General features: G+C 39.5%; 2 protein-coding genes and 2 pseudogenes across 2 annotated transcripts; 3 read left to right on the top strand and 1 right to left on the bottom strand.

Moving 5' to 3' along the window:
* LOC143638506 (F-box only protein 3 pseudogene) overlaps window positions 1-825 on the top strand; it is a 1,271-nt pseudogene extending 446 nt beyond the window's left edge.
* Window positions 826-17,696: 16,871 nt separating this feature from the next.
* Window positions 17,697-18,566, top strand: LOC143638505 (centromere protein V-like protein 3). Its single transcript, XM_077106432.1, has one exon. The coding sequence runs from the start codon at window positions 17,697-17,699 to the stop codon at window positions 18,564-18,566; it is 870 nt and encodes a 289-aa protein (XP_076962547.1).
* Window positions 18,567-45,634: 27,068 nt separating this feature from the next.
* LOC143638504 (nucleotide triphosphate diphosphatase NUDT15 pseudogene) lies at window positions 45,635-67,528 on the bottom strand (annotated as a pseudogene).
* A 445-nt stretch (window positions 67,529-67,973) lies between these two features.
* Window positions 67,974-68,840, top strand: LOC143638503 (centromere protein V-like protein 3). Its single transcript, XM_077106431.1, has one exon. It carries the CDS (start codon window positions 67,974-67,976, stop codon window positions 68,838-68,840), a length of 867 nt encoding a protein of 288 aa, XP_076962546.1.
* Window positions 68,841-72,089: the final 3,249 nt, after the last annotated feature.

Raw genomic sequence — 72,089 nt, 5'->3', positions numbered from 1 at the left:
GGACAGAAGTTAGTGGTTCCTGGGTTGTTGGGAAGTATGGCTCTGTTAAATCACTATCGTTCTGAAGATTTGTTAGATGTCGATACAGCTGCCAGAGTATTCCAGCAGAGACAGGGGCTTAAATACTGTCTCATTTTTTTGGCATATATACTGGTTTGAGTCAGTACATAACAGTGGAAGCAGTGCAGGGTGAAACAAAAATGAAGTTTTCTACCAATGCCCAGACAAAAAGAGTCAGAAGCCAGCTGCTATTGACATGTTTATCATAGGTGCTACTTTTACTGACTGATTTATCTTTTATGTCAACAATGTTGTATCAGGTGGCTTCCCCATCATCAGAAACCAAATTTTCAGATACGTTCATGATCCAGAGTGCATGGCAACACCTGGGGATATTATAGTGTCCGTTTCCACATCATTTCTGCCAGAAAGCAGCTCTGTACATCCACCCGACTATTTCTTCAAATACCGCATCAGGATTGAAATGTCAAAGGATGCACTTCCTGAGAAAGCATGTCAGTTGGACAGTTGCTAATGGAGAATAACAAATGCTAAGGGTGATGTAGAAGAAGTTCAAGGACCGGGAGTAGTTGGTGAATTTCCTATCATCAGCCCAGGTCGGGCATATGAGTACACCAGCTGTACCACATTCTCTACATCATCAAGATATACAGAAGGATATTATACCTTCCATTTTCTTTAAAGACAAGATCTTTAAAATATTACCATTCCCTGACTCCATAAGATATTTAAAATGTTACCATTCCCTGACTCCATATGGCATGTCCGACATTCAGGGTGTCTATAGCCCAACTGTTTTGGTAATTTGTGCCTTTCAAGGAATCTGTCCATTTCATCTAAATGATGAATTTATTGGTGTAAAGTTATTCACAATATTCCCTTGATATCCTTGTAATGGCTACAATTATCATAGTCATATGTCCTCTTTTGTTTTTCATATTGGTATTTATATCTTCTCTTTTGTTCATCACATGATTATTATCATTTTTACTGATTAAAGGAACAACTTTTGGTTTCACTGATTTTTCTCTATTCATTTTTTTATTTCATTGATGTCTGTAGTTATCTTTCTTTTCTACTTTGGGTCTTATTTGTTCTTCTAGCTTTTTAAAGTAGAAGTTTTTTGATTTTAAATGTTAAGCACTGTTTTAGCTGTGTTTCACAAATTTTGATGTGTTTTTGTTAACAGTAGTTCAAAATAGTCCCAAATTTCCCTTGTAACTTAATTTTGACCTGTGACTTTTCTACTGGTGAGTTGATTTCTAAACATATGGGAACTTTTCAGTTATCTTTTGGCTATTGTTTTCTAATTTCATTGTGGTTAGAAAACTTCCTCAGTATTTTCAGTACTTGTAAATGTATTATGGCCCAATCTTATGTGAAGAATTTATATATGTTGGTAAATGATCCTTGTACATTTGGAAAGAATGTGTATTCTGACATTTGGGGGAATATTATTCTATAAATACAGGTTAAACCTGTTGACGCTGTTTTTCAAATATCTATATATTTATTGTTTTGGGGGGACCTTTGTTCTGTCAACTACTGAAGATATGATTGTTGAAATTTCCAACTAAGATTACAGCTTTGTCTATTTCTCTTTTCCATTCTGTCAGATTTGCCTCATGGATTTGGAAGTTTTATAATTGTGTACAAATGTGCTTAGGATTGTTGTGTCTTTTTAATGAAGTGATTCTTTTATTATTATGAAATCTCCCTCTTTATCTCCATAACATATCTTGTCCTGAAGGTTAAAGAGCACTGAAGCTTGTTTGGCAGCTGAGCTACTATTGGGTCAGCTTGATCCTTTTGAGGACTGTTTTCTTCAATATTCATTGGGGTGAGTATAAAGCGCTATCTACTTAAGGACAGTCATTCTCCAACATTTCAGTTTCATGACTCTCTTAGATGCTTAAACTCAGGGCTCCAAAGAACTCTTGCTTACATGGGTTACATTGATAATTATCATATTAGAAGCTAAAACTGAGAAGTTTTATATTTACTTAGCAGTTCCTTTTAAATTACAATAAGTAAATCCTCTCAACTATATTTATTTACTTAGAGTTTTAGTTTCTTCTTAAGCACAAATAAACATATTCAATCTTAAAAAAAGAGAGTGTGTGTTTCATGGGAGGGGTTTGGGGTGTGGAGTCTGTCTATATTAACCATTTTAGGTACCTAAAATCAGCTTGTTAGCAACACTCCCGTGGCTCAACCTCAAATGATCAATTGCTTGAAAGATATACCATGCTGGCCAATAGGCTATATCTCCATGCCTGGGTATAAACCCATAGTGGATTATCCTGGAACTTCTCCAGACATCTGAATGACTTGGGGGAGGGAGGTGTCTGGTGGGTTTTAAGGTTTGTGAGAGGACTAAAGGCAGGAAAAGGGATGAGGTCACACTATCTTGACTTAGGATGTTCAGCACTGGATGTGCTACCTCCCTCAGGCTCCAAACAGCATACTATGATTCAGAATTTTCCAGTAAGATGAAACACAGCCTGGGGTTTCCTAGGATTCAAGATGATACTGTCCTTACATTCATCAACATTTGTACAGGCTGCATATGAATCTACTGGTGAATGTACATTAATTTATTTTGAGTAGACTCTAGTTTCTGTTAAATATGCTGGGATGCACAGATTGAAGTTTCATATTTGGGCACATATTTTTAGTCTTTACAAAAGGGCTTCCTCTTTCAGTGCCCAAAACAGAAAAGCAAATATGAGAAAACAATCACCAAAATTCTCACACGCATGAATCTATATTTAGAGGATTCAAAAAATTCCACCAGAAAACATCTAGAACTAATAAATTAATTCAGCAAAGAGGATATAAAATCAACATCCATAAATAAAATGCATTTCTAGACATCAGTGATGAATCTTCTGAAAGAGAAATTAGGAAAACTACACCTTTACAATAGCTTCAAAAAAATAATATACTTAGGTATCAACCTAATAGAAGAGGTTGAAAACCTTTACAGTGAAAACTACAAAACACTAGAGAAAGAAATTTAAAAAGACTTTGGAAGATGAAAAATCTCCCTTGTTCTTGGGTTTGGCAGAATTAATATTGTCAAATGGCCATACTACCAAAAGCGTTATACAGATTTAATGCAATTCCAATCAAAATCCCAATGACATTCCTCATAGAAATAGAAAAAAAGCAATCATGAAATTCATTTGGAAAAATTAAAGACCCAGCATAGCCAAGGCAATTCTTTGCAAGAAGAGTGAAGCAGGAGGCATCACAATACCAGAACTTAAACTATAGTTCAGAGCTATAGTAACAAAAATGGCATTGTATTGGCACCAAAACAGACATGTAGACCAATGGTACAGAATACAGGACACAGAGACAAACCCATACAAACACAGTAATTTCATACTAGACAAAGACACCAAACACATACATTGGAGAAAAGATAGCCTCTTCAATAAATGGTGCTGGGAAAACTGGAAATCCATATGCTGCAAAATGAAATTAATCCTCTATCTCTCACCCTGCACAAAAATCAACTCAAAGTGTATCAAAAACTTAGCCAGTAGAACAGTGTCCCTGCACTGAATAGAAGAGAAAATAGGCCCAAATCTTCACCATGTCAGCCTAGGATCTGACTTCCTTAACAAGACTCCTAAAGCACAAGAAATAAAATCAAGAATCCATAAAGTAGATGGATTCAAACTTAAAAGCTTCTTCTCAGCAAAAGAAACAAATAATGAAATGTAGAGAAAGCCTACAGAATGGGAGCAAATTTTACCACATGCACATCAGATAGAGCACTAATCTCCAGGATATAGGAAGAACTCAAGAAACTTAACACAGAAGAAACAAATAACCCAATCAATAAATGGGCTAAGGAACTGAACAGACAATTCACCGAAGAAGATATAGAATTGATCAACAAATATATGAAAAAGGTTCAACATCTCTAGCAATTAGAGAAATGCAAATCAAAACCACTCTAAGATTTCAACTCACTCCAGTCAGAATGGCAATTATCAACAATTCAAGCAACAATAAGTGCTGGCAAGGATGTGGGGGAAAAGTACACTAATTCATTGCTGGTGGGATTGCAAAATGGCGCAACCACTTTTGAAAGCAGTATGGAGATTCCTTAGAAAACTTGGACTGGAACCACCATTTGACCCAGCTATCCCACTTCTTGGTCTATTCCCAAAGGACTTAAATCAGCATGCTATAGTGATGCAGCCCACTCAATGTTTATACTAGCTCAATTCACAATTGCTAAACTGTGGAACCAACCTAGATGCCCTTCAATAGATGAGTGGATAAAGAAACTGTGGAATATATATACACAATGGAATGTTACTCAGCCTTAAAGAAGAATGTAATCATGTTATTTACAGGTAAATGGACAGAGTTGGAGAATACCATGCTAAGCAAAGTAAGCCAATTGCGAAAAACCAAAGGATAAATGTTTTCTCTGAAAAGTGTATGCTGATCCACAATGGAGGGGGGCAAGGGAAGAATGGAGGAACTTTGGATTGAGCAAGGGGAGGTAAGGGAGAGGGTGTATTGGGGGAGGAAGATGGTGGAATGAGATGAACATTATTATCCCTATGTAAGGGTATGAATTTATGAATGCTGTGTCTCTACATCATGTACAACCAGAGAAATGAAAAGTTGTGCTCCATTTGTGTGAAAAATTAAATTAATTAATAAAAAAAGAAAATGAAATAATTATTAAATAGAATATTCACTTAAATGAAGAATAAATGAATAAATTTATGTTCCCTTCAACTACTCCACAATTTATTGTCATGGAAAAATGGCTTTTCATTAAGCTCAAGCATTTTGTACAGCTAGAATTCACACAGTGCAGAGTAAGGATGGCTTGTCTCTGCTCTAAATGTTAACAAATGGTGGACTCAACTCAGACAATTCCAATGGATATGAATTCAGGAGTAAAGGGCAGCAATCTTTGATGACTCTTAGATTTCTGACATTAGAGAAATGCAAATCACTCTAAGATTTCATCTCACTCCAGTCAGAATGGCAATTATCAAGAATTCAAGCTACAATAAGATATTCCTCATAGAATGAGGATCAGTGATGGTGCTGCTCCCTGAAATGGGGAAGACTTGCTTAGTTGAGGAGCACTATAGGAAGACAGTGGAATTGATGATTCTGCTGCATGAGTTAGAATTATGAAGCACATTAGAAATCATATGGGAAACACCAGCCAGAATTCTTTGATAAAGTCTCCAAGACTGAAATAATCCCCAGTGACTGTTCTATATACTTTGGGGTCATTAGTTCTTAAACTCAAATCATCCTTCAATGTTTATGAAAGAAAACAAGATGTTTGTCCCTGAATACACTATCAAAATACTCCCTGTGAGTACATCTTTAGGGTCCTACACTTGTATGCATGTTGTACTCTGGCTTTCCCATAAAGTTGAACCTGGCAGTATTTCTGCTGCTTGAAGTTTCTCAAGAAACATGTGGGAGTTTGTGTGGATTTTGCTGGCATTCACATGAAAGTCCCCATCACAGATTTGGCAAAAAGAATCCCTTCTATATTTAGGGTCCTGCTGAGATGGCTGAGGAACAACAACTTTAAGCTTCCCAGAGGTGTTCAGTATAGATAAGAACATCTGTGAGACACACATTTAGTCTCTCGAGAGGTTTTGTGGGACTGGATACTCTGAATGTTTGGTCTTTCTGAGATCTCAGCAAAAGTTTGTACAGCCAAACCGTCTGCTTTCTCCCCATGGCACACTTTCAGAAGCAAACCCTTCATGGTAGTGTTCCCCCACCTCTAGATAGGCTGAGAATTGTGAACATCACAAAGTCCTGGTTCCTTGTGTTTCACAGTTGATCTTTCCCCTCTCACATCCCTCTGTCTCCGCAAGAAGAAGCCAGGTGCTCCTTCAACACCTTGCTTGGAAGTCTCCTCAGCCCTATAGCCAGGCTCACCATGTTCAGATTCAGCTACCACCCATCTAGGGGATGTGGTCCTGCTAAGAATTCTGCCAGTGAATGATGAAGATCTTCCTTTTATGGTTTCCAATAATATCTCTCTAGCTTCTGCTGCCACCCCCAGCTCAGAAACCTCCCAAGAGTGCAGATGCAAAACAACAATCCATTAAGAGTTGTGTTCTGGCTTTCTCTGAGGGAGTTTGGGGTTTCCCTAAAACATTCCCTCTTTCTCAAGGCAACTCAGGCTTTCTCTATCATGCACCTAGAAATTCTCCCAGGCTTCACTCAACACCTGGTTCCAGAGTCCTGTCCTACTTCAGTTCCAGGTCCACCATGGCAGCACCCTACATCCAGGGACCAGACTCTCCACAGGTTTCCCATTCACTACAGCACTCAGCAGCTGAATCTGCCACTCACCAGCTCACAGTTGCATAGGTCAGACATTAGCACACAGCCTGCCTGTTTTCATGTCTCAGAATGCAGGATGTGGGGTGGTGTTGGACTGGCTGGGTTCCTTTCTGGAGGTTCTGGGGAAGAAGCCCTTCTAGACTCACCCACATTAACAGCTGAATTCAGGTCCCTGTAGCTGTAGGACAAAGGCCTCCGTTCTCTTGCAGGCTGTACTCTCCTTGCCATGTGGACCCTGCTAATATTCTCTTATGATCTAAATAGCTGTCTCTATGTGCCCCGCCATCATCTCTCCCTCTCTCTCTCTGTCTCACTTCCTCAGCTAGGACCTAGGCCCTTCTATATACTCATCTGATTAGGTCTGGCATACACTTATAATATCCCTCTCTTTAGAGCAACTGACTTGTGAGTTTACTTACATCTGCAGCATCCTGGTTTCTATAAAGTAATGTCATCATAGGTGTGATATCTGGCCACATGTGCAGGTTCAGGGTCAGCTCCACGGGAGGGCATTATATAAAGACAACAGTCACTTGGAATCATCACAGAATTCTGGCTACCATACAATCCAGTCCACGTGCAATTGAACTGCATCAACACATTGCCAAAAGACATTAACAAACATTCACAGCATGATAGTGGATGAGGGTAACTACCTGGAAATCATGTGAATGTTTACCAACAGTTGAAATAAATTTGTGGTCTATCCATGGTATACAATACTAGAGAGTAATGAAACAAGCAAATGCCCCTACGTGCAGTGATATGGGTAGATCTCAAAATCAGAGTATTGAGAAGAAGAAGCCAGGCATAAAAATGTCCACGATGTAGAATTATTGTTTAAATTGATTTTTTAAAAATAAATGACAGTGGAATGTATTACAATTCTTATTACACTTATATAGCACGGTTTTTCATATTTCTGGTTGTATATAGTATATTCACACCAATCCCTGTCTTTCCACATGTACTTTGGATAAGGATGTCCATCACATTCCACCATCCTTGCCAACACCCTGCCCCCTCCCTTCCCCTCGCTCCCCTATGCCCTATCTAGAGTCCGTCTATTCCTTCCATACTCCCCCTCACAATATAGAATTCTGTTTCTATAAATCTTTTAAAAAGACAAAACGTCTGTAGTGACCAACGTCAGAAAAGCAGTTCAATTTCAAGGACAATGGCCAGTTAAAGGCATATCATAGGTATCAGGGGTACCAGGAGTTTTCTCTATCTTGGTTGTGGTGGTGGTTGCATGCCTGTGTTTGCTTTGTATACCTACAGGCATGTGTTTCCTTGGTGAAACACCACCAATTTTGTGTCCCTTCATATTACCGACTGAGCTATATCCCCAGTCCCACACTCCCATCTTTGAATGTATTTTATGTCAGTGAACTACGTTTTAACAAAGACAGAAAAATGGGATAAAATACAGAAACAATAGACAGAAATACCCTTCACATTCAAAATCATGTATGCTGTGAAAAGCAATTATTTCTCCAGAGTCGTTTTCTATAACACCTGACGTGAGGTGACATGATTCTGTTTGCGATTTGAACTTATCCTTCTGGCATGAATAGTTATGTTTTACTGCAGAAACCGTGCTTTATTAGATTTAGCATTTCTACTCCATACCCTGCTGTTGTTCTCCTGTAAAGTATGCTATATGAATCCCACAACATATGGGGATAGGAGCTTCAGATAAGGGGTGCCCATGGGTAGCTGATACTCAAGGATTTTTTTTAAAAAAATATTTACTTTTTAGTTGTAGTTAGACACAATACCTATATTTTATTTATTTATTTTCATGTGGTGCTGAGGATGGAACCCAGGGCCTCACATGTGCTGGGTAAGCTCTCTACCGCTGAGCCACAAACCCAGCTCAAGGGTTTTTAACATCATTCTACCAACCTAGGGCAAATTAAGTTGAAAAGAACAAGTACTGAAGAGAGTCTATCGAAGATGGATTGAGTTGCTTCAGTATTTTTATTCTCCCACCATTTCAGATGAGAGGGCTTTTCACCTTTGACCTACTGCAATGATGGATTAAGCAATATTAAGCAATTCCATAATATGACACCATGGTCTCATAACTGAAAAAATAAAACAAACAAACAAAACACAGCTGTAGATTTTCTATATATGGTTGGTATTGACACACTCAAACTATATGGATGGGAAATTAAATCTATGTTCCTAAGTGAGATAGAATCTAATTTTGATGTGTGCGTGCACACGTGTGAACTTGTGTGAACATGCTCACACATACAGAACCATGTGAGTTTCTGGGCTTTTCTCTGCGTGCTCCTTCCCAGGTGTTAGTGTGAGTGATCAGACAGCCTTCCCTGCATGGATTGGGGATTTCTATCCCCTTTCAAGCTTCAAATCAGTTGAATAAGGCTCAAGAATTTGTGACTTCTGAAAACAATTGGTTGCTTGTGTTCATTCACCTCTGCTTGCCCTTTCCTCTGGAAATCTGCTGACTGAGCCTGGCAGAAAAACGCAACACCGTTTTCTGAGAAAGCTCTGACTACTCAAAAGTGCATTCTAGGAAAGACAGAGAAATATATGGGCAAGAACATGTATGCCTATACCAAAGGGCCTTGGGAGACTCTCCCAGATCAACTCCCTGCTTCCTGCTTTTTTTAAAGATTTTAAAAAATATGGACACAATATCTTTATTTATTTTCTTTATTTTTATGTGGTGCTGAGGATCGAACACAGTGCCTCACATGTGCGAGGCAAGCGCTCCGTTGCTGAGCTATAACCCCAGCCCCATCCTGTTTCATTTTTGGCAGTTTCCTTCCTTCCTTCTTCCTGTTTTTGGGTGGTGGGTGTTCCAGGGATTGAACTCAGGGGCACTGGACCACTGGGGAGCCACATCCCTAGCCCTATTTTGTATTTTCTTTGGAGACAGGGTCTCACTGAGTTGCCCAGTGAGTCTGGCTTTGAACTTGTGATCCTCTTGCCTCAGCCTCCAGAGCTTCTGGGATTACAGGTGTGTGCCACCACGTCTGTCCCTTGCTGCCTTTTATCTTTAGTTTCTTCATCTGTGAAATGGAAATGTGGTGCCCTCTCTTTCTTTCATTACCTAGGATCGGAAGTGGCCAGTGTTCATACTAGCACACCGAACAGGAAGTGTTGAAACCTATTTAGATCATGGGCAACACATGAATATTGATAAACTCATTGTGACAACTGACATCCTCAAGCAAGAGGTAATAACTCTTTTAGCAATTATGTATTGGAGAGCATTATTTCATCTTCAAATTGTGCTCAGCACTTCCGTGTTTTTGCCACATAAAATTCCTAGATGATTACTACATATAATGCATCACCTATTTTTAAATTTCTAAAAGCATAAATATATTTTTTATAGTTTAATATTAATATTAGAATAGATTGAGAATTGCACTTGATCTCTAACCCGCAACTCCCAAATTGCCATGTCTTTGATCCCCAATACAATGATTTTCAGCTTTTATATGCTTAATCTTTGTTGGTACTAGACATCAAAGTTGTGATTCATGGGAGCATGCCGATTGAGGGACACTGCAGAGTGAGAACAGATGGGAATTCTAGTTCACCTCCAACATTCAGAGAGGCAACAAAACAGCAATTCTATCCTTACCAGCAGAAACTGAACCTGTGCCATTTCTGGACTCATCAGGGAACTGAGGTGACAGGGCAAACCAGTACCTTGGATCCTGAGATATTTTCATGACCAGAGTGCCAGAGTTGAGATCTCCACACCTGGATCAGATCAGAGGCGTGTGCTCTCAGGAACTGACAGCAATTCATAGCATATGATGTGTGCGTGCACACGGTAAATGGTAAACTGGAAGAATTGCTTTAGGCTGAATATCCACATATTCAGGGGTGTTAGCTCTAGAGCTGGAATGACTTGGCAAAGGGGTGCTAGTCACTATCCCCTTAGCGCTCCCCCCACTCCCCACAGGGAGATGGGTGGAGCCATCACTGCCAGATACTCCTGGAGACTCCTCTTCAAGACAAAGGTTAACTCTCTAAGGAAATAACTTTGGCAGAGCCTTATCCTAGGTACTCTGCCCACCTGAGTCACCTCTATACTTCTGGTCCAACTAAGGGAAAAATAGTGAGTCTGCAGTAAATGATTGGGAATACTGCAGTCAGGGGAGGGACAGAGGAGAGAAGGTGAAGGAAATGCCACTAGAGAAACACCTGTGAAGGTCATATCCCAGAGCCACAGCCCCAACAATGCCAGAGATTCAGTCACACAGCTGTAAAATTCCCTCCCTCCCCCACAGCCTACCTCCACATCAACATGGTGACAAGGAAATTGCATTGAACATTGCCTGAAGTGCTACAAAACAAACATTCGGAGCAGGAGTACTTTAGGCTGATCAAACTTAAGAGGGGCAGAAAAAGGCAGGAAATTGGAAGCCTCTGGTACTTACAGCTTTAGCAACCATCAAGGGCAGCCCATCTCCCTGCAAGATTAACAGAACTGTTCCCAGGGGATCACCATTTCATTCAGGTCCTACTACCCAGTAGAAGAGGTCTCCTCCTGCCCACACACAAACAAAACAAAACAAGAACAACAAACAAGGTGGAAAGCAGAAACCAGGTAAAAATAGAGAATGAGGAGAGAAAACATGCCTTAAATCCAGTCTAACCTGGCTCACAGGTACCAAAATGGTCAAAGGGGGAGTTGAAAATAAGGATGACTATCATGCTCAGCGTCCTCAGAGAAAAAAGACAACTTGCACGAGCAGGAGGGTGATGTAAGGAGAAAGGTGGAAATTCCGAGAAAGAATTCACAGTAAGTACTGAAAAACAAACAGTGGTGTACAGTTCATGAATGGTGTCTGTCAGGGGTTCATTAGGAGAAGCAGCCCAATCAAGGAAAAGATCGTTGAGATTAAGGGTAGGTCACAGGCCCACAGAAACTTCCAAAAGTGAAGTGCAAAGAGAAAAAGATGAAGGGAACTGAAACGGTGCATCCCACCATGTGAAAACTGCACTTCATGGGGCTGGAGGTGTAGTTCAGAGGAGAGCATTTACCTAACATGATTGAGGCCCGGTGTGTGTCCCCAGCACAGGAAATGAAAACAAATCCTACAAAACGTTTGACATATTCATCTTAAATGTAGGAAGACAAAGAAGACAGACAACAGAGAAGAAGAATTATTAGAAGCAAAAAGCTTGGAACTGTCAAAATGTAAGACAGACTCCAAGCCTTAGACTCAGAAATGTCTGCAAAGATCCAGCAGCATACATACGGAATAATCATGAAGGCATATGTGCACACACTCACACACACACACACAAACACAAAACCCAGCCTAGGCGTATGATGTTCAAACTGCAGACAACTGAAGACCAAAGGAAGATCTTGAAAGAACATTCCAGGGCTTAAAATCCCCTAACTTATTGAGGTACTTGGAATAGAATTATAGAAGCCATGTAAAGAAACAGAGTAGGCTCAAATATTTAGTGTTCATTCAGGGAAAAAAAATCCCCTACCTAAAATTCTGCATCTGGAAAATTATCATGGAAAAGTGAATAAGAAATAAGATACATTCTCTGAGAAGTAAAAACTGAGCTACTTAATTTACAGGAATGCCTCCCTGGAAGAATCCTACAAACACAGAGAAGGAAGAAAACAAATCAGAAACTTGCATTAACATGAAGAAAGGATGGCAGTCAGTAAAGGAACAAATAGATGCCAATGGCTTTTGTTCATATTGCTCATCCTAGCAGGGTCTAACCGAGAAACGCTCGATGCAATATTGACACGGTATGGAGTGATTCCAGCACTCCATACACTGTCAATATTGTGACGTGAACATCAGGAGCAATGGAGGGCTGTGGAGTGTTCCTGGAATGTGGAGTTGGGGCCATAGGTGTATTGGAAAGTCTATGGAAACCTTAAGAATCAAGTTTGAAAGCTGCAACAGCAGTGTGCTAAGGGAGAAGATGTTGGAATCCAATGTGAGGCTCAGGTAAAACAAGAAGGGTGAGACAAAGAGGGGCAACAAGAAGCAAAGAAGCAATGCAGGGAACACACAAGATAATTGCCAATAAGTACAATTGATATGAACCCACTTGAATCAACAATCACTTTATGTTTGTTTTGAGGACTTTAAAAGTTTTTTATTTGAATTGTTCTTTGTACTTACGCAGGAGAGTAGAATCTATTCTGATGTATTTATACAAACAAGGAACATATCTTATTCCTATTAGGATTTCAGGCTGGAGGATGTACACGATACAATCACTTTAAACAGAGATGGTCTAATAACCGCCATTAAAGACAGAGATATTCAGAGTGGATTGAAAAGCCACCTATAATTGGTGCTTGAGGCAGTCACATTCGACAGAATGATTCAGATGGCTTAGAAGTTAAGGGGTGAAGAAAGGTTTACACCACTTAGGCTAATTCAAAGACAGAAACAGTGTCAATTTCAGACAAAGCAGACAGTGGAGCAAGGAAAATGGCCAGGGGCATTACCTAGTGATTTAAGAGATCAATCCTCCAAGAGGATATGACCATCCTAAAATGTGTATGCCCCCAGCAGCACGGTGTCAAGTATGGGAGGCAAAATCTGAAAGTCGTCCAAGGAGAAATCCACCAGGGAAGTGAGAGATTTCAACACGCCTCTATCAATAATCAGCAAATCAAGCAGACAGCTGACTAGAAAAGATACACAAATCCGAACAGCAGTGTCAGCCAACTGGATCTCGTTGTACAGAATACTCCACCCAACCAACACCTGTGGGATGGAAATCCTCTCAAGCTCACGTGGAGCATTCACAAAGGAAGAGCATATTCCTGGGCCAAAACCTCACTTTAACCAATATAAAGGAAGGAACCATAAAGAATATGTTTTTAATCTGAAAGCTTAAGACAGCATTAAGAAGATTTGGTGGATGAGGCTGGACTGCAGAATGTTCCAAATAAACCTAGCCATATTACAAACACATGGCAAAAGAGAAGAAAAACAAGTCACTGAGGGCTCTGAGTAAAACAGGGCTCACCTAAGTAACTTCAGAGGAGAAATTAGTTTGCAAGACGGCGAATGGCAACCAAATCTGTTGTGCAGGCATGGTGGTCCACGTGGACCCATAATCCCAGTGACTTAGGAGGCTGTGACAGTAGGATCCCAAGTTTGAGGGCAGCCTCAGTAACTTGGTGAGGTCCAAAGCAACACAGTGAGAACCTGGCTCCAAAGGAAGAGGACTGGGGATCTGACTCAGTGATAAAACACCCCAGTGTCAAAATAGTCATCATTACCATAATAAACCTGTTGCACTCCAATGAACTAACCTACTGCCCATGGAAATACAGGTTAACCAATCCGGGTACTTGCACATGTACACTGGAATGAAATGACTACGGAAATGGACGGTGGATGGGGGGAGGCAGAATTCTTACTGCTGGAAGGAGGTACCCATAACAAAGTGGCAGAAGCAAGATTTCTGCAAGTCGTCATGGAATAGAACTGGGGAGATGGGCTTGGATTTCCATTAAGCTTACTATAGATGCTGAAGATAATATCTAATATGATATTCATAGCAATGTGTGTACACATGGGTTAGTAGGCACACGGAGATTTGCTTCTTTCAGCTGCAATAGCCTAGAAAAACACTACACCCAAGTTAGAACAAGCCTGGCTGATGCTCACTTTCGAGTTTCTAACACCACTTTCTAATGACTAGTGATGAAGAAATGGAGAAATGTCTGAGTCAAGAAACTTGGACAAGTGTAGGACCACAGCACACGGGAGGCACAGGGTTCAATCCTCAGCACTGGGTAAACATAAACAATTAAATAATAGTATTCTGTCCATCTACAACTACAAAAATATTTTAAAATAAAAAAGAAGAAGAGGAGAAGGGGGAGGAGGAGGAGGAGGAGCCTGAAACACATGTAAATGTGTGATGCACAAGATAAGTCAAAGAGCAAAGAATGACCCAAAAAGTTACCACAACTGCAGGAAGACATCCACATAATCACGGAGGCACCGAAGGGGCTCCTGTTGCTCATGACTTGAAAATGTTAGCAAAAGGAGAAATAGTCATCGGTTGGTTCATAACCTTTGAAAGTACAAAATAAACAGTCATCAGAAGAGAAACCATGATATAAAAGAATGATTTGATAAACAAGAAGCATAAATGGAGGAGCAGGGTTAGATTTTCCACACAGCACAATTCCAAAGGATGTGTGTACCAGGTCCACACGGGTTACCTGTGACCTGTTCTCAAAGATTTCCTCTCCAAGAGCACAGTGTGGAAACCTTCAAGGATAACCTCACTTTGGACGCATCTGGCAAACTCTACTTCAGCCAGGTGACCAAAGTCGAGTTCAACACTGAAAACTTATGTGGATAGTATGCACCCTTGTAGGATCAGACAGCAATGGCTTTTTGCTGTTGCCGTGTTTCTCCCACAACTCACATCAGTTCACTCATGAGCCAAACTTCAAGATATCCTCATGGAGGATACGCTTCAAAGGGCCTTCGGAGTCACCCTCAGTACTCTCAAGCATATAAAGTGAGCAACAACTGGGCAATGGTCACAGACAAGAGGAGCTGAAAGCAACAGGAAAGTTAAATATATTGTGGTGGCCTGGCTGGGTTCTTGGAACTGAAAAAGACTCAAATTGTTAGAATCGAGAGACCAGGAATAATGCTTGCACTCTGGTTCCTTCTGCCTCTGGGTAACCACCACCAGGGAAGAGTTGGAGCCCCCAGAGCCACCACAAGAAGAAATCACACAAGAATGCCACTGCAAAATCTCTGATCACTATGTTTCTAAGGAGCCTGAACCTAAACATGGAGGCCTGGACCTGCAAGCTAGTAGTAAAGAAGGCTTCTGGCTTCAAAATTAAAAGATTCAATGAGGCTCCATATACAATGACTCCTGATGCAATAGCTGAAATATCTTGAAGAGAAGACGAAATGACCCCTTATATCAAGAATAAGGGACATTGCCAGTCTAATGAGAAAACACTATTCACTGGTACCAGCATAGAGCAGAATCAGATGTGGCACTGGCCTGACAAACATTTTAAAGAACCCGTCATAAAAGTACTTCCTAAACCAATTACAAAGAGTCTAGAGGGATGTGGCGGGAATATAAGGAACTCAGTAATAAACAGAATTTTTTGACAGAAATTAAGGAACAGAGGAAATGCAGTCATGGAAATTTGGAAACATCGCTGGATTGGCCCAACAGTGGGATAGAGATAAGGAAGATCCTATTTGTACACTTGTGGTCTGATCAGTAGAGTTCCTCTATCTTAACCATAAAGATATAGACTGAATGAACAAGTGAGCAGACCCTCAAAGAATTTAGGATGGCAACTGAATTTTAACATCCCACCGTCAAACTTCCAGAGAAGGAGATGTAGCTGAAAGAGCATTGTAAGAAACACAGGCTGCTTAGGACACTGCCTTCTGGCAGCCTGCTGCTTGTCTCTCAGTACACCATCTCTGCCCAACCTCGGCCCAGGGCAGATGCTGGTAGGCGGGCGTGTTTCTCACCTCAGACTGAAAAGGAGGTTTCAGAGCCTGACGTCCCTGGGGTCAGTGGCATCAGAGCCCTGAGAGGTGCTTTTACCTTTGGGCAGCCATTTGTCACAGGAGGCTACTGAGCACCTGCAATGTGGCTGGTTAGAACTGAGATCTTAAAATACAGAGAGACTTTTGTAGGGTTCCTACCAAAAAATGTATACTTAAGTAGTTATTTCATGTTGGCCACATATGAAATTGACAATATTGGGCTATATTTCCTCATAAATTTCTACCACTGATTTTGAAAAAGAGAGACACACAAGAAATTTGCGGCTGGAAATGTCCAAAATTTGGGGAAGAACATACAAAACAAATAAATGAACTACACACTGACATGTGTAGATGAACCCATGGTGAGATATATCAAAGTTCATCTATTGAAATTCCTACTAACACTGAAAGGGACAAGAACAAAAATGACACATTGATGAGGGGCGGTGACACTGAGTTGAAGCACTGCAGATTTCTCATGGAGCTCTGGGGTCTATTAGGACGTGACAAAACCATTTTCACCTGTTGGAAAAACAGTACTGTCGAAGGAGAATTTCACATGCAAGCATACTCTTTTGGGCCTGAATGGGAAGCCAAGACAGGAAGCGGAAAGCAAAGGATGTGCAGAAAGAGTGACTGAGTTGTGTGCTGAAACAGGAAAGGAAATCATGAAAGGAGGCAGCTAAGAGTAAGAGGAATGAATCAAGAGCAGTAGAAGAAGCATCCCCAAGGGACAGACCTTAGGTGAGCCTTTTCCTTGTGAATTGTGAATGACCAAAACCCACATGACACACCCAACCTACGACTGAGACTATTTTGTTCACCAGTGAGGGAGGCCCACATCCCCAATGGACCTCTGATTTCCATAGGTCAACTGACTGTGGATTGAGGACTCAGTCAAGTCAAGGCCAGGGCAAACCCTGACAAAATATTCAACAGCCACACACTCAAACGTGATTAAAAAACAAAGACAAACCCCATAAAGTGTTCCAGTAAACCAGAGAAAAGAAGGAGAGGGATTGAAAGAGGGATGAGATACAGAGGAAAGCAAAGAAACCAATGGAGGGACTTAGACACTGGCATTGGAGCAAATATCATCAGGTGACTGAGCTAAACCCATCATTTAGAATTAAGGCTGATATGGGCCAAGTCTGTCAAAACCGACCTAATTTCACATCATGTTTGCAAGAGGTTCATTTGCACTTCAACAGTATAGGTCAATGCATTGAAAGAGAGTTCAGACAGCCACATCATGCACACATGAATCTACAAAGCTGAAATGGTACAGTCATATGAAAACAGACCCCATCGCAAGGAAAACTAGTAGAGGCAGACAGATCCCACCCTGCAGGCAGACAGCAAAAAAAAAGTCTTCCCCTATCTGGCCCCTCTCCTTCACACCCAGCTGGTGGGGTTGAGACCACCTGTGTCTCCCTGGGGGGCTCTCTTTGGTCCCTGTGGGAGAAATCATGACCATATTTTGGTTCCGAGTTTGGTGTAACTGACTCTAAATGAGTGCTAGAGTTTGGAGAGCTGAATACTCCTCCCTGTGCCCAGAAGCCCTGGGGGACCCCACACGTGTCTGCTGAACCACCTCCTTCCCATTGAGTCTCTCAGGGAGCAGAGGCTGTTTTGATAGGGTCAAGGGAAGGGTCTCTTGACATCACACTCAACAAGTGGCCAATCCTGCAGGTGCAGCCAATGAGGCTGCTCAGAGACTGCCTGGGAAATGAGGGGCGGTGGGCGCCCACTCAGAAGACTGCAGGCGCCATGGGCAGAGCAAGGCAAAGAGCCAGCGCTCAGCGGCGGAAGCAAAAGCGTCCCGGGGATCCTCCAGCCACCTGCGCAGCCGTCGCGGTCATGGGCACTAGCCGCGCGCGGTGCCCAGCTGTCCAAGTCGGGGTCGGGAGCCAGGCGGAAGGCAGGGAGCGCGCGGCAGCCAAGAGGCGGCGGGGAAAGGCGCGGCGCAAGCTCTGGTGGCGGCGGGTCCGGGAGACCTGCGCCAAGAATCTGCTGCTCCCGCCGCAGCTGCGGAACCAGCGGGCGCTCATGCCCACCCCAGCGGCCCCCGCCAAGTCCCCGGGTGAGCTGGACCTGGGCGCGCAGCGCGAGCGCTGGGAGAAGTTCCGCAAGCTGCGGGGCCTGAGCTGCGAGGGTGCCGCCAAGTTCCTGTTGGACACCTTCGAGTTCCCGGGCCTGGTGTACCACACCGGGGGCTGCCACTGTGGCGCTGTCCGCTTTGCGGCATGGGCCCCTGAGGATCTGCACGTGGTGGAGTGCAGCTGCAGGCTGTGCAAGAAGAAGCAGCACCGCCACTTCCTAGTCCCTGCAGAGCGCTTCACGCTGCTGCAGGGCGCCGAGAGCATGGTCACCTACCCGTCCAACACGCACCCGGCGCTGCACAGCTTCTGCAGCAGGTGCGGGGTGCAGAGCTTCCACGCTGCGGAATCCGACCCACGCGTGTATGGCGTCGCCCCGCACTGCCTGGATGCGGGCACTGTGCGCAGCATGGTCATCGAGGAGGTCGATGGTGAAGCTTGGGCGCAGGAGGCCACTGAAGAGGAGGAGGAGGAAGACGACATCATGCAGAACGCATCCATCGAGATGGCCCCTGCCTGTCCTGGCCAAGAGGAGCAGTGACTGGGGCCACAAGCTGAACCCAGTGTGCTGGTGGGGGCCCCTCCAGCCAACCCCTGCAGCACTTGGGTAAAGAATCCTTCTCCCCTGTGAACCAGATCTGTTTCCAGACTGGCAAACCTGTGGTGTCAGTGCAAACTACCTGTCCCTCTTTCCCCCTTCCCCTCCAGTTCTGTTCAAGGGACTCTCTCTGAATCCGGAACTTGAGCACACACACCTTCTTCTGTGTACAATGATCACCTTGATATCTAACAAGCAAGTAGTGTCTCCACGTTTTCAAGTCATCTCTTTTATCACTTGGTTGTGCCATTCGTCCTGAAGGATCCCCACATGGCTGGTGGGAATCCCGTGTACTGTATGTTTCTGGTGCTATTGTGAACAGGCTTGTGTGCAACACGTGCATTTTAGTGTGCTAGGCGGCTACATCCCAACACTTTGGTGAACACTTTCAGGACGTTCTCCCCGGGTTTCCTGAGCGTTTGTGTTTTAGGTGGACGCGTTTCCACTACTTAGGGAAAGCTGTTGCTTTCAGCCACGTTGTTTATCTAGTGTGTTTGAAAATAGCATGTTTTGAAATTCGATATTACATACCTCATCACACTCAGTTCTCCAATGATGCTACTCTGTTGCTGGGTTTTGTGTTAGTGACTCACTGCTGGGGGGGGGGGATGGGGAGAGAGGATTGAGAGGGATGTCCACCCCCTTGGATCTTTCAAAGTACCCACCTTGTACATGTGTTAAGTGTTCAGAAATTAATAAATATTTATAAATGTGAAATTGTGTTTCTTGATCTCTACATAGAATAGGATTTGGCAGTGGGGAAATTGGGGCTTTTGAACAAAGTGGGCCTCTGTGAATGTCAAAGATGGTGGTGTCTCTCACTCTGCAGCAAGGCAAAATTCTCCAGGGTCCCCTAAATTTTGGATGAGGGGTATCAGCAGAGTGTTTGCACATTCAGCCTCTGGGGAAACACTATCTGTACTTGAATCCAGTCTCTGCCACCTACTGGGTAGGTCACTTGTATGCAGTTCCCTAAGTGATGGGATCAAGTCCCAGTGTTCTCATATTCAGGGCAAACCTGGTGCGGAGCACTGGATACCTTATCCATGAATACCCTGTTTCTCTTCTCAGCTGATGGGAACTCCTGTCAGGTCCTCTGGGCCATACAAAACTCTTGTTTGTCCTCTTCTATAGTGGGGTGGTAGGAAAAGTATAAACAAATTCAATGAAATAACTTAAGGAAGGATGAGATTAGGGTTTGAGGATGTGCAGGAGGGTCAGATGGCTTTGTGCCTTCAGTGGAGGCCTGTCCTAGGCCCCTAATCCCCCCACACACACCCAGTGACTCTTGCCTCAATAACAAATGGCCCCCAAGGTAGTCCATAACATGGCAGCCGTTTAGTATACGCATGGCATTTCAAAATCAGGAACTGAGAAAGGACACAGGGCAAATGACTTTTTTCATATGATGTCTATGACCCCCTTTGAAAAAGCCTGGCCTGCCATGCCTGGATTCATATGAAGGCTCCTTGACTGACAGTCCTGGTGGCCTTGTGAACAGGACTGAAGGATGGCGTGGAACAGGAAGTGGAGTTCCTAACTTTCACCTCGTGGTGGCATTCGTTTTCTTCTGAGCATGGCAGACCTCTCTGTAGTCAGGCCTCATATGTGATGACTCAGACCCTGAGGGGTGGGGGTTTCAATAAGAAAGGTGATTGTTGCATCAGCTCCTGTGATGAAGCCTCAGAACTCATGGTGAGTCACTCCTGTCATACTCTATTGATTAGAAGTGAGTCACAAGCCCTTTCACATTCAAGTGGGATAATAAGAATTACATCTCTCAGTGGGGGAGGTGACAGGCGCTATTTATAACAACATGAGATGGGAGATGTTGCTGTGGACATTTTCAGAAAATACAGTCTTGCACCTGTGGACTTCTAGGTAGCAGGTTATGTGTCATTCTGTCTCCCTATATTGGGGCTGCACGGCTGCACCCCTAACTTTTTGCAAAGTTCACATACAGCTTATGCACAATTTTATGGATGACTTAAGGGAAAATAGGCCTGGTTATACCTCCTTCTCTGGGCAAGAACAAACCAAATGTGAGTGATGGTACAGAGAATAAGATGTTAGGGCAAACAGCTGTTCAGTCAGTCTTCAAGCTGACCTTGGCAATGCCCTAAGACACACAGTCCAATGTGCTAAAAGCTACATGGAGGAAATACATCTTGCTCTTCCCACTGGGAGCTTTCACCTGTCGGAAGTAGCATATATTGGAGTGCTTTTGCACGGTGGCACCGACCATCCCTTCTGCTCTCCCTTCTAAGCATTCATGCATTCCTTCTTTCCTACCACAAACATTTACTGAGGATTTGCCACCGGCCAAGTACAATGTGGGAAGTGCTCCAGGATACGGCATGAAGTAAGTCAGTAATAATGCCAAGTTGCCAATCTTTTAGACAGACATGCAACTTTGAGTTAGGTGTGCACACAGGAGAGGTAATGGGGGTTTCTTAGTCTGAGCGCCCCAGAAAGCACACACAACATCAGACCTGTGATTGGGTGAGTGAATGACAAGACGTGTGATCAGAGGTCCTAGGTCATTTCCTAAGAACTTTGCTTGGCTCTCTCACAGAATACCATAGAAGAGGGAACTACGGTGTCCTCCACAGTAGACCAGAAGGGCCCGCACAGCCCAAAAGACACAGGGACAAATTCTTGGTGCCTTTACCAAAAGAATCTACAGAATGAGCTTGATAAGAAAGTGTGTGTTCTTTTCTGGCAAGTGTCCAGGACAGTCTGAGTTAAGGAAATTCCCATGTGTACTATATGAAGAGGCTTTGACTGATAATTGTAGTGTTATTTCTTCAATTTCCCTAGACAGATACAGTATTTTCCTAATTAAGTGTGCTCAACAATGAAAATTCATATCATGAACCCAAATGGAAATCAATATCACTGGTCATAGCATAGAACCTCATTAAATGAGATGAGTAAGTTGATCTTTACACCCAGTTTTGAAATGAATCATTTCAAAATCATGAAAATGAAAAAGGTGACGCATGTCTGAAGACTCTCCTGTTAACAAGCACCTCAATCTCTTCCGTTAATTAATTCTCACCCAAGCCTCTCAGAGCACATTTTTTCCCTTTAGGGTACTAGGGATTGGACCCAGGAATGTTCAAGCACAAAGCCACACCCTCAGCCCCTTTTCACTTTTTATTTTGAGACCAGACCTCACTAAGATTCTTAGGCTGACTCTGAACTTGTGATCCTCCTGCATCATCCTCCAGAGCTGTTGAGCTGATGTGCATGTGCCACCACACCTGGCATCAGAGCACATATTTTTAAGCAGGCTGAGAACAGAAGCACTAAGTGCACGGATCCCAGGCTGGCAAGTGGCACAGGGAAGGAAAACCAGAGCTACTGCCTGCCAGATTCATTAAGGACTGCAGGAAACGTTCGTTCTCAAGTACTTCTACCCCTCTCATTCTGCTCCTTTCCCCCTTTTGCATAGATCCAACTCACTTCATGGATCTAGCTCTTCTTCACGCTTGACGCAATTCACTGTTCCTTGGTCTTTGCCCATCATCCCAGCATCCTCTCCATTGACTTTGGCCTCCTTTAAAGGTATGAAATGGGAGCTGAGGTTGTGGCTCTGTGGTAGAGCACTTGCCTAGCATATGCAAGGCCCTGGATTCCACCCCAGCACCACGTAAAATTAAATAAAATAGGGATATTGCATCTAACTACAACTAAAATATAAATATTTTTTAAAAATCTGAAATGTTAGTGTTTTGGACATTTTGAGACCTCCAACATTCTTATTCCATATGTCCATATATTTGGCTCTGTGACCACAAAAACCAGCATGATAGTTTGGATCACACTTGTTTGGAGGAAAGAAGCTTTGAACAGACTTCCCCAGGGGCTCTTGGACAAGTCTGCCAGTTGTTGCTCTTTGAATGTGGAACATCTTCACACACATGTGTTCATCTTCCCCATGAGAGTTGAGTGAGGCAAGGCAAGTAAATAGGTAAATGGGCCCAGCATCCTGCAGCCATGTTGCTCAGTGGTTAAGTGCCCCTGTTCGATTTCTGGTACCAAGAAACAACAACAAGAAAACCAAAAACTAAACAGAACAACAACAACAACATTGAGGGTGAAGCAGTTCAGAGGATAAGGTTATGGCACACAAGCATATAATCATAGGAATGGGAAATATGGCCTTCTTGATGCTTGTTATGATTCCTCTTTTCAAAACCCTCTCATGTTCCGAACGTTTGCATGAGAAGCTCCAGAGCGTCTTGCATTTCACACTCTTGAAGGGGGCATTAGTAAGTAAAATCAGATCCTAGGAGAACACATGGAATGCACACACAGTGTGAAACCAGTCAGTAAAAGACTGTGGGTAAAGTAAACTCTTTTCCCTTTTTGTAAAGTAGTCCCAGAATGCTAGATCTCCTAACTAGGGCAGATTTTTAATTGAAGTGATAAAGCTCATAGAACTCCATGCCCGGATGCTTCAATGGTCAGCAGGAGCCATTTGTCACCATTAAGATTACTTATATTATTGTTACAAGATCTTTGATCCCAATGTAAATAGGCCCTGCCAGTTCTGCTGGACTGAGAGTAAAGTAAGCCTAGGAATTGCCCAACACCTTTGCCCTATGCCACCTGGAGAGAGATTGAGGTCTTCTCTTTAGGACTTAGATTTAGAGATTCCACCTGTAATACCTGGGGCGTGTCTCTGAGATCCTAGTATAGTTGTTGTGCTCTCCATAATGTACAATGCTGGTACCCAGAAACAAGGCACAGTTGGATGGGTTGATGTCGTCACTGTCCCTCACTTACAGTAATGGATTTAGGTGAGTGACATCGGTTTTCTCAGCTAAGGCTGTAGAAGCTGTAACCAATGTGCACCATGATCACAAGGTAACATGAGAGCATCTGGACACAGCTGGGATGGGCAGAAAGTTCTGGATGGAGAAACCCAAAATGGTGACCTCCTGGTCTCTGGGACAATCCCTCATCATCAGAAGGTGGCAGTTTCCTATCATCAGAAACCCCAATGAGCAAGTCCCCAGCCTTAGAGGGATGGCACACTCAGGATCCTCACCTCTTTGGTAAGAGTTTCAGGTCTCACCTCCAGGCACCACAGTGCCCCACAGGAAAAGACAGACTACTGACACTCCCTCTGGCATTTTGCCAGGCGCCATCCAGACTTGTTTACAGACCCTAACATTTCTCTGCAAAATGCCAGGCGCCATCCCGACCTGTCCACAGACCCCAACAGACTACCTTTCCTCAGCCCATCCTCCTGGGGATTGGGAAAACTTTCTCTGCGAACACTCTGATTCAGATTCTACTTCCAACTTTCTTTTTCTGACTCTCAGCACCATCATGCTAAATTTGGGCTGGGCATGGTGGTGCAAACCTGTAATCCCAGCAGAATGGGAAGATGAGGCCAGAGGTTTGTGAGATCAAAGCCAGCCTCAGCAATAGTGAGGTGCTATACAACTCAGCAAGACCCTGTCTTGGAATAAAATATAAAATATGGCTTGGGGTGTGGTTCAGTGGTTGTGTGTCCCTGAGTTAAATACTCAAAAAAAAAAAACACAAAGATCTTGCTAAAAATTTGGAAGATCAGTTTTTATAAAGTTTGTATTCCTCCTCTAGGCCCTTGTCATTCATATGAAAGAATAACTCTTATATTTCCTTCCTGGCTGCAATGGAAGGAAATATAAGAGTTATCCTTTCATATGAATGAACAAAGAAAAGTAGACAACACACATGAAACAATGATTTCCAAGAGATTAGATACAAAGCAGTCAATGGGGGTGACCTATCAGAGAGGAGAAATAAACATCTTGAGCAACATGACCACCTCAGCTTACTTGGAGGAGACCCTGGTAGTCTCCCTGGCTTGTGAAAGACAGAGCAGTCATACTAGTCGGCCTTAAAGAGCAGTTGGACAAAATGATATCATGTGAAAGGGGCCAGGCAGAGAAACGCAAATACCACTTGATCTCACTCATGTGTGGCATCTTAAATGAGTGGACCTCATAGAATAAACATGACAACTGTAGTTATGAGTCTTGTGTTGTTGTTGGGGATTGTTGGGAAGAGGATGAAAATTTCAGTTAGAATGAAAGAATAAGTCCAGGACATCTGTGATACATCATGGTGACTATGATGAATAACACTATATTGTTTTAAAAAATCCCATGATAGTACATTTCAAGTGTGATAAACCTGTACAAATTACATGTGAGGTCTCATATATGTGCAATAGCTTGATTTATATTTTCCACCATGTACACATACATGAAAATGAGTTGCAGTTGCACATTCCAATATATATATTATATATATTTTTTTCTCCATTTGGCACTTTGAGTAAATAAGTACGTTTCAAACCTCCTAAGAGTCAAACAGGTAAAAACGTCCAAAAGAATGAATTGGATCCCTTTTTCCAACTCAATAAAAAATTAACTCAAAGTGGATCAATGACCTACATGGAGAAAAAAAAGCCATAACTCCTTCACAAAAACAGCATACAATAATTCTCAGGCAGAATTCTCATCTCTCTGCAGAATGTTCCAGGTCTCTCATCCAGGTGTATCAGTACTCCAGGAAACACACAAAATGCCTCTCCTCAGCCTATGTATCACCTTGGGTATTAGGAAATTTTTTTCTATAAACACTCTGATTCTAATTCTATTTCCAAATTCCTTATTCTGAGTCTGAGGAAAGATTTGGCTAAATATGGAAGATCCATGTCCTAGAGAGAAAGAATTCCATCCCAAAGAGACTCTATTTCTGGCTACAATGAAAGGAAAAAGTAATAGATTTTTCCCTTCCAAGCAACAAAGAAAAGTAGTGGGTGACTCACATAATATCCATTATTGTGTGTGGAGGGATGACGTCAACCCTACCCACCTTTTACCTGGCTCTTGGTCCTCATGCTTTGTACATTTGGGAGAACATGAGGAGTATAATAGGCTCTCAGAGATAAGCCTCAATGTAAAATAAATCCTGATGTTATTATAGGCAAAGGATTTTTACATCTGATACTGTGGCACAAACAACAGAAGTAAAATAAAAGATGCACAGGCTGTTACCAAAATTGCAATGCTTTGTGCTTCAAAGGCTCCACGCGAGAACGTAAATAAGAATTCATGGAACTATTTCAAAGTCAGGTATTCAGCTAAAGTTACATGCCGACTATACAAAGCATGTCTGTTTCTCAATAGCATAAACAGACAAATAATCTTATTTTTAAATGGGCAAAGAATATGGTGGGACATTTTGCCTAATGAGTCATACAAAAGGCCAGTAAGCACCTGAGAAGACACTCACTGATTGATGCATGATGGAGACCCAAGTCTAAACCACAGTGCGTGCTACTCCTTCACACAATCTGGATGACAACATTTAAAGTCAGACAATTTAACAACTAAGTCAGACAAAAATAATTGACAGCAAGAACTGGAGTAACAGAAATCCGGATAGATTGCTTGTCGGGATTATAAAATAGGGCAACCCCTTTGGTAGTTTGGGTTTTCCTCAATACCTGAAACAGTTTCCAAGTGACCCAAAAGGTTCACTCTTAAGAATCCACCAAAAGGAAATGAAAATTTATGTCAAAACAAAAATGCATCACAAATGTTGAGAACATGAATATTCATAAAGGCCAAAGTTATTAAGTAGCCCACGTTTCTATCAGATTATGACTGGTTGGATGGAATGGCGTCTATTCATTTAATGGAAGATTCTCTGGCAATCAAGAGGAATGAAGCCCCAAAATGTGTTAAAACATAAGTGGACCCTGAAAACTTTATAATGCAAGAAGAGGCCACATGATAAGTTTCCACTTTTATGTAATGTACAGAATAGGTGAATTTATAGTCAGAAATCTTTAAAATAATTTTACTGGAGCATTATAATTATACATGGTAGTAGGATTCATTATGACACACTGAAACTTGCACATGACATAATTTGATTAATCAAATTCCCCAGAACCTTCCCTTTCTCTCCTCTTCTCTCTCCCCCTATTCTGCTTGTTCTACTCTACTCATCTCCCTTCTATTATTATCATTATGTTATCATTTCAATTGGTGCATTAAAATTATACACATAAGTGGGATTCATTATAGTACAATCATGTCTGGACAGAGTATAATTTAATTAGTTATGCATTTTGGTGGTGCTGGGAATGAATCTCAGGGCCGGCCAGTGTAGGCCTACCACTGAGCTTCACCCCCAGCCCTGGACACACCCTGAATTCATAGGTTTGGTATCCCAGCCTTTCCCACATACCCTCCCCTCCTCCTTCCCTCCCAATCCCCTTCCTCTACTGTCTTCATCTCCCTTCTATTCTCAAGAGAGCCTTTTTAAAAAAAAGTATTATTCTTTTTCTCTCAGTCTCTCTCTAGCTTCCACATTTGAGAGAAAACTTTTAATTTTTTTCAAACTACCAGAGCCTGGCTTATTTCACTTAGAAGGAATAATTTAGTTTTCCTGGGCAAGGAGTGTAGGTTAGAACATAGATATTCATGGGCAGGGGCTTTCTTCTGAGGAGTTTAACATTTCTTAGTGAAATTCTTGTGATGGTCGCGTATCTCTGGGAGTATGCCACCAAACCCAACTGAAGTGTACAATTTACACGGATGAATTTTATTTTATGTGGATTATGTTTCAACCTGGTGTGTCTCTAAAAGCACCATTTACTTTGTACTTAATATCCAAATGTCCCCTGCAATCTACTCACGCCCATTAACGTCTGAATGGACATAGGGAATATTTACACCTAGTCACAACTTGAGATATGAAAAATCTTGGCAACCTGGTTCATTGGTGGAAGATAAACAGACAATTCAGTGCTCATGGTGTGAATGGCAAGAGCTGAGACCTGAGTGAACGCTGGATCCCTCATTCTCAAGCACAGGGAGGCATATAAACTGTGCAGTGATGTTGTAAAGACAAATCATTGAGGAGTGTGAGACAATCTGCTGAGGAAGAGCCATTAACTGACACTGAACATGGTCAGCCTCACACTACTTTTGGGGTAGTTCTGAATGGGATTCTTGTAAAGAATAAATGTTTCAAAATGTACTGTCACAGTGTGATTTCCTTTTTCCTAAGAAAGGACGATGTTCAGCCTGTTTGGAACGCTATGCCCTGGCATGTGTTGTCAATTGGAGTGATAGCTGGGCTCAAGGCCTGCTCTCCCGCTTGATAGCTGTGCAACCAGAGGCAAGAGTCTGAACTTCTCGCTTTTAGAGCACGCATCCTGACCAACTCCGGATTGGATCTCCTCAGCAAGGATAAGACCATCTCCCTCAGGGGCTTTTTTAGCAATGGGAGATGAGAGGAAACACTTTGTCTGATTCTCTCTCTCTCTGTGCATTTTCTCTTTCTCCCTTCTCAATGCCTCCTTCTCAAAAGGTATTCAGGAACCCCATCCTAATTAACTTTTGCCTTCCCCCTCTGTGTACCAAACCCTCTCCCTCATTTCTTTTCCAAAGATGTATCTGAGCCTTCCCATCCTCACTTTTCAATTAAATTCAGTCTGGCTTCATTCCCTATGGGCCCCCAGCTATCCCAGCTGATACAGGTATCAAGAAGGTAACAAGCATGTTCTAATTAATGAATCCCAGAGGACTTGACTCCCGGTTCTCATCTGACCTCAGCTCCCTCTGGCATTACCCTCTCTCCTTCATCTCTGTCTGTGATTCTACCCTGTCTCCCAGGGACGTTCCTCTTCCTCTTAGATTTCTTACTCCATCTGCTTCCACAACTTCTGTTTCCCTGTGCACTTAAATGCTCCTCTTCCCTGGGTCCCATTTCCCTGGCCAACTCTTTACATACTCTACTTCCTAATCCCGGATTAGTCAATTCCAATTCAAGGCTTCATCTACTTCTGGTGTAGAGATGATTCCTAAATACCTATTGTGGGTCTGGAGCCAATTCCTGAGCACCTGGCCAAAATGTCCAGCTAAGCTTGCTCTTGGGCATCCTGCCTGTTTCCACAGATCTCATCTCAGTGTACTGTCCTCACCTGCAAATTGTGCAAGCCTCTCTCTTCCATTCTGCAACAAAGTGGGTGGGCTTCCTCACTCATCCAACTCACAATTTTCTCTATGGGATCTGGATGGACACAGTGTTCTGGTTCAAGCAGCAGTAGGCTTCTAGGGGAAAATCAAGTGGCTATAGAGACTAATACTCTCTATAATTCAAGGCATGCATCTCAAGCAAGCTCTTGAAGGGGGCTAGTGGATTACTGCATTTTCCCAAAATGCTCCTCTCCAACTCCCTATAATGACCAGGTTGTTTTAAAGCTTTACAATGCCTCAAACACCTGATCTGCATCTTTCTATCTTAGAAGCTGGTGATCTACTACTTTGGTGAGAAAATGTCGGTCCTCGGGGGGACTCTTACAATTCGTGGCACCAGTATAAAAACCTGCCTGCAGCTACATCTGTGGTGGTCATCTCCTTCCAGTAATGATAGAAATATCACTCTTGATGTTTAAGGGCAAAGCCTTCAGTGAGTGTTTTGGATGACATCCCTGCTATCTTATCAGGAACCTTCTACTATGAATAATTTATTTTTTCTCTCTACTACTCTCATGTAGTCAGTTTCTCCTTCTCCAAACTACTTTTTTCCATGAGCACTAAAACATGCTCTGAGAGCAACTGAACATATGCAATGTAAATAAATAATAAAAAATCCAAAACGCCTTCCCTCTTTCCCATATTACTGCCAGGCGACCACCTAATGTCCCCACGTTCACAATGAAATTTTCAGCTTTCTACACTGGTCATACTTCTTTCCCTGTTCACCCAATACTAGGCTTTTACTCCCCACATTCCATGCGAGGCTCTCTCCAGCATTCCCCCAGTGCTCATGACATGAAATCAAAAGGGAATATTTTGTCCTCCTGACGTCAGGAATGAGATAAGGCTGGAATGATAGATAGATGGGCCCCTGGATAACTCCCTGAGCGGTAACTCACAAACAGTACCTGCAGATATTGCTATAAACTTATAAAAATGTTGTTTTTAAATCAGGACCCTACGTGACAGGGGTCATGCCTCTCCACAGAAGGAAAAATACCTGACTGACAAGTTGATTGGACTCAAAGTGGCATGAATCCCTCGTGGACACTCTGAACGCCTTACCCAGGAGTGCTCAGGGGCCGACTTTATTAAACCTGTAGATCTATATCAACCTAAGAGCCACACTTTGACATTCCTCTCATGGGTCCCTTCCCTCTTTTGGAGCTCTGCTTTCTATTCCTCTAATAAATGCTCTTACTTTGTTCTCTCCCTAGTGTCTGTGCATTTTCTTCTTCAAATTTATGAGAGGATGAGCCCACCCCCACACTCCCTGCTACACTCAGATCACCTAATTTAGGAGGAGCATGGAAACTATCGAACACTCTCTTCTTTGGAAATTGTACTCTTCTTTCCTCTGTTCATCATTTTCTTGTGAAGGGGCCATATGTCACTGTTTCCTTGGATGCTTTCTGAATTTGTAACTGATGTTGAAATCTGGATATCTGGATATTATAGTGTGGTATCACTGAAAATCAGATTATCTCCCTTCCCCAGTGTTTACTTTTCTTCATGTCTGAAAGGTACAGCCATTCATTAATTGCTTCTTCCCATCTGAGTCTCATTACCCATAGGGAGACAGAATGGATGTCTATTGACCTCTTTTGCAGAAGAGGAACCGAGTAGTTTTGCTTTCCTAGTCACGCAACCAGTTAGGGACAGAGTCCAGAAAAAAAGCCACATCTGTTAACACCTGACTCCAAGTCTTCCCCATTACCCACTACCTTCCCCAGAAGAGGCAGCTCTAGAATAATGTCTGCTTGAAAGAGATGTTTACCAACTATTGTGTGAGAGCTTGCATTTTTTGTCGTGTGTCCTTTTGCTTGGGTGTGGAAGCCATTTCCTTGAGAGTCAGAAGCTAGGATGAAACCAAAGTAAACCAAAAATACTACTGTCACTCTTTGTGGATTGGCTCTGTGGTGTCGTACTCCTTCAACATTTAGATGGGACTTTAAAAAAATCCACCATACTCTCATTTTCTGCTTGTACTGAGAACAGGGTCAACTGCAGGGAAACCAAAAGGTCTTCCCAGATCTTTTCTGAGCAAGCATCCTCCTGGGTTATGCACCTGGTGTTTTAAACCCCTGAGCACACAGAGGTGCTTTCCAATGCGCTCATGTCCTAAAGAAGCACTCTTCTCTGCTTTCCCCTCACCCAAGGCTTTCAGCTGCCCTTTGTATCTTTCAAGTACAAACTTTAGACTCAGGCAGCTATAGGTTTTTGTTTGTTCTTTTTTGCCTTAGAATGTTTTCTAGAATAGACCATCAGAATTTTTTTTTGTCTGGAGTTCCATGTTGGGTGCAATACAGTGGAGCATCTTGCATGAGCTCTTCAGGTAGCTCTGAGAAAGATAAGAACTATGAATACAGTTGCTGGTGAATAAGATCTGCTGCACTTTGTCTAGCATCAGGTATGAGGGATCCATCTTGTGGATACCAATTGCTGTACTCTAGAGACCCAACAAGGCAGGGAGGTGATAGAGGAAGAGTATGCAAAAATGCTGCCCAATTCTCTTACCAGTTTTTCTTTTGGGTAAATTTTTATGGATTTTAAATATACATATCAGAAAATTGACTGTGTTAACCCGTTTTATTTAGTAAGTTTTAATTTTTAAACTTTTTGGTACTGGGAATTGAATTCAGGGCCACTCTACCACTGATGCACATTCCTGGGTCTATTTTGTATTTTATTTAATGACAGGTCTCAATGACTTGCTTTGCACCTCGCTATTGCTGAGGCTGACTCTTTTTAAGGAGGCTGACTTTGAACTTGCAATCCTCCTGTCTCAGCCTGCTGAGCTGCTAGGATTACAGGCATGTGCCACCAGCCCAGCAACCCTTTTTAAATATACATTTAGGTGGTAGAGGTGTTCATTCACATTATTGTATATGCCTCACACCACTATCAATTTTCAACACATTTTCTTTACACAGACACCTTGTACCCATTATACAATAACTTCTTATTTCCTCCTCTGCACAGGCTTCAGTCACCTGTACTCTACTCTGTCTCTGAGTTTTCTGATTCTACGCATCTCACTTAATGAGGAATAGTATAACATGCCATTTTGTTCCTGGCTTACTTCACTAGCAGGTCTTTAAGATTCACCCATGTGGAAGTACATTACAGGGTTCTATTCTCTAAAGATGGATAACATTGCAGGTAGATGCTGTAATGCCAGATTCATGGGACCCCAATAGACCTCCAGGAGCTGAATCATACAAGAGTTTTTATTGCAAGCTTGAGCCTGGACTCACAACCTTTTCTGACACAGTGGTCCCAGGGAGTGAGCCCCGTTCCTTTGTTCAGTGAGATTTTATAGGTGTTTGGGGGATACTCTATTCATCACAACATCACACAGCAAATCATTCCACACCACGGGAAAATCAAACAACAACTCTTAGCATTGATCAGCACATTCATTGGCAGGAACAAGTTTGGTAGGGGTGATTGGTTAGTAAAAGAGGGGGATTCATTTGAACTGATTGGTTTAATCTGTGAGGGGTGTAGGTGCTAAACTACATGGTTTCCTAACATGTTATCAACCACCATAAACTACTGGAGGGTCATTTGGCATCCCAGGTATTTTCCCTGTCTCATGCTGATTGGTGGTTGCTAGGGGGTTGCCATGGATCCTCACCTAGCCTAACTGAGTCAGGGACACCTGGCACGACAGATCTCTCCTATTATTTACAGACAAACAACTCAGCAGGGTGGCTGGGTGCCTAGGAGCTCTCTGTGGGTTTTTCCAAGGACAAGGGTCATGCCTCTTCCTTTGGACAGGCCTTGAGGTAGACTGCTGTTATTTATTTATTTATTTATTTATTTATTTATTTATTTATTCAAAAATGGGGTCACATCAGTTTCTCAGATCCCTCATTGTCTTTTTCCATTCATCCACCCATGGATATCTATCTAGGTTGTTTGTACATTTTGGTTATTGGGAATAGTACTGCAATAAGCCACTCACTGGGGGACAAACAAGGCATGATCCGCATAGGAAGCCATGACAAATAGAAAACTCATAGAATCACAGAGAATGTTGGTGGTGCCTGGGGCTAAGGGGCAAGGAAAAGACAAATCTCTAATACACAGGCATAGGTCTTAAACTATGCAAGAGGAATAAATTCTGGAGATCTGCTGTATAACTTTGTCCCATAGCTGACAGCTCTGTATGGTACACTTGTCATTTGTAAACAGTGTAGATCTTATACTGCTATTTGTAATACAGTATTACAACTTTTACACAGTATTACAAATTTTCTCAGGGATTTCTTTCCTCTTCCTCACTCTCTTAACCTTTGGGGGCCCCTATAGGGGCCTTTTCCTTAGGTCACACACAACCTTCAATGAATAGATGTAAAACACTTAGTACAGTGTGTTGTGTTTGCAGTTCTGGGGATTGAAGCCTGGGCCCACCTACCACTGAGCTACAGCGCTAGTCTTATTCATTCATTTATTTATTATATTTTGAGACAGGGTCTCCTTCAGTTGCCAATGCTGGCCTCGAACTTGCAACCCTCCCCTCTCAGTCTCCCCAGAAGGGGGAGTTGCAGGCACGTGTGTTCCACCGCCCCCAGTTTAGGACAGTGCTTGACACATGGCAAACACTGGACAAACCTCACTTTTAATATAAACTGAACATCTAATCATGCATTATCAAGTCCTTTCCTCATTGTTACACTGAGCTCTTTTCTAGGTGTTACAGGCAGAGCAGGAACAGGAAGGTCATCTGTGATGGAGGCACCTGTGCCCTCAAGGCTGTAAGATCACCTGAAGGCCTAGCCAGCGTCGCCTAGTGGAGGCTAAGGCAGGGAGTCGCGATCCCTCCCCGAAGCCACTTTTTAACCTGGCACCGCAGCAGGTGGGAACCGCTGCTGCCTGGGACTGTACAGGCGGGCTGGGTGGGGAAGGGGGACCCGAAGGGTGAGGGTCCCTGTTCCCGGGCTGCTCTGGGCTCGGGTCTGCACGTCTCCCACGGGACAGTGTGAGCGTCCCGAGCTCAGGGGCGGGTCCTCCCGCAGGCGTTAGGTGGAGCGGCCTGAGGACCCTTCCCGCCCGCGCCGCGGCCCCGAAACACAAGGTGTACAGAGCGGCAGGCGTGGGCGCCCCAAGTAGCGGTTGCAGGAGAGAGAGCTCAGGGGCACCGCCGGAAGCGCAGCCCTCGTCCCCCTCCTCCTTCAGGGGCTTCCCCTGTCCCTCTGGGATGCGGAGGTTGGCCTTTCTGGGTGTCCTTTGGTTATGGGCTGTCCTGCGTAGCCAGGTGGAGGAAAGACAGGCGGAGAGGAAGGGCAGCCAGAATTCAAGGGAATCGGGACAGACCCTGCGGGGTTCCCTGCCCAGGCTTTGCTGTTGCTGGTCCCGCCGCCCCCCACAAGGAACTGCCTAGCCTGCCCCCTGGCTGCAGGGTGGCTTTAGACAAGTCGCTTGACTGTGCCAGCCCGTTTCTTCCCCTGTGGTTCGGGGAGCATATCCTCTCTGCCTTTGGATTGTCGTGAAGATCGGGTGGCACGGCGTGTTCAGCACAATGCCTGGCACCCGTGTAAGTACTCCCGTAGACCTTGGAAACGGAAACGTGACCTGTTTATTAACATGCCCCTGGTGAACCCCTCTACAGAGTGTGTTCTCTCTGTCCCTCCCTTGGGAGCCAGATGATGTGAGGGAACTGTAGGGGCTCTGTGGCCCCTTGTCCACCTCCTTCTTCCCTCTTATCCTGCAACTGCTGTCATGCCCTGGCCTCCTTGAAGGCTTTCATTACCTAAAATCACCAGCACTGACCTCCACATGCCCAAGGCAGTGCAAACTGTCAGGTCTTCAATTACTTGCCCTTCCTCCCTCCCCTCATGGTGTGGAGCACTCTTTCCTTCTGGAAGCGCTCTTACCTTTTGACTTCTGTAGCACTACTCTCTTCATGCTCTCACCTTTCTGAACAATTTATCCAGCTCCTGTGCAACATCCTCCTCTTTTATTCAGGCTTGAATTATTTGTGTTTCTTGGGGCTTGGTCCTAAGGCTGCTCAACATCACTGCATTCTCTCACCAGGGCAATCTTCATTAGTACCCTCATGTTCAATTACATCTAGCAGCAATGGAGGACATTATCATTCCACACCAATCAACAGGGATTCAAACTAGGAGAACAAACTATTTGCCCTATATACTGAACTGAATTGGTCATTGACATTTCAAATGCTACATAAGTAGGGAAGACCAATGTTTACTCTTTGTCTTAAATTTGGCTCCCTCTCAGTGTTTTCCTTCCCACTCAATGGTATCACAATATACTGGGTTTCAGACCCTTTTAATCTGGGCATTTTCTTAGTTACCACTTTCTCTACTGCCTTTCTCATATTATTTCTCTGTGATCTTTCTCCTAAATATTTATCAAAACCCATCTGTTTTCTCATTCCCACTACTACCATTCTTGTCCAATTTTTCATCATATAATTTTTCAAGTATTTAAACTGTTTCTTAATCAGGCATTATACACATTTTGTCTTTTTCTCTCTAATCTGTGTTTTTTTCCAAAGGATATTTTCAAAATGAATGTTGAAGAATCTGTGTGTGTGTGTGTGTGTGTGTGTGTGTGTGTGTCTGTCTGTCTGTCTCTCTCTTGCACACACATACGCAGGCTCCATTCATTTATATCTCTTATTTTTTAAAGCCAGTTCTTTATGAATGGGCATTTATGGTTTTCCCAGCCCTAGGCAATGACAAACAACAAGGCAATAAATAAGTCATATGTAACACCATTTCGTACTCATGCAGGTATATGTAAAGGATAAATTCATAAAAGTAGGATTTCAGAGTGAAAGGGTAAATGCTCATTGAAGGTTAATAGGGACTGATAAAATTGCCCTCTACTGAGGTTACATACAATTTCATCACTAGTTAACAATATGGGAGCATGCCTGTTTCCTCTCATGTGTTCCAAATTAGTGGGTTTCAGTTGCCTGTATATTTTGCAAAGTGATAGGTAATGGACGGTGTCTTTGTAGATAAAATGTACATTTTTTTGTATTTTGCATAAATCTGGGAATTTTAAAAATAATTTTAAACACATTTTGTGTTTTCTTTCCTTTGGATTTTTTGGTGATAACTGTAGTAGACACTATGTGTTTTTCCAATCTATTTCCTTTTCTTTCTTGAGTTTTCCAGAGTCCTTGCAGGTAATTGTGGCTCTTGGAGTGAGTCCTGGACAATGGACAGTGGGCATAAAAGATGTACAAAATTTACAAGCCTGATTCATAAAGCCTCAATATGTGATCATTTAATTCTATTACTTCCCCCATCTGGTGGCATAATGATGAAACCCAGAGTGCCCTATGAAGCCAGGTGCTGAAGGTGGCAGAGCTTCTGTCAGTCTGGCTCCACTGTTATTTCCACAAGCAGCGCCAACCCACCCTAATCCTGCCTCCATTTGGACTTTATAGGGTAAGAAAAATCTCAGTAGTATTGGGCTACTGCAAGTTTTTATTTCATCCATTACAGCAGCTAGGGTTGTCAAAAACAATGTAGTAACCCTTGTTCCTTTATCAGAATTGAATCAGTAAGAGTGTTTTTATTATTAGGAAATTAAACCCTTTGTGATATGAGTAGCAAATAGTTTTAAACTGTTATTCCTTCTAAGTGAAATAAGCCAGACTCAGTCAAAGTTTAAATGTTTTTTCTCAAATGTGGAAGCTAGAGAGATACTGAGAAAAAGGAATAATAATTTTTCTTAGTCTTTATGTCTTGAAATTTATCATGTTATGCTTTTACAAATTCTGATTTGATGACATGTCTAGAAAAATCCTGATCACTCAAATTATATCTAAAAACCTCTTACAGAATCTCAGCTATTTTTAGTTTTCTACAAATTGGTTTTGTGAATTGGGGACTGGGGAGCAAACACAGAGGCACTCTACCCCTCAGCTACATCCCCAGTCCTTTTATTTTTTCTTTTGAGTCTCAATATGTTGCCAAGGCTAGCCTTGAACTTGTAATTCTCCTGCCTCAGCCTCCTGAGTAGCTTGGATTACAGTTGTGTGCCACTGTGCCCATATACAGATTATTTCTTCATGAATAAATGATGACTTTTCACACTTGGTTTTCTTTTTGTATTAAAGTTGTGAATTCACAACTTTAATTTGTTTTTAATTTTTAATGTATTAATTTGTTTTCTGATGTTAAACTAATCTTGCTTTCATAGGATGAACACAACTTGATCATGATAATATATAGCATTTTTATATATTGCTAGGATTTTTTTCCCAGGTATGTTGCTTAGGATATTTTCATCAATGCTTATGAGACAAATGTGTTTGAAATTTACCCTTCTCAATTTGTCTTTGTCCAGGTTTGGTGTTAAGGAATACTTTATAAAACATAGCATACCCTCTATTCTCTGAAAAAAGTTGTGTAATATTGGAATTATCTCTTACTTAAATAGTAACAATTCATTTATGAAACCATTAAGACTTAGAGATTATTTTATCAAATTATTTAATTGCGGGCTGGGACTGTAGCTCAGTGGCAGAACGCTTGCCTCGCATGCGTGAGTTACTGGGTTCGATCTTCAGTACCATATAAAAATTTAAAAAATAAAATAAAGGCATTCTCTCCAATACTTATTTAATTGCTAATGTTATTTACTTCATGTTTACAGTTCAAGTCATGCCTTTACATCTGTTTTAAGTTGTATTTTACCGATTAAACACTTTCTCTAAATTTTCAAATTGTTTGTCATAAAATTCTCTAGTGATGTCACCCCCCCCCTCACTTTTGATTTCTGATATTATTGATTGGTGTCTTTACTCTTTTTATCTTTCTATGTCTCACCAGAAGTTTATCAGTTTTATAGACTTCTCAAAGCCCTGGTGAAAGGTTGATTAAAACTATATGGTGTGTTTCTTTTCTTTTTCATTTATTTTTGTATTTTTACTGATGTATTTATTTTATGGTTCTTTTGTTGTTATCCTTGTTGCTTTTCAAAAGAGATGCTTAGCTCAATTTAAGCCATTTTTATTTTTATAATATATGCATTTGTGTGTGTGTGTGTGTGTGCACGCACGTGTGCATGCACACACATGCCTGGGTACTGAACTCAGGGGCTTGTGCATGCCAATGCACATATTCCACTACTGACCTATATCACTAGCCCATATATGTATTTATAGGAATCAGATTTTCACCAATTTATTCCAGACCAGCCTGAGCAACATACCAAGTCCCCACCTCAAACAAAACAAACAAAAAATCCCACCCAAGTTAGCTGTATTTTCCTAGCTTGGTCTGTGACATTTACATTATCATCTAGTTTAATGTGTTTTTAAATTTGTACCCCAGATGATGCAAATCAGGCTACAAATGAAAGCTGATATACTTATGGTTTGTTCCTCTGGACTCAAAAAGTGTAGGCTACTGCAATCTCAGCTAAAATAATGGGTTGGCTCAACAGCATTGCCACCTTTGGTTAGCTCTGAGATTTGAATTTTATTTCTAGTGATTATCACCAAACTACAGCTTAACTTTACAGTTGTTTATTTTCAAATAGGCAGTTCTGGGTGAAAGTTGTTTATATCCTAGACTTACTTTGCAGCCCCTTGTCTTCTCTTAAGATACCTAATAGCAGTCATGCACAGAGGTGCATGCCTATAATCTCAGTGAACCAGGAGGCTGAGGCAAGTTCAAGGTTAGTCTCAGCTGTTTAGCAAGACCCTAAGCAACTTAGTGAGACCCTTTCTCAATAAATGAATAAGTAAGTAAGTAAATAAATAAACAGGCTGGAGGTGTGGCTCAGTTGTTAAGCAGAAAGTTTTCTTTCTGCTATGAAATTCCAGGTACCTGCCATCTTAAAAATGATACTAGGACTAAGGTTTGCTTTTTTGTTTTTATTTTTTACAATTCACCTAGGCTTTCTAGTTATTGTTACAGAAACATTGGCCTTTATAATCTACTTTGTATTTATTGGAATTTGAAATCTGCAGTCTTTGTGTGTGTGTGTGTGTGTGTGTGTGTGTGTGTGTGTGTGTATGGAGGGGTACTGGGGATTGAACTTAGGGGCACTCAACCACTGAGCCACATCCACAGCCCTATTTTGTATTTTCTTTAGAGACAGCGTCTCACTGAGTTGCTTAGCACCTCACAGTTACTGATGCTGGCTTTGACCTTGCAAAAAATCTTCCTGTCTCAGTTTCCCAAGCCACTGGGATTATAGGTGTGTGCAACCGTGCCTGGCTGAAATTTGCAGTCTTGTTGCAAGTGCAGAGTGCAAAATGCATCACTTAGATCTATAGAATTTGGTATTTATTTAGTTCTGTATTCTTTATTTAGTTCTTCTATATTCTATAATCATTATGTCTATTGACATGAGAGAGGTCATTTAAAGTCCCATATTACATATATCCAACATTAGGGATGTTGCTCAGAGGGTACAAAGTTCCAGTTAAACAGGAGGCACAAGTTTTTTGAAATGTATTAACAAAATTGTGCTATAATTAACAATAGTGTATAGTATTTTTCAAAGTTTTTAAGATGGTAAACTTCAAATGTTTTCATCACAAAAATGATAAGTATTAGAGGTAATGGATACATTAGTTAGCTCAATTAAATCATTTCATGTTGTATACATATGATAACATCATATTTTACCCCACAAATTTATAGAATCATTTGTCAATTTACAATTGAAATAATCTAAAAATTAAAAACAATTAACTTGAGTTTCTATATTTAGACAACTCAAATTTAAAGTAATTATTGATATGTTAGGGCTTCAGTCTGCCATTTTATTATTTGCTTTGTTTTTTTTCTGTTTCTTATTCCTGTGGGGTATTTTTTCTGTATTCTTGTGCTTGTGAATCACTTGAATACATTTTAGAATGCCATTTTCATTCCTATATCATGCCTCTGAGTATGTTTCTTTATGTTTTGTTAGTAGTTGCTCCAGATATTACAAAATACATATGTAACTACCATCTATTGGTATTGATATTTCATGATTTTGCATGAAATATAGAAACTTTAGTTCCATTTAGGGCTAATCACCCTCCTAACTCGTAAAAATATAATTGTCTCAAGTACAGCTGTTATTAAAATTTTTTCCTTCAAATATAAAACGTCTCAAGATGCTCATGAGGAGAAGAGTAACTGCTATTTAATCATATTTATATTAATTCCAGCTTTCTTTCTGCTCTGAAATTCCAGGTTTTCTGCAGTTTTTTTTTTTTCTGTTTGGAGAACTTCCCATAGCCATTCATTAAGCATAGGTCATCAAATACTCTCATAGTTTTGCTTGGTCCAAATATGTATTCCTAAAGGATAAATATCTCCAAATATAAAGTATATAGTTGTCAGTTATTTTTTGAAAAGTTGAAAAATATCATGACTCTTCCTTCTGTTCTCTGTGGTTTGAAAGGAGAAATCTTTTGCCACTAAAATTGGTTTTCCCATATAAATAACATGTCATTTTTGTGTGCTTCACTTTCTCAGAAGCTCAAATATCATGTGTCTTGAAGGCTTCCTTTGATTTTGTCTTATGTGGGGTGTACACATTTCCTTTCATCTCTGTTTGAATGGGATTTTGCCCAAATTTGGGGAGGTTTTAGCTATTATTTTCTTAATATAGTTTAAGAAAATGACATTTTATATTTGAAAGTATAACTTTCTAGAGAGCTTCAAGGTAACTGAAACCACTGGATCAGGGTAACAATATACTTTTCAAAAATATACTCTATATTTTAGATCTGGTTTAGACTTACGGAATTACAATAATTTGTATTTGATAGTATTTGAAATACTCTTTTGAGGAAAAAGTGCTTTTAATGGATATCCACTTGGGCTTATGTCCAATTCCAATAACACTGGTGGCTCTTTGAATTTGTAACATCTTTACAAGACTGCACTCATCTTCTTTGTGAGACTAATGCATGTAAAGAAGTCAGAGAGTCTAGCATCTAGTAGGAAATTAGTGCATGTGAATGCTTTCTTTTTTTCCTCATTGTAGTTACAGCAAAAATTCAAATGGAGCTATTGCTTCAAAAGTGCACAACCTGAAGTATGGGCAGTACTTTGGAACCACTATCTCAGGAGGTCATCCATACTTCTTTGATATTAAAACTGAGTATTAAGTAATTAAAATGAGGTCACACAGCTATGAAAAGGCATGACGAGGGAGTAACATAGTCTTTTTGGATCCTTACTAAGTTCTGTTTTCCTTAGACCCTGTCTTTTCCCAAATTATTGCATGAAAAAAAGGGATAACCTCTTGTATATCTCACATTGTGACTAAGGCATTGCTAAGAAAGTTCAGGGCATGTGGGGAGCACACAGAAGGGAAACCCACTGTCAGACAAGTGAGTAAACTATTCTGGGCCTTCCTTTCCTCACTGGCAAAATGTTTATAGAACTGCATTTCTCTTAACTCTGTGAGCATTTTAAGTAAAGTGATGAAGATGAATATAGAGCATCATGCTCTGATGTATGTCAAATAGTGAGCAGAAATCATTTATCATAATTTATGTTATTATGCCAAGATAGTTGGACCCAAAGTAAGTAGACACTGTCAGTTCCACTTGGGGCTCATCAGTAAATCATTCAATTAGTTACCCTAAAGCCTTTAATGTATAACATCATGACCACAGGATTAAGGTTTCCTTGGAAGAACAGAAGTTTAGAGATTCCATACACAATGTCTGAGACATGGTTGTCAGACCCTATTATAGTTTTCATGTTTTCCCAAATGTAGGAAGCATGGGGACCAAGAGCAATGTGTCTGGTGTCTGCAGTTGATGTCATCACTGTCTTTCACAATAATGGACTTTAGGTGAGTGAAGTCATTTCTCATGTGTCAGGCTGGAGAACATGGAGCCACTTTGGCATCGTTCCCACAAGTGGACATTAGGGGATCTGGCATTAATTGGGATGGGCTGAAGATCCCTTCTGGGAAATTGAAATGAAGATCTCATGATCTCTGAGAGATGCTGATCATCAGAGGGTGGTGATTTCCTGTCTTCAGTAGACCCAGGGAGCAATCCCCCACATCAGAGAGATATCTTAGTCAGGATTCTCATCTCTATAGGTGCTTCAAGTGTCACATTCAGGTACAACAGTGTCCCCCAGGAAAAAAAAAAACAGGTTGCCTTTCCTCAGTCTAACTTATTTGTTATTAAGAAATCTTTCTTTAGCAATACCCTGATCCCAATTCGATTTTAAATTGTTTTTTTCTGACCCTAAACAAGATCTTGCTAAATAAGGGATATTAAAAATTATGTTCTAGGAGATTCTAATTCCCATGAAGTTGAAGGAAAGGATGCCAGATTTACTCTTCCTCCTGAAGCAACAAAATAAATTAGAGAAAATTTATAAAACAATGATTTCCAAGATAAGCAGCATTCATATTTGGTAACATGAAGGCTGTTTACTGCATTGAAGGGTAACACAAGCAGAAGCTAATAGCCTGTGAGGGTTGAGGAGTCTAGGGTAGGGGATTCTAAGTGGCTAGAATTTTCATGGCAGAGTGATGGAGAGGACAGACCTTCACAGTGAGAGAACTCTGGATCTCTGTAGAAGAATGCCCTTGAGAATTTACCTGAGCACTAAACAGTATTTGCCTATGTGGAAACTGCTAGAAGTTGAGGGGAAAACTATCTGAAATAATTAAATAGCAGTAAGCTACTATGGGGTAGGGAACGTGATTTCTACCAGCCAGAATGGAAAAACTCACAGTTCATATAGCATAAAATGTAAGTACTAAAAAATACTTTGCTTTGGGATTGGGAAAAAAATAGTCTCAGTAAATATAATTCTGGCTAAAATAATGTCAAAATGTATTTTTATATATTTTTAGTTGTAGATGTATATCATAACTGTATTTTATTTATTTATTTTTTATGGGTGCTGAGGATCAAACCCAGTGCCTCACATGTGCTAGGCAAGTGTTCTACCACTGAGCCACAACCCCAGCCCAGTTTCAAAACTTCTTAACCACATCTGAGAATTTAAAAGAAATCTTATGGAAATACAAAATACTTATTAAACAAGTTACAATTGACAATATTGGGCATCGAATAAAAATATAAAGCATGCAAAGAAGCAGAAAAATACAACTCAAAATGAGGATAAAATGCATTCAATTGAAACAAATTAAGAATGACACAAATGATAGTATTACTAGATAAGAACATTAAAACAGCAAGTATAACTATCCATGCATTTACAAAACTAGAGGAGAGTTAATCAGGTTTACTAGAGACCTCTATATTTAAGAAATAATGGACTTAATCTGTTTGAGAAGTTTTAGGTTTATGTAGTAAAATGAGCAGAAAGTATAGAGAATTCCCATATATTCCTTTACGTGCAATGAATTCCAGAGTTTTAATATCTTGCAATAGTGTGGTATATTGATGAGCCAATATTTATACATTATTATTAACTAATGTCTATGGATTACATTATAGTTCTTTTTGTGTGTTATATAGTCTATGGGTTTTGACTAACGTATGATGACATTTATTCACTGTTATAGTATCATAGAAAGTAATAGTTTCATTGCCCTAAAACTCATGTTACACCTATTTACCTCCAAAGCCCTAGAAATCGCTGATCATTTTACTGTCTCCATAGTTTTGCCTTTTTCAGAATTTCTTATAGTTGGAATCATACTCTATTTAGCCTTCTTAGATTGACTTCTTTCAGATATATATAATACACACATACACACACACACACACACACACACACACACACACATTCTTAAGGCTTCATGTCTGCTGATGGCTTGATAGCTCATTTATTTTCATCATTAAACAATATGCCATCATGTGGGGCTGTGGGAGGGGAACTCAATGGTAGAACCCTTGCCTAGCATGTGCAAGGCCCTACGTTCAATCCCTAGTACTACAAAATGTCCATATTTTGAATGTATCAGTTTATTTATCAATTTACCTCTTGAAGGATGTTTTGGTTGCCTCCATATCTTGTCAAATTCATATAATGCTGTTATTATAAACATTCATGTGTAATTGTTTTCCAATTACTTGGGTAAAAACCAGAGAGTACAAATGCTGGGTCTTATAGTAAGATAATGTTTTACAAGAAACTGCCAAACTGCCTTCCATTAGTGCCTGAACCATTTTGCATTTCATCCAGCCAGAAATAACAGTTGCTTTTTTCCCCCACGACAGTCTTAACAGCATTTGGTGCCTGTGTTGGGATTTTAGACATTCTAATATGTGAATGATGGCATCTCACTATTTTTGGATTTGTAATTCCCTAATGACATGATTTGAAGCATATTTTATATGCTTATTTGTCATCTGTATATATATTTGGTCTTGTGTCTGACAGATCTTTTGATGATTTGAAATTTTTTTCACAAAATTCAGTGTATCTGAAACTCAAGGGATATACATTTTAGAATGTTTAAAGTCCTCAAACATTCTGAAATTAAAAAAAAAACATGTAAAGATACAACTCAAAGAAAATGAGATTTATAAATGTTAATTTATATGCACATAAAATTTTGAAAAGGTATCAATTAAAAAAGAACTTAAAATGATATTCACATACTATACAAAAATTCCTTTGTAGCAAGTATTACCAAAATACCAGTCTTTTGAAAGTGCAAAATTCAAATGTAAACTTAAAGAGAAGCAAAGGATTCTATAGAAGTGGGCTCATAAAGGATATAATCTTATAGTCTAATCAAGAAGTTCTCAATTTTTTTTTTTGGTTTTGGATCCATTTATACTTTTAAAAATTACAAAGAGCTTTTTAAAAATATTTTTAATTGTAGATAGACACATCATCTTTATTTTATTTATTTATTTTTATGTGGTGCTGAGGATCAAACCCATTACCTCATGGGTGTGAGGCAAGTACTCTACCATTGAGCCACAACCCTAGCCCTTAGCTTTTGTTTTGTAGGGTTTCATAGGTCTCTGTTTGAACTGAAACACTGTTCTATTGAACCTACCCCATCTAGAGATATTTATCATATTAGGAATTAATACAAAAATTTTGAATTTTTATTAATCATTTTCAATGTGTTAGCATAGTTTTTGAAAAATAACTTTTTCTAAAACAAAAAATTCATTAGTGAGAAAAGTGTCACACATTCATATTAAAAAGCAGGATTCTTATATCTGCTTTAGCTTTCAGTCTGTTACAGTATCTCACATCAAGCAACCTCTGCAAAACTCTACTGTATGCTCATGAAATAGTGAGAGTGAAAAAGTTAAATGTCTTAGTATTATAACAATAGCTTTGGCCTTGAATACCCTGAAAGGCTCTTGAGGACCCACCTAGACCACACTTTGAGAGCTACTGCTCTAAAGTACTCTCATTTTACATATAAATCTATTGGATCTCAGGCAGAGGAAGTGAGAAACTCAGAATGACATGCCTGTTAATGGCAGGATACAGATCTTACATGGTTTGTCTCACTTCTCTTAGTTTAGGTTCTCAATCAGAAACCTGGGAAATATACCTTATTGGCCTATCCTGTTCTCCCTAGTTATACGATTGTCACAGTATATCACTAAAATTTTTTTTGAATGAAAAAGGAAAATCAACAAACACGATAAATTCTGCAACAGTTATGCTGTTTGAATTTGAATTATATCTGAATTTGAACTGAAAACGTTATAAGGCAAGTTCCATTGTAACTATCCTATGCAAATTGTAATAATAAAAATACACAGTAAATATCATAGATAAATATCGAAAGCAGATTAATCACAATATCCCTATTTATCCTTTATTCCGTGTCTGAAATACATTTCAATAACCCATTCCAGAAAGATCTTCTCAAGGGTGGTAGGTATTTAAGAGAATGCAAATAAACTGGCAGTCATATGGAACTTTTTAGATAAAAAGGAATTGTTCTGAAATGTAGATATTTTACATTCCCTAACTAGACCTTATTTTTGTCTTTAAAAAAAATGAAATCAAGGAGTCTTCTTGGCACCTAGAGAGTATTTCCCTTGTATGCTACCAGATGGTTCAAATCTTCTTTAAATGGATTATAGCCTTGCTCCATTAAACAATGGAGTGCCCAGAAAAGCTGGTCTACAGGAGGAAATTCTTCCCAAAGGAACCCATTCCCAACTTTCCTTTTTTTCAGGTTCTACGTTCTTTAGTTCTGAATCATGAGTCAAATCTACTTCTTTCATTAATATAGTGACATAATGGTAATTATTCTTCTCAATGAAAGAATTCATCACTTAGGCAAAGCAGTTATTTTACAGGTTAAGAGCTGCTTTTTCCCAGGTCTCACACCAAATTCCAAATGACCCCCCCCCACACACACACAGAAGCTGAAAGCTGCTGGCCCCAAATGTTTTCCTCTTCCCCAGGAGGACGCCCGACAATGCTTGCACCTGGTCACCACCACTCCAACCCCCACTCCTGGGGCTGCAGCAGCCCCAATGGCTCCACACTAGCCATCATAGAGCCAGCGGGCAGGCCTGGCCGGGCTTAACTTTTTTTTTAATTGTGTTTTTTATTGTTAAGTTTTGAGAATTTTTGTATATTTTGTATGCAATTCCTTTTTTTTTTGATATGTATTTGACAAATTTTTCCCAGTTTATGACTAGCCTTCTTATTTTGTTAAATGAATAGTATGTAGAGTGGAAGGAGTTAATTTTAATGAAGTCCAGCTTATCATTCTCTTCTTCTAAAGGTTGTCTTTTGGTCTTGAATGTAAGAAGTCATCACCCAAACCAAGGTCATTTATATTTTCTTCTATGTTATATTGTTAAGAATTTTATAGCTTTGTATTTTGGTTTATTATCCATTTAGGATTCATTTTGAGAAGAGTGTGAGGTCATCAATGTTTTATTTTCTTTTACATTTTTTTTCCAGGTGGGTGACTAGTTGTTCTAGTACTATTTGTTGAAAGGATTATCCTTTTCCCCCATTAAATTGCCTTTGCTTCTTTGTGAAAGAGGATTTAACTGTATTAGTGTGAGTCTATGGACCCTCTATTCTCTTTGATTGATCTGTTTATCTTTCTTTTGCTAATACCAAAGTGCATCAATTACTGAAGTCAGGGGCAGGTAGGGATAGATGTGAAGGGACAGATTACAAATGGGCATGAGTAATCTCTTAGTGATTTTTAAAATTACATTTATCTTGGTGATGTACTCACAGATGTATTCAAATTTCAAAATGCCTCAAATTGATAATTTAAACATGTGAAATTTAGTGTATGTCAATTATATCTCAACAAAATAGTTTAAAATTGTCTCACTAAATAAAATTTCAAAATCTTTAGCTATGGCTTCTTGCCTAAGATTAGATAATACTGGTTGGTTATTTTGGTTCTATTGTTTTTCCTTCCCTAGCAACTGAACACTCTAGCTATGATGGTGTCTTTCCTTACACCTGTTATGTCAAGCACTACTGAGTTCTGAGGTACAGAAATGAGTAAGAAATATGGAGACACTGCCTTGGCGCTCACTGCCTATTGAAAATGGCATAAATAACACAGGAAACTACAATAAACTGATATAAGTGCTTATTATGATTGGGGGAATTCAGGACCCCCATGACAGTTCACAGAATGGAAATTTCATCTGATTTTTCAGGGAAGATGATTCATAACTTACAAACTTACACTTTGTAAGGTATGTTCCAAGAATCAGAAGGAGTTATTTGAGTGATGGGCATACATTGTCCAAAAAGTAACAGGAAGAATGACTATGATAACCTGGAAGCTTTATGTGGCTGACTCTGCCTCTGGATTCTAAGACTGTGAAGAGTAATAAACTGGTCTAATGCATTTCCCTATTTTTATTTTTTTAATTGTAGATGAACACAATACCTGCACTTTATTTATTTATTTTTATGGGATAATGAAGATCAAACCTAGGGCTTCACACATGCTAGGCAAGCACTCTACCATTGAGCCATAACCTCACCCCTTGTCTAATGCATTTCTGAATCCTCTATGCCCAGGCCAGAATTGGATACACATTGTGTGTTTCATAAATGCTAATGAATGAGCAAATGCTGCATAAAGCTATCCATTCACTAACTATAATTGAACAATACGTATGTGTCAGGCAGTGTAACAGAGATCCTCTTTTTAAAATTTTGAGTGCATATCTCTTGAGAAATAATTAAATAGATATATAGAAAGATAATATCAAAATATTAAGGCTGCAGATATGGCTCAGTGGTAGAGTACTTTCCTAGCATGCATGAGGCCCTGAATTTCATACTCAGCTCTAGAAAAAAGCAAAATCAAAAATAAAACCAGAATGTTTTCAATGCCTTCAGTACTGGCATATAGTGAGCACTGAACTAATATAATTTCTATTTTGGTTAAGAGTTTAAGAATACACCCAGCCAGGCATGGTGGCACACACCTATAATCCTAGCAGCTCAAGAGGCTGAGTCAGGAGGATTGTCAGGTTAAAGCCAGCCTCAGCAATGACGAGGTGCTAGGTAAGTCAGTGAGACCTGTCTCTAAATAAAATATAAAAAAAAGTGGCGATGTGCCCCAGTGGTTAAGTGCCCCTAGTTCAATCCCCAGTACCAAAAAAAAAAAAAAAAAGAATACACCCAGAGAATTTTCAACCACAGTGCCTAGGCTCATACCATTTGACTGAATTGTCCTATAAGGCAATGTTTTCAAAACCTAATTGACCATTTTATTTTAATTAATTAATTAAGGTGCTCTACCACTGAGCTCCATCCCTAGGCCTTTATTTATTTATTTTTTGAGACATGGTCTCACTTATTTGCTAAGGCTGACCTTGAACTTATGATCCTTCTGCCTAAGCCTCTAAAGTCACTGAGATTATGGGTGTGTTACATTATGCCAGGTTGAATTTACCACTTTAAAAATAGTAAGATAAATTCTTTCTCATACTTGGTAGAAAATAAGAATGAATAGATTATTGAGAAACATTTCCATCAACATTTAAAGTCAGTGTACATAAGTGTAAGAAATCACGAAATTGTATCTGCAGGGGGCAAATTCTTGGAATTTAACACATTTTTATTTCAAGTTGGTGTTATCAGTTTGAAAAAAAAAACTATTATAGCATTAGGATGTTTCTTTCATACATTCCCCCAAAAGAATATAGAATATACATAAAAGCAAATGAGAAGGGAATTGAAATGTGTCCCTATAAAAATCAACTAAACAAAAAGGAGGGTAGTAAAAGCAGAATCAAGATATAAGAACACTGTAAGACACATAGAAACATTAAAATGGCATTACTAAATATATGGCACCCCTGTGAAAAAACAGGATAGAAAATAGAATAGCATATGATACAACAATTCCACTTCTGGGTATATACTCAAAAGAATAAAAAGCAAAGTGTTGGAGAGATTTGTACATTCATGTTCATAGCAATATTATTCACAACATCCAAATGGTGAAATAAAACCAAGGTTATACTGATGGATGGTTAAACTAAATATTGTTTACACGTGCAATGTAATACTATTCAGCCTTGAAAAAGAAGATGATTCTGGTTCATGTTACAACATGGATGAATTTTGAGGGCATTATACTAAGTGAAATAAGCCAGTATCACAAAGATAAATACTGTATGATTTCAGCTATATGAGAAACCTATAGGAGTAAATTGATAGAGACAGTAGAAGGCTGGTTCCTGAGAACTGGGGGAGGGAAGAATGGAGAGTTGTTTCGTGGGTACAGAGCTTCAGTATTGCAAGGCAATATTAGTTCTGAAGATCAGTTGCACAATAACGTAAAGGGACCTACTACTGAAATGTATATTTAGAAATCTTTTAAGATTGTAAATTTCGCTGGGTGTGGTGGCACACGCCTGTAATCCCAATGGCTTAGAGGCTGAGGCAGGAGGATCCTGAGTTCAAAGCTAGCCTCAGCAAAATGTTAGGTGCTAAGCAACTCAGTGATACCCTGTCTGTAAATACAATACAAAATAGGACTGGGGATGAGGCTCAGTGGTCAAGTGCCCCTGAGTTCAATCCCTGGTACACCCCCTAAAAAAAAAGATTGAAAATTTCATATTATCTGTATTTTACCATATTTTTAAAAAGTGACAAATAAAAAAATTGAGGAACACAAGTTATTTGTTATATCAAATTTACCTTGTGAGAAATCAAAACTTAAAAAGAATAACTTAAAATAGCAATTATTGTATAGAGTAATATGAACATTATTTCATAAAAATATTTTCAAAAATAAAAAATTAAGAAGAATAACATGGGTTTTCATTTTTGCAAATCTCTTTAATGTCTTCCATAATAGAAAACAATTATTATATCTGCTTCTGTGTTCATTCTTTTATTATATGCCATTTTTGTTGAACTATATGAATAGTGTCTCACCTAGTTGAAAAGGGTAGCAGTGTTTTTAATAACCTTTTCAGATATTTTATATGTTCTTTGATATTACATTAAGAATCACTTGTTGAAGTGAAACTTAAAGGTTATTGTAAGGTGCAATCTTAGACCATATCTGCCGCAGTCTGGCTGGGCACAAAATCACGAGCCACTCACAGCTTTGTAGATTCAAACAGCAATTCTTTATTCCCGAACTCACACCGACACTCTACAATCATGACACTCTACAAAACACGTTCTGAGACCAACACGTTCTGGGGGAAAATCCCAAAATACTCTCTGAATCCCGGGAGAACTCCACGGGAACTACAGGAGCGGGCACGCCTGAGGCAGCAGGATACGCCCTATTCCCAGCAGGGTACACCTTAAACCTGGAACCGCCCTAAACCCAAGGAGAGCCCTAAACCCTGATCTGCCCTAAACCCGGATCCACCCTGGTCCTTGAGCAAGGTCACCTTACATGCAATGTCACTGCAGATGACCTGGGCAAGTCCATTTCCACGAGTCCTTCCTCTAAGCAACATGGGGTACGCTGGCAAGGAAATTGTCATACCTACTTGGCTAATGGCTCCCAGCATCTCCCCCCTTCTGATTAATTAAACAACAAGCAATGTTGCTTAAGGACCGTGCCTGGTAGGTTGTCCAATTCAACATATGGTTCTTACCCATCATTGGAAAACTGACCTTTAGGCGTCAGCCTCCTGTCTTAGGTTGATACCACTGCAATTGGATCATACCCGTCACTGACTACCGGTCCAGCATACAGCCATACTTGTGGAAAGGTCTATGCACCAGTGGGGGGGGTGAGGTTCTTTGCCTCACCTCTGTTAATGGCTCTCAGCACATATCAATGAACTTTTCCTATTCTCTTATATTAAAATTCATTGGTCAAGAAATTCTGCAATTGCTAGAAGAAAATGTAATATATATCATAAAAAAAGAACTCCCCAAACTTCCACATATTGGCTCAGGAACTGACTTTCTTAACAAGACTCATAAAGCACAAGAAGTAAAATCAAAAATCAATAAGTGGGATGGTATCAAATTAAAAAGCTTCTTCACAGCAAAGAAAGCAATTAAGAGTGTGAAGAGAAAGCGAACAGAACAGGAGAAAATCTTTGCCACCTGCTCCTCAGATAGGACATTAATACTCAGGATATATGAAGATCTAAAAAAAAAAAAGCTTCAACATCAAAAACCAAATAACCCAATCAATAATTGGGGAAAAGAACTAAATAGACACTTCTCAGAAGAAGAAATACAAATGGTCAACAAATATATGAAAAATCTTCAACATCTTTAGCAATTAGAGAAATTCAAGTTAAAATTACATTGATACTTAATTTTACTCAAGTCAGAATGGCAATTATCAAGAATACCAGTAACAATAAATATTGGAAAGGATGTTTGTGTGTGTGTGTGGCAGGGGGAGTACAGTCATACATTGTTGGTGGGACTGCAAATCAATGCAACTACTCTGGAAAGCAGAATGGAGATTCCTCAAAAAACTAGAAATGGAAACACCATATGACCCAACTATCCCATCCCTTGGTATATATCCAAATGATTTAAAATCAGCATACTACAATGACACAGCCACATCAGTATTTGTTGCAGCACAACTCATAATAACCAAGCTATGGAGCCAACCTAGGTGCCCTTCAAGAGATGAATGGTTCAACAAAATGTGATATATATCATAAAGAAGAATGAATTTATGGCATTTGCTGGTAAATGGAGGGAACTGGAAATTATCAGTCTAAGTTAAATAAGCCAGTCTCCTTAAATCAAAGGTTGAATGTTTTCTCTGATATGTGGAAGCTAATACAAAATAAGGGACAGGATAAAAGAAAAAATAGAAAAAAGATCAGTGGAGTATACAAAGGAAATTCAAGGGAAAGGAGGGATAGAGTAGAGAAAGACAGTGGAATGAATCTGACCTATATTTTCTATATACATACATGAAAATAACAGTGAATCTCATCATTATGTACATCCAGAAAAAAATAATTTTTTAAAAACCTTTAAGTAAATAGCATAAAGATCATTACAGTAGAGACCAGGGAGGAGGGAAGGAAAAGAGGAAGTACTGAGGACTGAATTAGAACAAATTATATTCCATGTTTTTACAATTATGTCAAAATGAATCCTATTGGGGACTGGGGCTGTAGCTCAGTGGCAGAGCACTTGCCTAGCATGCGTGAGGCACTGAGTTCAATCCTCAGCACCACATAAAATAAACAAATAAAATAAAGTCATTCTGTCCATGTACAACTATAATTTAAAAAAAAATTTTAAAAGTATCCTATTTTCATGTATTAAAAAAAATAAAATTAATGGTAACCCTGAATTTCTTTTTGGTGGTGGGATAACCCATGATTGAATCCAGGGGCACTTAACCTCTAACCCATATCCCCAACCCTTTTTTAGTATATTTTTAAATTTTTGAGACAGGCTCTCACTGAGTTGCTTAGGGCCCCTCTGATTTGCTGAGGCTGGTCTCCAATCTGCGATTTTCTTGCCTCATCCTCCCAAGCCACTGGGATTACAGGGATGCACCACTATGCCCAGCTAACCCTGCACTTTTAAAAAATTATTTAATTAAATTAGTTCTAATCAGTTATACATGGCAGTTGAAAGCTCTTTGATTCATTGTACACAAATGGAGCAGAAATTTTCACTTCTCTGGTTGTGCATGAAGTAGAATCACACCATTCGTGCAACTGTACATGTACCTACAGTAATGATGTCCATCTCATTCCATGGTCTTTCCCACCCCTTTGCCCCTCTCCCCTCTTTGTCCCATTCAAAGTTCCTCCAATTATCCCATGCACATCCCCCCATATGGATTAATATCTACTTATCAGAGAAAAGATTTGACCTCTTTTTTGAGATTGGCTTATTTCGCTTAGCATGATATTCTCCATCTCCATCCATTTACCTGCAAATGACATTTTATTCTCTTTTAATGCTAAATAATACTTCATTGTGTATATGTACCACGGTTCCTTTATCTATTCATCTATTGAAGGGCACTGAGGTTGCTTCCACAGTTTAGCAATTGTGAATTGTGCTGCTATAAACATTGAAGTGGCTGTGTCACTGTAGTATGCTGTTTTAAAATTCTTTGGGTATAGACTGAGGAGTGGGATAGCTAGGTCAAATCGTGGTTTCATTCCAAGTTTTCTAAGGAATCTCCATATTGCTTTCCAGATTTGTTGTACCAATTAACCCTGCACTTTTAATAGAACTTTCCCCTATGCATATATTAACCCGTATATTGGTCATTTGGAGAATATTGGCTCCCTGAGTTATGCAAATACTCCAAACTTTGAAACATTTAATAATGCAATAAAAGAGCATCCATTACAAAAGAAAAATACACATGATCATCTTGATTGGCGTAGAAAAAGCATTTCACAAAATTCAAAATTCCTTTATAATAACACCAAACAAAGAATAGAAAGAAACCACATCAACATATATGATAATTTCAACATATATGATAATTCCATAGATCACATACTCAATGGTGAAAGACCAAAAACTTTCCACCTAGATCAGAAGACAAAGATGCCACATCTATCAATTCTGTTAAACATAGTATTGAAACTTATAGCTGGAGCAATTAAACAAGAACAGGGAATAAAAGACATTAAAATTGGAAAAGAAGTAAAATTATGTCTGTTCACAGATGATCTTACATATAGAATATATAGAATTTAGAGATAAAATGAATAAAAAGGGTGATATTTTAAAAATAGAAGGGACATCAGCAGAGGTAGGGGACTGTTGGGAGAGAGGAAGAGAGGGAAAGGGGAAGGAATGGGGATTAAAATGGAGCAAACTATCTTATATTCATTTAGGAATATGTCAGAATGAACCCCATTATTATGCATAACTATAATCTAATAACACATTTAAAATCATCTTATATGTAGAAAGTCCTAAACATTCCAAAAAACACCATTAGAACTATTCAACAAATTCAATAAAATTTCAAAATACAAAATCAGCACTCAAAAATCAGTTGTATTTCTTTTACACAAATAATTATCTGGAAAGGAAATTAAGAATATAATTCCATGTTTAAAACATCAAAACCAATAAAATACTTAGAAATACTTCTTAACCAAGACAGTGAAATACTTGTACACTGAAACCAGAAAGTATTGCTGAAAGAAATTAAAGAAGGCAAACAAATGGAAAGGCATTCTAGATTCATGGATTGGAAGATAAATGTTATTAGAATGCCAATACTACCTAAAGCAACCTACAGATTCAATGCAATCCCTATAGAAACCTCAAAGATATTTTTACTGAAATAGAAAAATCCATGATAAAAGTTAGATGGAATGGCAAGAAACCCTCAATTATCTTGATGAAAGAGAACAAAGTTGGATGTCTCATATTTCCTAATTTCAAAACTTATTATAAAGTTACAATAAAAATATTGTGGTAGTGACATAAAAGCAGACATAAAGACAAATGGAATTGAGTAGAATCCAGAAATAAAATGTCATCAATGATTTTTTAACAAGGGTGCCCCGCCCCTTTTCAGTGGAAGAAAGGAGAGTCTTTTCAAAAACTGGTGCTAAGTAAACTGGATATCCTGATGGAATAGAATGATATTGGATGCTTACCTTATACCATATGCAAAAGTTAACTCAAAATGGATCAAAGTTCTAAATTTTAGTGCTCAAACTATAAAACTCTTAGAAGAATACACAGGGGGAAAGCTCCATGGCATTAGATTTGGTAATGATTTCTTGGATATAACACCTAAACACAGATAACAAAAGAAAAAAAATAGATGTACGGGACTTCATCTGAATTATTAACTTTTTTGCATCAAAGTTATCTTCCAGAAAATGAAAACAAAACCCACAGAATGGGAGAGAATTTTTGTAAATCATGTATCTTATTAATGATTTGCTCTCCAAAAGATATTAAGAATTCCTTTAACTTAACATAAAAAAAAACAATCCAACTTAAAAAAAGAACAAAGGACTTAAATGGACATTTTTCCAAAGAAGATATACCAATGACAAAATAGCAAATGAAAAGATAATAAACATCACTAGTCATTAGGGAAGTGCAACTCAAAAGCACAATGAGATATCACCTCATACCATTAGAATGGTCATTATTTACATGAAAAATATCAGGGTGGAGGAATATGAATTGTTGGTGAGGATGTGGATATATGGGAATAGTGCCTCATTGTTGTTGGGAAGTTAAAATGGTGCAACCACTGTAGAAAATACTATGGCAGTTTCTCAACAATTTAAACATGTCATTACCATAATATCTAGCAATTCTGTCTCTGCATATATACCCAAAAGTACTGAAAGCACAGACTTGAACAAATTTTTGTACAACAGTGTTCACATCAGCATTTTTCACAATAGCCATAGGTGGAAATAATCCTAAGGTCCATGAATGGATGAACAAAAAATAAATGGCCATTAATGTTTTAATGTTTTCATAAAATTATTTTGACCAGATAGATCCCTTCATTTTTATCCACATATGAGATTCTTAGAATGAAAACCAAATCGTGTCCCTCCATCATTAAAATCCCTCCAATGAGCCGGGTATGGTGGCACATGCCTGTAATCCCAGCAGCTCAGGAGGCTGAGACAGGAGGATCGAGAGTTCAAAGCCAGCCTCTGTAATGGTGAAGTGCTAAGCAACTCAGTGAGACCCTATCTCTAAATAAAATACAAAATAGAGTTGGGGATGTGGCTCAGTGGCTGAGTGCCCCTGGGTTTAATCCCTGATAAAAAAAAATAGTCCCTCCAATGATTCCCCAATGCACTGAAAATAAAATTCAAATGCCTTCACACTACTACATAAACTGGTCACTCAATAACTTCTCAACTTTCTCCTACAGCTTTTCCCCTCATCCAACATTTTATCTATCAGGCATCCTGAAATTCTTTTAGTCCCTAAAATACACCAATCAAATCACTTCAGGGCTATTGTATATGATGAAACACAGATATTTAAAATTTTCACATTGCCAAATCCCTCTTATTCAGTGTCATTATTGGACAGGTCTTTTCAGAACATCCTATCTCAAGCAGCCACTTCCATGACTTCTCATATTCTATCCATTACCTGACTTTGCTTTCTGCATAACATGTGTCGAAACACACACACACACACACACACACACACACACACAGTGTTTCTCTTTCTTCCCCTCAGAATATAAACTATATGAGCACAGAGAATGTCTTTCTTGTTTTTTGCTGTATCTCAAGTGCATAGAACAATACCTAATACATAACTGACACTTGAGAGATATTGTTGAAAGAAAAGCACAAATATCTATTATAAATGTGTATATATTTTTGTCAAATGCATGTAATCTCTAAGATAGGTGACATTTCCACCCATTATACAAATGAGAAAATTGATTCAAAGAGGTTGAGTGAGTTGCCCATGGTCAGAATGAAGAGACACATTGCTTATTGTAAAGAGGATAATGTATACTTGTAATCACATCAGGCATATTGGAAAGGAACAGCTATATTAGAAGCTCATACATGGGTATGTCTTGTTCAACATTATAGTTGTCCCTTCTAGGCCTACATGCTAAGTGGAATACACTAACAGCGTTTCCCAGAAATAACAGTTACCCAGAAAGAGGGGAGGTTGGCCTGAGAAGTTTCACCTCTGGATTCTCTAGAGGTGAAGACCCCTGTATCCCAACTTTAATTCTCATATTTTCCTTAGGAAGGAACACATGGGGAACCAAACAGACCTGCCACAGCTCAGTAGAATCTTTAATACTCTCCTTTGCATAAACCATTATTGATATGGAGAGGAAACAACCAGCGACCCTGGGGGTGGAGGGCTAGGTAGGAAGGATGAGAAAGATTACTGCTACTTTTATCATTTTCTGCTTTGTCAATTCATCTTAAACATGAATCCATTTTCTTTCTTAGGTGGTTGATATTAAGTGTTTATAAAAAAATGAGCTGTAAATTATTCCTGTTAGCCTTAACAGTTTGTTTTGTAGAAGCTGGTTAACAGCAATGAAATTTCGCCCTCCAGTGGGCTTCTTAAGAACAGACATAGCCCTGAGTAGTTTTGTTTTTGCCATGCTGGGTATAGAATCCAGAGCCTTGTGCAGGCTAAGCAAGTGCTCTACCACTGACCTATATCCAGCTGTTAGTTTTGTTTAAATTTACACATAAAATTATTATATATATTTATTCTGTACAACATGTTTTGAAGTATATACACATTGTGAAATGCTTAAATATAGCTAATAACTCATATATTATAAACACGTATAGTTGTCATTTTTGTGGTGGTAAGAAAACAACATCCACTTTCTTTGCATTGTTCAAGGATACAATCATCACAGGGCAAGATAGAACACACCTGCAATTCCAGTAACTTGAAAGGCTGAGGCAGGAGAATTGCAAGTTTAAGGCCAGCCTTAGGAGACCTTGTCTCAAAATAAAAATAAAAAAGGACTGGGGTTGTAGCTCAGTGGTAGCATGCCCCTGGGCTATATCCCCAGTACCACGCAAAAAAAGAATACAACACGTCATTGTGCTGTTTTGAAACTTTTGTGCACAAAGAGAAACAGCAGGAGGCAGAGAGAGCCTGGGGCATTCAAGGGACAGACTTCCTCACTGGTCCAGTAGCAGACTTCAGAAGATACTTATTTATCTGGCTCATCCCCACTTCAAAACTATGAGGGCCCCATCTACTTAGTGTAAGTTAAATAACAAATACATAAGGTCAGGCTACTTGAGTTCAAATTCTAGCCCTACCTCTTGCTGCAGTGGGACCTTTAGCCTGTGACCTGATATACCTCTCTGCAAGTACTTCTGTTTCATCTACTGTGAAATTAGGAAAATCGTGTCAGCTATTGTATGCCACAGGATAGCTCAGAATGTTGCTGTGAAGATTGAGTTAGTTAATTCATTTTAGACACTTTGTGCCCAGTACATTATAAGCCCTCAAAAATGATGATGCTACTATTAACATTATGTGTAATTGGTTTGGAATGAATTGACTTGAAGTCTTTGTTAAAGTTTCAGATACTGTTTTTTCCATGACACCACACCTCAAATTGGAAGTAACAGTTCAGCATGAAAACTATTTGGAACTGGTTGGGAGAGAGGTTAACCACTGGGTACTAAGGTACAGTTAGACAGGAATAAGAAGTTCTAGTGTGCTATTGTACAGTAGGGTAACTACAGTTAAGAATAATGTATTGTGTCTTTCAAAAAGCTAGAAGAAAGGATTTTGAAAGTTTTCACCACAAATAAATGATATTTGAGAAGACAGATGTGTTCAACTTGATTTAAACATTATACAATATATATTTGCATTGAAAGAGCACATTACCCCACTAACATATATATATATATATATATATATATATATTATGTATCAATTTAAAAACATTTAATTTAAATTTAAAAAGTATGTGAAACTAAGTGTGCATGCTGATGTGTGTACATGGGCATGTGTGTGCACACATATGTTCCAGTCTGTGATGTATTATATGACACAATTTTCCTAACTTTTTATGTTGAGGCAATTTTAAAGTTATAGAAATATTACAAGAACAGTACAAGGAATTCCTACAGACCTTATACCCTTCATGTAAATCCTTCAGTTTTTAACATTTCAGTACATTTGGTTTATCATATTCCCTTTGTCTTGCTCTCTCTCTTTCTCTACACATACACATACATACACACACATACACACACACTCAAATAAACATAAGCACACCTGTAATTATTTTTTCTGAACCAGTTCTGTATAAGTTGCAGAATGCATGTCTTTTTATTCCTAAATGCTTCATTATCATTCCTAAAACTAAGTAAAATTAGGGTCTATGGTTGTGGCTCAGTGGTAGAGTGTTTGCATAGCACATGTGAGGCACTGGGTTTGATCCTCAGCACCACATAAAATAAATAAATAAAATAAAGATCTTATGTCCATCTACAACTAAATTTTTTTTAAAGTAAAATACCTGAACAGACACTTCTCAGAAGAGGATATACAATCAATCAACAAATATATGGAAAAATGTTCATCATCTCTAGCAATTAGAGAAATGCAAATCAAAACTACTCTAAGATATTATCTCACTCTAGTCAGAATGGCAGCTATTATGAATACAATAAGTGTTGCCGAGGATATGGGGGAAAAGACACTCTCATACATTGCTGGTGGGACTGCAAATTGGTACAGACAATATGGAAAGCAGTATGGAGATTCCTTGGAAATCTGGGAATGGAACCACCATTTGACCCAACTATCCCTCTCCTCGGTCTATAATCAAAGAACTTAAGAACAGTATACTACAGGGACTCAGCCACATCAATGTTTATAGCAGCACAATTCACAATAGCTAAACTGTGGAGCCAACCTAGATGCCCTTCAGTGGATGAATGGATAAAAAAAGTGGCATATATATGCAATGAAATATTACTCAGCAATAAAAGAGAACAAAATCATGGCATTTGAAGGTAAATGGATGACGTTGGAGAAGATAATGCTGAGTGAAGTTACCCAATACCAAAAAAACAAACAAACAAACAAAAAAAAACAAATGGCGAATATTTTCTCTGATATAAGGAGGCTGACTCATAGTGGGGTGGGGAAGGAGAGCAGCATGGGAGGAATTGATGAATTCTAGATAGGGCAGAGGGGTGGGAGGGAAAGGGAGGGGGGCAGGGGATTAGCAAGAATGGTGGAATGTGATAGACATCATTATCCAAAGTACATGTATGAAGACAAGAATTGGTGTAAATATACTTTATATACAAACAGAGATATGAAAAATTGTGCTGTATATGTGTAATAAGAATTGTAATGAATTCTGCTGTCATTTATTTAAAAAAAGTAAAATTATCAAAATAAGGAAATCTGCCTTGATGAAAAGATCATCTATTTTACAGACTTTTAAAACAATTTCTCCAGTTTTCTAAATAATAACTTTTATAAATTTTTGTTAGTTGTAGATACCTTTATTTTATTTATTTATTTTTTTTACATTGTGCTGAGGATTGAACTCAGGGCCTCACATGTGCTATGCAAGTGCTCTCCTACTGAGCTACACCCCTAGCCTCCAATACTACCTTTTATAACATTTTTAGTAATGAAATCTATTACAGCATCATGCATTGTATTTAACTGTCATGCCACTTTAGATTGTTTAGCTCTGGGAACATTTTCTCAAGGATTCTTTTTTTTCCATGTCATTTTTCAAAAGTTCTGGGATAATTATAGATTGTCTCACATTTTGGGTTCATTTGATTATTTTTTCATGATTCAGTTGATGTTAGACATACTCAGCAGAAGCACCATAAAAATATCACATCTTTATCATTATATCATAAAAACAGGCACATGATATGTTTTGTCCCAGTATTGTTTTGCAACCTGAATCACTTTATTGAAATGGTTTCCACCGGGGTTCTTCAACACAAGTTTACTCTTTTTCATTTATGATTATTAAATATTCTGTGTGAGGAAATATTTTGAGAATGTACAAATATCCCAATAGCATAAACTTCCATACACTCATTTTGGTGTTTATTAATGATTCATTTCTTAGATAATGCTGCATAATAGTTGCAAAATGATGCTTTTCTAACTGCATCATTTATTCTTCATTCATTAAATAACATTCTACTACAAGGAAGAGTCTTTCCTTTTCCTTATTTATTTACAGTACAGATTCATGAATTCTTATTTTATTAAATTCATTATAACACATTATTAACATTATTTATTCTGATGCTCAAGTTGTCCAAGTTTAAGTCATGTGAGCCCCCATTCAACCTGGTCCTTGTGTCTTTTTGACAAATCCACATGATTTTTTTAGATCTTCCTTACTTTCCACTTTCCTTATGTTCCACACAATCTTATACTTTCCAAACTTCATCCCTGGAATCAACAACTCCTTTGTTCCTTTTATTAGGCAATGGTATTTAGAAACAATTATCTGGATACCAGATGTTCTCATTGCAGCCAAGATATACATATTTTTATTATATTCTATATTTCTTTCCTTACAGGAATATTTCTTTCCCAGGAGCTACAAGTGTTTTCATAAAAATATACTAGCTCCAATATAATACTTAAATAACTATTAGAAACTTGGTTTCCAATTTAGGTTGAGAGAGTAGAACAGACCCTACACAATTGAATTAAAAATATTTTTAGGGCTGAGGAGGTATCTCCATGGTAAGAGCATATGCCCAGTATGTATGAGGCCCTGAGTTTGATTCCCACATGATCAAAATAAAATAAAATACATAATAAACTGAAAAAATTTTTAAAAACCTTCTGTATGACTTTCCACCAATTACTTGTATTTAAAGAGCAATTTCCTTTTGGGAGTGAGGGTTTTTTTTGCCTAAAAAGCAAATTTTCATAACTTTCCTTGGCCAGAGACAGAAATGTATCCAAGACAGAAAAGAACAAAGATATTGAGATTATAGTATGTAAAAAATCAGTTGTTTTAGTATGGTTCTAGGTCAAAGGCAAAGGCTCACTTTCCCCTGCTCCTTCCCACCAAATACAGGTAAATATTCTGGAAATGCTTTAACAGATACTAAAATATAGAAAGAAGAAGGTAAATTGAATAGGGATCTTAGGACTTCAAATATGACATCACATTGAGTTCCCTAGATTTTCTTTATATCACCCATCCTTCTAGGAGAAGTCTGAAACCAGGAAACCATTTATAGGATAGACCAAAGATAAAAAACAAACAAGTAATTAAGAATGTGCCTGCTCTTTCTGAGTAAAGGTCTATGAAAGAGAAAAATTAGCCAGGTCTTAGCAAGAAGACCTATATACAATGGCATCCATTGGCTGATCTGCCTGCACTAACTGTAACAGCAAAGCTGAGGGAGAAGGAAGCCAATTAATTCTCTATAATCACATCAGTCAGCAAAAATGGTAGGATCTGACCTACCCACAGCAGTAACAATAAAATATGTAGGTTAACATACTCCCTGCCACATACCAAGAAGTTGCACGCAGATAAGCCCTTCCACCTCCAATGTTAATGTCAGCCAGCTCAGTTTTTCCCAGCCCTCTGCCCAAGTGCTACCCCCCCAGGCCAGTGTCCAGTCTCTCTCTCTCTCTCTCTCTCTCTCTCTCTCTCTCTCTCTCTCTCTCTCAATCCAGGGATTGAACCCAGAGGTGTTTAACCACTGAGAAACATCCCTAGCCCTTTTATTTTTTGAGACAGGATCTTACAAAGTTCTTTGGGCCCTTACTGTTAAGTTGCTAAGTCTGGCTTGGAACTTGTGATCCTCCTTGCCTCAGCCCTCTGAACCTCTGGGGTTACAGACATGCACCATTATTCCTGGCAGACCTGTGTCTCTTAATCAGACAGACACCTAGATTCAATAGAGTCACCATTGGGTGACCTACTAAATAGCAACCTAGATCTGGTAACCTCTTGGCTCTACACCCAGTGGCAGAAGGTGAACTGAGCCACTGTCACTTGACCCTCCACCAGACTTGTGGCTCCTGGTCCTCCACACATTGACAGAAGGCAGCCCAACACTGTCAGTACTAGTAGAGATTTAGTAGGAAGCACCTTCCTTTTGCAGGTGGTACCATCAGGACATCAAGCAGAGACAAAAAAGAATGAAGAAAACTTAAGGAACATATCAAACAGACCAATATATGCCTTATGGGAGTTTCAGAATGAAGCTGCCATAATAAAATGGTAAAATTAACATAATAAAAGCCATACACTAGAAAGCCCACTGTTAACAACATACTCAATGGTAAAAAAATAAAAGCTTTTCTTCTTAGATCAGGAGCAAGACAAAGATGCCTACCATTTCCACTTCTATTCAATATAGTACCGGATGTCCTAGTCAGAGCAACTAGAGGAAAAAAAATTAAAGGGAACTCAATAAAACATTAAGAAGTAAGACTATCCCTGTTTGCAGATGACATGATCTTATGTATAAAAAAAATAAAAACTCCTTAAAAACTGTTAGAACTAACAAACAAGTTGAGGGAAGTTGAAGGATATAACATCAACATACAAAAATCAGTGTTTTTAAATACACTAATAGTAAACTGTCTAAAAATAAAATTAGGAAAACAATGCAATTCACAAGAACATCAAAAAGAATAAAATACCTAGGAAGAAATTTACCTGAGAAGATGTAAGACTTACATACTAAAAACTACAAAATGTTGAAGAGAGAACCTAAACAAGAAAAGGTAAATGGAAGTGTTCCTGGATTGGAAGACTTAATGTTTTTTAAATATCCATACCACACAAAGCAATCTATAGACTCAGCATGATCCCTGTCAAAATTCCAATGATATTTTTTTCAGAAATAGAGAAAAATCCTAAAATTCATATAGAACCACAGAAGACCAGGAATAGCCAAATCAATCTTGAGAAATACCAAAACTGGAGATATCAGACTTCCTGATCTCATAATATATTACCAATCAAAACAGTATACACTGGCATAACAACAAACATGTAGACCAATTGAACAGAATAGAGAGCCCAGAAAAAAATCTATGTACATAGTCTCAACAGATTTTCAACAGTGGTACTAAGATTACACAATGGTGAAAGAGTCCCTTCAATAAGTGGTGCTGGGGAAATTGGATATTCACATGTGGGATGAAATTGGATACTTACCTCACATCATACACAAAAGTCAACTCAAGATAGAGTAAAGCTAAAAACTGCTGTACAGTGAAGGAAAGTTTTAACAGTGTGAAAAGGCAACTTAGGAATCGGAGAAAATATATAAAAATTAGTGATAATACCAAATGCTACGGAGATTATGGAGACATCGAATCACTCATACAGTGCTGGTGGGAATGTAAAATTATATAGCCAATCTGGAAAATGGTTTGGCAGTTTCTTATAAATATGCAACTATTATATGCTCTAGCAATTGAACTCTTTATCTTAGCAAAATGAAACAAAGGAACCTGAACACAAAGGTTCATAGTAGATTTGTCTGTCACAACTAAAAAACTGGAAGCATACTAGACGTACTTTAATAGGTAAATGTTTAAACAAACTGTAGTACATTAACACCATGAAATAATAATAATAAAGAATGAACTAGCAATACACTCAACAACTTGGATGATAACCAGAATATTATGCTGGATGAAAAATGCCAATCCCAATTACCTTTTGTTTCATTTATAAAAAAATTCAAAATGATAAAATATGAGAAACAAGAACAGAACTAAATACACAAATGCACCTGTGTGTGCATGTGCGTGCGCACGCACACGCACACACACACACACACACACACACACACACAGAGATGAGTACATGTAAAATTGAGGAAATTTGATTAAGTTTAGTGGATATTTTCAATAAAATATCCTAGTTGTCTACTATAATTTTGCAAAATGTTACCATTGGGGGAAAAAGGGTAAAAGAACAGGGATTTCTGTGTATATTACAAATAATGTATATCTATAGTTATTTCAAGAAAAATATAAATAATTAAAAAATGTATCATGAGGGTCGAGGTTGTGGCTCAGTGGTAGAGCACTTGCCTAGCATGCATGAAGTACTGGGTTCTATCCTGGGCACCACATAAAAATAAAAACAAATAAAATAAAGGTATTGTGTCCATCTACAACTAAAAATTTTATTTTTTAAAAATTTTTAGTTGTTGATGGATCTTTATTTTATTTACTTGTATGTGGTGCTGAGAATCAAACCTAGTGCATCAAGCATACTAGGCAAGTGCTCTACCACTCAGCCACAACCTCAGCCCCTAAATTTTTTTTTTTTAAATGTGTCATGATATGGCCAGGCATGGTTCCAAATACTGTGTTGTAGGAACCAGAGCTGTTTGAAGAAATGTGATTCCAAGGCTGGATTAGGAAAAGTACAAGGAGAGCCTGGGGCATCTAACTCTTCCAGAAAACAAGCAAGTCCTCAAAGATTAATGGGAGATATACAAAGGGATACAGGAACCAGCTCCCGTGGGCCAAAGCTGAAACAATTTGAAATTTAAAAAATTACTTAATTAACTATAAATTATTGAATAAATAAAAATATATTAGTTCACAAGTATATCCAGAAAAAGAGAATAATTTTTCATAACTGAAGATGTCTATTACTCCAACTCTTAACATTGCAAACCAATAAATAAAGGCAAGGGATTTAGCATATACACTGCCTTTTAAGGAAAAAAAAAAAAAACAGTTGTCCATCCACAGTTGACATAAAGCTCATCTGTTTGAATGAATGCCAGCTAATAAATGTAGAAAGAAATTAAGCAATAGGAAATCATCATTTTGTAACCTAACAACGAAATAATTGATTCAGTTGACTATTATCAACAGATTTTAAACCACTAGGAAAAAAAGATAGACAAACAGTATCAAAATAAGACTCCTCAGATTGTTTTTTATTTCAAAGGGAAAAGCCATATTTTCACAATGAAGAAATCTGGCAATTAGCACCTTAATGAAGAGGCAAATTTAGGATCATTACTCCTGGGATAGCCTGACATCATGAACTTCTGATGTGATGCAATATATGGGAAGTATGGAACATCATCTGTGAATCATATTTGTATTAGTTGAATCTAATCAAGCCTTTGCACTTAACTTTTTTGTTGTACAGGAAATGTATGAGATAGAAGAACAATCTAATGGAAACACAAGGAAGCAATCAGAAAAATCAATTAAAATATTTTTAATTTGGTCTGTTAAAAAATCAAATGTCATGGGAAAAATTTTGATGAGATTATTCTAGATTAAAGAGACTAAAAAGACAACATGAAATTTGATGTGTGAATTTTAATTAGATTCTGTGTTAGGGACAGAAAAATTTTATAAAATACATTAAGAGGGGCTGGAGTTGTAGCTCAGTGGTTGAGCACTTGCCTCACATGTGTGAGGCACTGGGTTCGATCCTCAGCATCACATTAAAAAAATAAATAAATAAAATATATCGGGTTCATCTACAACTAAAAAAAATTTAAAAAAACACACATTAAGAAAACAATTTGGGGCTGGGGATGTGGCTCAAGCGGTAGCGCGCTTGCCTGGCATGCGTGCCGCCCAGGTTCGATCCTCAGCACCACATACAAACAAAGATGTTGTGTCCGCCGAAAACTAAAAAATAAATATTAAAAAAAAAAGAAAACAATTTGTGGGGCCGGGATTGTGGCTCAGTGGTAGAATGCTTGCCTAGCATGCATGAGGCACTGGGTTCGATCCTGGACACCATACAAAAATAAAAACAAATAAAATAAAGGTATTGTGTCCATCTACAACTAAAAAATATTTTAAAAAGAAAACTATTTGGAAAATGTAAATATATGCCAGAAATGATATGATATTAGGACAGTATTATCGATTCATAGGTATGATAATAATCCTGTGGCTTTACAAGAATTTATATCTTTATTCCTAAGATGTGAGTACTAAAATATTGAGAGATGAAATGTCACTAATGCCTATATTTTAATTAAAATGTTTTTGGAGGACTGAGGTTGTGGCTTAGTGGCAGAGCACTTGCTTCACACATGTGAGGCACTGGGTTCAATCTTCAGCACCACATAAAAATAAATAAATAAAATAATTGTATTGTGTCCTTCTACAACTAAAGCCCATCTACATCTAAAAGAATATTTTTAAAAATGTTTTTGGAAAAATACATGCATATGTGCAAATAGGACAGAAATGTTAAAAACTATTGAATCTAGGTAAGAGGTAGTTTTGTGAATCTCTACTTGTATGTGTGGACATCACTACTTAACTCAGGAAACAAGTTTTTGGAAGAGTCCTCCTCACTGTTTTCCCAGTTCTGATTATATCTCAAGGAGGAAGATTCATGTTCATTTTTTGGAGTCTTTCCGGTGGCCATGGTGATCAATCACGGTCGGTTTCCAAAGCAAAGAAACAAACAAACAAACAAACAAAAAACAACCACATGAGAGATGATGTCTCCCTACCCCCATCTCTAGAGTCAGTCACTAACACAAAACCAAGCAACATAGTAACATCATTGGACAAATAAGAGCAATGAGGTATGCAATATCAATTTTTAAAACATGTTATTTTAAAACACACTAACAAAAAACAGTTTTTGATGAAGTTATTCTAGATTAAAGAAACTAAAAAGACAACATGAAATTTGATGTGTAAATTTTAATTAGATTCTGTGTTAGGGACAGAAAACTTTATAAAACACATTAAGAGGAGCTGGGGTTGTAGCTCAGTGGTTGAGCTACAAACAACAACCAAAACCCAGTTTCAGCTTCATATTCAGGCATTCCAGAAAACTTAATGTATTCTGGGTACAAATAGACAAATAAACACATTGTTCCTTTTTTCTTTTTCAGGTGCTTGAGGTCCAACTCATGGTTTCATACATGCTAAACCGGCTCTCTACCACTGAGCAAGCACTCAACCACTATACCAAAGTGACTGTTGGGGCTACATTGAGGTTATCATGGATGGAGTTTTTGGTTGGGTCCATTGATATACTAGTAAAGATGACTACTATAGTCATTGAGCATAGTCATCTTTACTATCCCCCAACTTTGATACAACTACTCACACACTACACACTCTTGCTCATGAAAGCTTTTGTTTTTCTTCTGTGACTACTGCTTATTTTGAGCTACCAAATCTGCTGCTGAATACTAACTATAAGATCTGCAGCATCCCTAGTGTTTGAAATTTGAAGATTAGGTTGCTGAGTTAAATAAACAATAGAAAATAACATTTAGGAGAATGGGTAGCTGATAGGCTCAGCCAGAATTTCAGGCCAGCAAAGGAGGTTTTGATAGGGTCAAGGGAAGGGTCTCCTTGACATCACACTCAACAAGTGGCCAATCCTGCAGGTGCAGATAAGGAGGCTGCTCAGAGACTGCCTAGGAAATGAGGGGCGGTGGGCGCCCACTCAGAAGACTGCAGGCGCCATGGGCAGAGCAAGGCAAAGAGCCAACGCTCAGCGGCGGAAGCAAAAGCATCCCGGGGATCCTCCAGCCACCTGCGCAGCCGTAGCGGTCATGGGCCCGAGCCGCGCGCGGTGCCCACCTGTCCAAGTCGGGGTCGGGAGCCAGGCGGAAGGCAGGGAGCGCGCGGCGGCCAAGAGGCGGCGCGGAAAGGCGCGGCGCAAGCGCTGGTGGCGGCGGCTCCGGGAGACCTGCGCCAAGAATCTGCTGCTCCCGCCGCAGCTGCGGAACCAGCGGGCGCTCATGCCCACCCCAGCGGCCCCCGCCACGTCCCCGGGTGAGCTGGACCTGGGCGCGCAGCGCGAGCGCTGGGAGACGTTCCGCAAGCTGCGGGGCCTGAGCTGCGAGGGTGCCGCCAAGTTCCTGCTGGACACCTTCGAGTTCCCGGGCCTGGTGTACCACACCGGGGGCTGCCACTGTGGCGCTGTCCGCTTTGCGGCCTGGGCCCCTGCGGATCTGCACGTGGTGGAGTGCAGCTGCAGGCTGTGCAAGAAGAAGCAGCACCGCCACTTCCTCGTTCCCGCTGAGCGCTTCACGCTGCTGCAGGGCGCCGAGAGCATGGTCACCTACCCGTCCAACACGCACCCGGCGCTGCACAGCTTCTGCAGCAGGTGCGGGGTGCAGAGCTTCCACTCTGCGGAGTCCGACCCGCGCGTGTATGGCGTCGCCCCGCACTGCCTGGACGCGGGCACGGTGCGCAGCATGGTCATCGAGGAGGTCGATGGTGAAGCTTGGGAACAGGAGGCCACCGAGGAGGACGACGATGACTACGCCATGCAGAACGCGTCCATCGAGACGACCCCTGCCTGTCCTGGCCAAGAAGAGCTGTGAATGAGGTCGCCTACATGCTGAACCCAGTGTGTGGGGGCCCCTCCAGCCAGCCCCTGCAGCACTTCTCTCCTGTCAGCCAGGTCTGTTTCCGGACCGGTCAACCTGTGGTGTCAGTGTAAGCTATCTGTTCCTGTTTCCCCTTCCTCTCCATTTCTGTTCAAGGGACTTGCTCCGAATCCAGAACTTGAGCACACACACCTTCGTCTGTGTACAGTGATCACCGTGACATCCAACACGCAACTAGTGTCTCCACGTTTTCAAGCCATCTCTTCCATCACTTGGTTGTGCCATTCGTCCTGAAGGATCCCCACATGGCTGGTGGGAATCCCGTGTACTGTACATTTCTGGTGCTATTGTGAACAGGCTTGTGTGCAACACGTGCATTTTAGTGTGCTGGGCGGCTACATCCCAACACTTTTGTGAACAGTTATGGATATTTTCCATTGATTTCTCTCTCTCTCTTTGTGTGATTTAGGTTGACACCACGTTGTTTAATCAGTATGTTTTAAAAGAACATGTTTTAAAAATCAATATTGCATACCTCATTGCTCTTATTCATCCAATGATGCTACTATGTTGCTTGGTTTTGTGTTAGTGACTGACTCTAGAGAGGGGGTTAGGGAGACAGAAACGAGAAGAATGTTTGTGCACTAGATGCCCTCTTTATTCTTTTGAAATCCTATCTTGTACATGTGTTAAGTGTTCAGAAATTAGTAAATACTTAATAAATAGAAAATATGTATTTCTATGTTCTATATTAAAAATAGTCATTAATTTATATGTAACTTCTTGATACCTGAAATTTTAGCCAAACAATAGATGGTGGTATTTTCTCATGTCCAAGGATGCATATAAACATTATTGTCATTTAATTAATGGTTTCCTAGAACTAAAACAAATGTATCTTCCATAACTTACCTCCTCTGATGAATGTTTTGCCTTTTTCCAGGTTTTCATTATAATATTTCAAAGGAGCATATTAAAATAAATGTATTCAATGTTCTACTTCTTGAGTAAAAGTACTTGAATACTCCTGTGTCTTTTTCTTACCTTGTCTCTCCTCTGTACAAATATTTCATTGGAGGTACATGTAATATTCATTGAATTGTTTAACTTGGTTTACCAGTTCAACAAGGTAAAAACAGATCAATGAAGTAGATATCTGTTTCTATGTATATGAGATATAACCGAAATCCCTACCTCTCATTCTCTTGCTACCTTCATTTACTCTAGGGAGGCAATAGACTATGGTTTCTCTTAATATCTCCCTTCATTCCCCAAGATTCTGCCTTTGTTCTTCAGAATAGCTTGTCCCAGACTTTTATTAGAGGTTGAGTTGAGGTGGAAAAGAAAGAGAGGGAGAACATAAATGTGAATATATGCCCCAGGGGATTCAATCATGTTGGTGGTGAAAAAATAGCTGGTTGCTCTTAGAGGTAGCACCTCTATAACATTCCATTTGGGCTGGGGATGTGGCTCAGTGGCAGAGCACTTTCCTAGCATGTGTGAGGCACTGGGTTTAATCCTCCACATCACATATAAATAAACAAAATAAAGGTCCATCAACAAATAACAAAAATATTTTAAAAAAACAAACATTCAAGCCAGGTGCAGTGGTGCACACCTGTAATCCCAGTGGCTTGGGAGGCTGAAGTGGGAGGATTGTGAGGTCAAAGCCAGCCTCAGCAAAAGTGAAGCACTAAACAATTCCGTGAGACCTATCTCTAAATAAAATACAAAATAGGGCTGAGGATATGGCTCAGTGGTTGAATACCCCCGAGTTCAATCTCCAGTATCAAAGATACAAACAAAACCCAACAACTCTGTTCAAGAGTTTCAGACAGCATTTCTAACTTGGCATACAATTTATGGCTCCTAGTGTGGTTTCCATGTATGTGGATACATGTAGGGGACTGTTGTCCTGGGGAGAAGGGTCTAGAACCCATGGCTGGACAAGCCATTGGGAGACCTCCCAGTGTCTTGAAGATGAAGCATTGGAGAGAGAAAAGCAGTGAGCACTTGAGACCCAGTGAGGAACTCTAGGGAAAGGAAGAGGTATTGAAGGGATTCTTTGGGGGCTTTGCCCTAGGTTGCACGATGCCAGTGTTTTTCCTCTCTCTAAATTAGTCCTCAACATTGCTTGTATATTGGTTGTCTTTTTTCTTTTGCACAAAATATATATTGCACTTTAAATTTGGGTATGAAATGTTTGTGTACCATTAGTTTTTATGGCTTCTAACAGTGGTTAATACATGTGCCATTGTTTAGGCATATCTTAATTCAAAGAAAGAGCAAGGGCTTGCTCTTTAGGCCACTTACTTCTATCCAGATTTGTAAAAAAAAAAAAAAAATCTAAAAGAACTCACCCTCATCTTCATTGTGAGGATGAAATGAACTCATGTATATAATCATCTGGGACAGTGATTGACACCCAATAACCATTCAATAAGAATTTTCTATTATCATTGCTCTTATTAGATTAAAGCACTGATGAATGGAGCCAATGATCATGATGTTACTCACTTGTAGCATTTAGACACTTTATTTTTAAAACATGATTGTATTTTTATACCTTTATTTTATTTATTTATTTTTATATGGCACTGATGATTGAACCCAGTGCCTTACATGTGCTAGGCAAGCACTCTATCACTGAGCCACAACCCCACCCCAAATTTAGGCACTTTCATGTACATCCTACTAGGTACCATCTTGGACACTTAAAACAAGAACCAGAGCAATGCAATGAAAGGGGTGAAGGAATATCAGGCCACAGGCCACAGGATGCCCCATGCTTTCTCTTAATGCATTCCTTAGACAATATTCACTGTTTCTTCTGTATTCTCAGACATGTCCTCATTTATCCAAGCTGGTGACAGAGTAATTACCCTAGATAGAACTTCATCCTACTCCATCTTCATACCCTCTTCTCTCTTTAGACTTATTCCATTTTAGGCCTTCCAGTGCCTCACACTCTTTTTCATGTTGGATAGATAGATCAGAGAACAAAATGCAGTCCACGGGCCCTTGTCATTTTCATCCAGTGGGTGAGAAAGACAACTGACACCTCATATGTATGTCATAGTACAGTATGATTAGAGAAAGAATAGGGTGTTATGGGAACATGGAGAAGAGGCCCTGATTTTTTTTTTTTTTTTTTTGTTTGCTTTTTTTTTTTTTTTTTTTTTGAGACAGGGTCTCACTATGCTTCCTAGGCTGACTTCTAAGTTCTGGACTCAAGTGATCTTC

The sequence above is a fragment of the Callospermophilus lateralis genome, chromosome X, assembly GCF_048772815.1.
Source record: "Callospermophilus lateralis isolate mCalLat2 chromosome X, mCalLat2.hap1, whole genome shotgun sequence".
Lineage (NCBI taxonomy): Eukaryota > Metazoa > Chordata > Mammalia > Rodentia > Sciuridae > Callospermophilus > Callospermophilus lateralis.
Note: the sequence above shows the minus strand (reverse complement) of the source record. Positions and strands in the feature narration are given on the sequence as shown.

Excerpts from the sequence above, each read along its gene's own strand:
- LOC143638505 (XM_077106432.1), top strand. The coding sequence starts at position 17,697 with ATGGGCAGAGCAAGGCAAAGAGCCAGCGCTCAGCGGCGGAAGCAAAAG.
- LOC143638503 (XM_077106431.1), top strand. The coding sequence starts at position 67,974 with ATGGGCAGAGCAAGGCAAAGAGCCAACGCTCAGCGGCGGAAGCAAAAG.